The 72,089-nt window shown below is 31.4% G+C and overlaps 2 protein-coding genes across 5 annotated transcripts; one reads left to right on the top strand and one right to left on the bottom strand.

Annotated features, from left to right (window-relative positions):
• Nucleotides 1-6,678: 6,678 nt before the first annotated feature.
• Nucleotides 6,679-14,788, top strand: LOC111701794 (neuronal acetylcholine receptor subunit alpha-6). Its single transcript, XM_023473217.1, has 9 exons — nucleotides 6,679-6,748; nucleotides 8,353-8,453; nucleotides 8,958-9,043; nucleotides 9,533-9,637; nucleotides 10,228-10,307; nucleotides 10,760-10,834; nucleotides 12,542-12,638; nucleotides 13,660-13,736; nucleotides 14,348-14,788. The coding sequence occupies exons 1-9, from the start codon at nucleotides 6,741-6,743 to the stop codon at nucleotides 14,433-14,435; spliced, it is 717 nt and encodes a 238-aa protein (XP_023328985.1). The 5' UTR covers nucleotides 6,679-6,740; the 3' UTR covers nucleotides 14,436-14,788.
• An 11,414-nt stretch (nucleotides 14,789-26,202) lies between these two features.
• On the bottom strand, nucleotides 26,203-47,674 carry LOC111701792 (kin of IRRE-like protein 1). 4 transcript variants are annotated; one of them, XM_023473214.1, is made up of 20 exons: nucleotides 47,356-47,674; nucleotides 43,533-43,660; nucleotides 39,917-40,036; nucleotides 39,713-39,779; nucleotides 38,929-39,034; nucleotides 38,145-38,211; nucleotides 37,511-37,588; nucleotides 37,357-37,438; nucleotides 37,146-37,263; nucleotides 36,755-36,822; nucleotides 36,604-36,675; nucleotides 36,308-36,441; nucleotides 35,967-36,252; nucleotides 35,817-35,898; nucleotides 35,173-35,276; nucleotides 34,826-34,840; nucleotides 33,728-33,841; nucleotides 28,996-29,026; nucleotides 28,801-28,891; nucleotides 26,203-27,408 (listed from the first exon to the last, which is right to left on the bottom strand). In XM_023473214.1, exons 1-20 carry the CDS (start codon nucleotides 47,402-47,404, stop codon nucleotides 26,890-26,892), a joined length of 2,331 nt encoding a protein of 776 aa, XP_023328982.1. In that variant the 5' UTR covers nucleotides 47,405-47,674; the 3' UTR covers nucleotides 26,203-26,889. The 4 variants fall into 4 exon arrangements, 3 of the variants coding, with proteins under 3 accessions (XP_023328982.1, XP_023328983.1, XP_023328984.1); XR_002765272.1 differs by having other exon boundaries at nucleotides 27,320-27,408; nucleotides 28,674-28,891; XM_023473215.1 differs by lacking the exon at nucleotides 34,826-34,840.
• Between the last annotated feature and the right edge of the window lie 24,415 nt (nucleotides 47,675-72,089).

Here is a 72,089-nt window from a genome sequence, read left to right as displayed (position 1 = left end):
GTTGTGTCATGTAAAAACCTGTCTCTTCCCAAAATTATAATGATTATGATGGAGGGGGGGGGGGGGGGAAATCTAAATAAAATGCCCCCTGTAAACCAATTCTGATGAATAATGTACATATCTCCTTTAACAAATGAGAAAGGGAGAACCTAATGGTTTGGAAAATCTACCAGATTTACAGAATAATCTTAATAATTTGTAAGATATAACTTTTAGAATATTTACCCCAGTGTTCTTATCATGTCAGACGTTCGTTTATTTCTATTTTTTTTTACAAAACAATACACTTACATTGTCATCATTTTTACCTTTCATTACTTTTCTAAATTGGCAAAAACAATTTTTCATATTTTCATTTTATTTCTGGTTATTTTAAGATATTTATGACCACCATTGAGAGAACTGATTGGACAACAATACTTACCATGCAGTCCAAACCTTAAAGTTTATCAAATATTCGACATTTCCGTCTGTATGTATCTAAGTTTCCTGGAATTTATGTATTTTTTGTTTCACTCTTCGGTATGTTTTAATTATTTAAAATCAAAGGCGATCTTAATGTAGCCCTTGAATTCCCATCAGGGACATGTTCGATTCTCAAATATATCCTATGAAACCTTTTCAGAAACAATAAGATGAAAGTTATCTCTGTTTTTCATCTGAAAATTGACTATTGTCAATTAGACTGTCCTTCTCAAACGTGACTTGCCACCTCTGAAACAGAGAAAAAAGTAATTAAAATTACTTTTATCTATTTCAAAAAACGAAAATACCTTCTATATTTCTATTATATTAAAGGTTACCGTTGCGAATCTGGCAGGTAACATGAGGGTCACTTTAGATTATGTGAACAGTCTCTTTAATAGGAAAATTAATCACACAACCTCGAAGTTTATTGGAAAATGGTTTTACATAAGAACCATGCATACTATCATTAGTAAATACTCAAACACAACAACAAATAGATATACAGATAGATTGATAGATATATATATAGATAGATGAATAGATTAATATAATCATGAACATGAATAGACAGATAAACAATCATTAAATGCACGCACATTTTCTCAGGACACATAGAACTCTAGAAGAGGTTAAATTCCATGGAGTAAAAAGTTATTTAATGTGAAATCACATTTCATAAATCTAAACCATTTTTTGGAGTTTATGGAAATGTCTTGAATAATTCCCTTGAGTTTCCTCAGTAAAAAAAAAACAATAAAAATGAATTGCAAAAAAATGACCAAAATATTAAAATTATTGGGACCATGTCAGAGAATTTTGACAGGAGTTTAAGACACCAGCAAATTATATTTTAAGATTCTTTCCAACCCCCAACCCCCCCTGCAGTTAGTCCTGCAGAACCTGCTGGCATAAATGGAACCGATATACCGAAAGAGAAGACGGATGTGAGAGAATACAAATAGAATACAGAATTAGGAATATCCATCAAATCCGTCCTGACTCCAGGATAGAATATTTTTATCATGAAAACAGTTAGAGGAAAAAAACTTACAACTAAAAAATGTCGAAAGAAAAAAAAATTAGCAAAAGGTGGCAAAGAGAAAAAGAACAGAAAAGTTCTTAGATTAAAAGAGAAGAAAAAATGTTCAAAAAGTAAAAACTAGAGAAGTATGGAAAAAATAAGAAAATATGTGATTAAAAGAAATAATCGTAATTTCAAGGAAAGATAAGATGAAGAAGAATTGGAAAGGTAATAGAAGAAGAGAGAAAATAGGAGCAAAAGAGGAAAACGGAAAAGGAGGATTAAGAGGAAAGAGAAGAAGAGGAGAAAACAAAATAACCAGAGTAAAGAGATGCGAGTATAGAGAGAAGGAAGAAGAAAGATATGAGGAAGAGAAGAAGGAAGAATATTTGTTTGCCTGATCATCAGTCTGAATCTAATTGAAGTTTGAAGAAAAACAAACTTTTAAATTAGATTAGTCTAGTATTCCCTTCTTCCATTCCATCCAGCACATTTTATACTAGTATTCCCTTCTTCCATTCCATCAAGCACATTTTATACTAGTATTCCCTTCTTCCATTCCATCAAGCACATTTTATACTAGTATTCCCTTCTTCCATTGCATCCAGCACATTTTATACTAGTATTCCCTTCTTCCATTCCATCCAGTACATTTTATACTGATATTTCTTTTCTTCCATTCCATCCAGCACATTTTATACTAGTATTCCCTTTCTTCCATTCCATTCAGCACATTTTATACTAGTATTCCCTTCTTCCATTCCATCCAGCACATTTTATACTAGTATTCCCTTCTTCCATTGCATCCAGCACATTTTATACTAGTATTCCCTTCTTCCATTGCATCCAGCACATTTTATACTAGTATTCCTTTTCTTCCATTCCATCCAGCACATTTTATACTAGTATTCCTTTCTTCCATTTCAGTACATTTTATACTATATTCCTTTCCTTCCATTCCATTCAGCACATTTCATACTAGTATTCCTTTTCTTTCATTCCATCCAGCAATTTTATACTATATTCTGTTCTTACATTCCATCCAGCACATTTTATACTAGTATTCTTTTCTTCCATTTCATCTAGCACATTTTATACTAGTAATCCTTTCTTCCATTCCATCCAGCACATTTTATACTAGTATTCCCTTCTTCCATTCCATTCAATTCAGTACATTTTATACTATATTCCTTTCCTTCCATTCCATTCAGCACATTTCATACTAGTATTCCTTTTCTTCCATTCCATCCAGCACATTTTATACTAGTATTCCCTTCTTCCATTCCATCAAGCACATTTTATACTAGTATTCCCTTCTTCCATTGCATCCAGCACATTTTATACTAGTATTCCTTTCTTCCATTCCATCCAGTACATTTTATACTAATATTCCTTTCTTCCATTCCATCCAGTACATTTTATACTGATATTTCTTTTTTCCATTATCCAGCACATTCCTTTCAAAACTGTTTCATTTCCAACCAACACAGTGGGAACTATAAAATTGTGAAGTAGTTAGACGACTTCTAAACACATATTATATTTTAAAAACATTTTCCTCAGTGTTGATTTTCAAGATATTTTCTTAACAACATCAAATTCACAAGATTGCTGAAATGTCGTCTTCCTACTCCACAGTTGTTTGGATCCCATTGTATCTTAGGAAAATTCGAAACAATGCTAATCAATATTTCAGGAAGCTCAAAGCTGTGACTTTCGATTACAATTTGACCCATTGTACATAATTTTTTTAGCCTTTTTTCTGAAATACTTTTTATGTAGGTATATACATTTTCAATAAAAAAGTATAGAATAAACAAATCCGTAAGCTTAAATATTGCTAAAAATGCTTGATGAGCTAGCATTCTCTGATAAGAACTATTGATAACGATTAAATTAATTAATTAAATCTAACACTTTTAAACCAGTTATTAAGAAATATGTTTTTAACCCTATAACCTGTGTTTACAAATAATTAGGATTAACAACTGCACATATACTTACACCCGCAGTGTTCAAACATATCAATTATATCATTATATTTCCAATACATAAATAATAATAATATGTACATAGAAATTATTCAATTCGTTATGCTGGCAGAAAACCTTTTACTTTTATAAACATTATTTGAGAAAAATTAACAATCAGTTTTGGTTTTAAAATTATGTAAAACTAATCTTTTCCTACCTTAAAACGAGATTTATTTTATTATGTATTTGGTACTTATTTTGATTATGTAAAAAGAAAATGTAAAAATTTTAAAAATAAAACCTTAATTGATATCCATCATGTACGCCGCTGGCTGATAAAATATTTGTAACTTTTTACTTTTGAGAGATTAGATTAGATAATAGAAAAGAAACAAATTCGAAACTTTTAAAACAATTTTCTTTGTTTAAATATTTGATCTTAAAGTTTGGATACAAGTTGAACATTATTGAATTCTTGCTTTGCCCCCTCAACCCCCCCCCCTCCCCCCTGGTTTAGGTTTTCTATTCTTTTGATTTCCTTCGTTAACTGGGAAGATAAAACTTTTTTTTCTTCTTCATAATTATATTTTCCTTCAATTGTAATATTAACCTATCATATTCTTTTCTTCTAAAAACTTTATCTTGCCATTTTCATTTCGTTGCAGTTTCTTTTCCTTCTTTCTCCATCCTAGGTTTTCTATTAATATTTCCGTCCTCTCTTTTATCCATCCATACGGCACTACGTCCTACTCCTGCTAATATATACGTCTTACATTGCATTAATAAATCTTCTAATTCTGTATAAATCCTTTCTCATTCTACCCCTGTGTATCTCCTTCTCTTATATTTGTCTTTCTTTATCTTCTTCTACTTTATCTGTTATTTTATAATGTCTCCTCTGTACGTGTTAATACTCCTGAAATTTTGCCCGTTTAAATTCTTGACCTGCATTAAATCCGTCCTTCTGTCCCGTTTATCGATCCTTTCCTATATCCATACTCTTCTTATTTGTCCTTTTCAGTTGTATGCCCTACATCTGTCTACTGACCCATGCTGCAGCTGTACTCTCCGGTATTCAAATTTGTTCTTGATTCGTCCTACTTCTGTTTCTGTCCTGCTTCTTTCGCCGTATAAACCTTGTATCGGATCTATCAAATATTTTTACTTCTCTTTGATTCTTCCTTCTTATTTTTCCATCCTGAGGCTTTTGTCTTTTAAACCGTGTATTTTACTTCAGTATTTTACTTCTTCTTGATACGTCCTACTTCTGTTTCTGTCCTGCTCCTTTCTCCGTATAAACCGTGTATCCGTCCTCTTCAGTATTTTACTTCTTCTTGATAAGTCCTACTTCTGTTTCTGTCCTGCTCCTTTCTCCGTATAAACCGTGTATCCGTCCCCTTCAGTATTTTACTTCTTCTTGATTCGTCCTACTTCTGTTTCTGTCCTGCTCCTTTCTCCGTATAAACCGTGTATCCGTCCTCTACTGTTTTTTACTTCTTCTTGATACGTCCTACTTCTGTTTCTGTCCTGCTCCTTTCTCCGTATAAACCGTGTATCCGTCCTCTTCAGTATTTTACTTCTTCTTGATACGTCCTACTTCTGTTTCTGTCCTGCTCCTTTCTCCGTATAAACCGTGTATCCGTCCTCTTCAGTATTTTACTTCTTCTTGATTCGTCCTACTTCTGTTCTGTCCTGCTCCTTTCTCCGTATAAACCGTGTATCCGTCCTCTTCAGTATTTTACTTCTTCTTGATAAGTCCTACTTCTGTTTCTGTCCTGCACCTTTCTCCGTATAAACCGTGTATCCGTCTTCTTCAGTATTTTACTTCTTCTTGATTCGTCCTACTTCTGTTTCTGTCCTGCTCCTTTCTCCGTATAAACCGTGTATCCGTCCTCTACTGTTTTTTACTTCTCCTTGACATTGTCCTATATCCATATTTTATCTTTATCCTGTCTCCACCCTTAGGTGCAAGCGGGATGATTGGTACAAGCCTGGTTAGATGAGAATGAAAATGTTCAGGTTGACTTGATTCCTTGAGAAGAGATATTAAACTGTATCTTCATCTATACATGGTTAATTATCCTAACTTCAATCCTTTGTTTTTATAATTAAAGAAATCGTATCCTGAAAATACAAAAATGAAGATTTATCTAATATTTTTCTTGGCATGGATTAACAGTAGTGGGTTCCATAGAAAAAGGGGAAACCTTAACGATTTAAGGAATGATGGGGGGGGGCGGATTTAAATCCCCTCCATTGCATTATTGGTGTTACTAGTTCTCTACTGGTTCACCATGTTTATTTAAGTTTAACTGTGTCCTACCAGATGTTTCTTATTATTATAATCTTCTTATAGTTATATATGTACACAAGCGTCATACAATCTTTCAAACCCCGCTTTCCCCTCTATTTCTACCTTACCCTTTCCATTTCATACATACCCTTTCCATTTCATACATACCCTTTCCATTTCTTACATACCCATCCCATTTCAAACATACCCATTCCATTTCTTACATACCTTTTCCATTTCTTACATACCCTTTCCATTTCTCAAATTCCCTTTCCATTTCTCAAATTCTCTTTCCATTTCTTATATACCCTTTCCCTTTTTTACATCCCCTTTCCCTTTCTTTCATACTCATTCCCTTTCTTACATACCCTTTCCATTTCTTAAATTCCCTTTCCAGTTCTTAAATTCCCTTTCCATTTCTCAAATTCTCTTTCCATTTCTTATATACCCTTTCCCTTTTTTACATCCCCTTTCCCTTTCTTTCATACTCATTCCCTTTCTTACATACCCTTTCCATGTCTTACATACCCTTTCCATTTCTCAAATTCCCTTTTCATTTCTTACATACCCTTTCCCTTTCTTACATACTCTTTCCATTTCATACATATCTCAAAACGTCGAAATTTTAAAATTGAACTTTTGGTTGTATCATGACATTATATTGTTTTCACATTCATAAATTCAGCCAATAATTTTGATTTAAATCAAAGAACTTGAAATACTTAAAAAAAATATTTTCTATCACACACTTTTAGTGTATGCACTTTCAATTAAAATGATAAATAAACATTTAAATTTTTCAAATTATAAAAATGACATCCCCTAAAAGAAAGATCATTGACTCTTTTATACATACAAATACACAGTTGAGACATAAAGTACAACAGTCGACATGTAAATTGGGTTTAATTGAATGATATGAAATTGTAGATAAAGGATGGGTGGACACAAAATACATTTAGTTTAGTTCTTTCATCCAACAAATATGGAGAGGTTCGTATTTTCATCATATACTTTTTACATAATCTATTGTATTTTCTATTAAACTAATAAATATCTTTATAAGATTAAAAACAAACTGTTGAAACGACGTATGACTATAAAGTGGGGTGGGGGTCGATCTAATTAATGAACTTTTACGGAAAGGATTTGAGTCTTTGCCACAAACTCAAATTTTCTAATCACTATATCTTTGCAACCCAATGCCGTAGACCTTAGATATTTCAAACTATGAATTCTGGTAGATCTATTAATCTAATTTTAAAATATCAAAGGTTTGCACCATCAATTTGCTAAGATATTATGATTAAAAATTTTAGATATCTACAAATATTCTGGTTTAAAATGGCTTTACTTTTGGTCCTACTTTATACCAGACTCAATGACGACCTGTAACTCTGTAAATTGTAATACGTTTAAGTTGATTTTTGTCTAATTTTTTTTGGATGTCATTTTTTGATGTTCTTCTAACTTCTATCACAAAAGAAGAAACCAGTAAAATAACGTGGCAGGGAACCATCAATTTAAGGCCAAAAAATAACCCAAGGAATTAAGTCTTTGACAGAAACTCTGATTTTATAATCCCTATATCAATACCCAATGTCCATAGACCATAGATATTTCAGAAATGAATTATGTCAGATTATATATCAAAGGTTTACGCCATCAGGATGCAAAGATAAAGGGATAAAACAATTTGTTCTTGTGATAAAGACAGTTGTCTTTCAAGTCTTTTCCTTTGTGGGCAACCCTGTAGTTCCAACTAGACTAGTTTAGAATATCTTTACTCCTGGTTCTACTGTATACTGGACTACATGGTTCTACTGTATACTAGACTATATAGTTCTACTGTATACTAGACTACATGGTTCTACTGTATACTAGACTAAATAGTTCCAACTATACCTGTTTAGAATATATTTACTCCTGGTTCTACTGTATACTGGACTATGTAGTTCCAACTATACTTGTTTAGAATATCTTTATTCCTGGTTCTTTTGTATACTGGACTATATAGTTCCAACTAAACGTGTTTAGAATATAACTACTCCTGGTTCTACTGTAAACTAGACTATATAGTTCCAACTATACTTGTTTAGAATATATTTACTCCTGGTTCTACTGTATACTGGACTATATAGCTCCAACTATACTTGTTTAGAATATAATTACTCCTGGTTCTACTGTATACTAGACTATATAGTTCCAACTATACTAGTTTAGAGTATCTTTACTCTTGGTTCTACTGTATACTTGACTATATAGTTCCAACTATACCAGTTTAGAATATCTTTACTCCTGGTTCTCCTGTATACTGGACTCTATATAGTTCCAACTATATTAGTTTAGAATATAATTACTTCTGGTTCTACTGTATACTGGACTATATAGCTCCAACTGTATTTGTTTAGAATATCTTTACTCCTGGTTCTACTGTATACTAGACTATATAGCTCCTACTATACTTGTTTAGAATATCTTTAATCCTGGTTCTACTGTATACTGGACTATATAGTTCCAACTATACTAGTTTAGAATATCTTTACTCCTGGTTCTACTGTATACTGGACTATGCAGCTCCAACTATACCTGTTTAGAATATCTTTACTCCTGGTTCTTTTGTATACTGGGCTATGCAGCTCCAACTACATGTCGGAGCACAGAACCTTGATTCAGTATTTAACTAAGCTCAAGGAAGGTAAATTTTAGAGTCCCAAAAAAAGAAATAAATGAAAAGTCCGAAGTTTGAAAGTTTGACGTCGGGTTTAACTGAAACCTGTGAACTGTGAAATATTTTCTTTATCAGGAAGAAAATGACGGAACCTGATTAGTTTTTACTTTCTAACTTCAATCCTAAGAAATACGATGATTTGAGGATTTAAAATAATATTTTTTAAAGGGACTGGAGGCATGAATTCAAGTGACCTTCCATTTATAGAGTACCATGTCCGATTTACAATGATGCCCTCTAAATATTGTGTATATTGTGTCAGAAAAAGTGATTTGTCCATTAACAAAAACAAAACAGGAAGTTGTCCTAATTTAACAATTAGATAGAAAACCGATGCCCAGACTTAGATCAAGGTTTAATGATTACCGTTGTGAATATGACATGTCTCAACTCTTTAACCGGAGAGTAACTTCAACTTATGTCTACAGATCCTTATTATTGAGAAAATATCTACAAATTCTTCATAATAAGGTGATTATGATGTGAATGCAAGACCTGTGAGAAATGAGAGCACTCCTCTTAAACTCAAGATTGATCTTACTCTAACTGCAATTCAGGTGAGAAAGAGAAGGCAGACGGCCATGAGCCACCTTTTTTTTCTTCCATCCCACATATAAGCTTTTTTGTTTTTCGGCAGCCATGAGCCAAAACTATTCGACCTTTCATGCCACAACATTTTGTTCTTTCGGCAATTGTTATTTTTTTATGTTAGATTTACTGCATTTAAATTGCGATTTTCAAAAATTTGCAAATTAATCAATTAAAAGCATCCTTTCAAATATGAAATACCAAACAATTGTCAGTTAAAACCCCTCTTGGTTTCATTTAAAGAAAAATATTACACTAAAGAAAATAATTACTCTTCTCATACTATAATTTTCTAATCCTTAAATGTTGAGACCTGTTTTTTATTCTTATAACTTTGCAACCTGAAGTTGTAGACCTTTAATATTACAAAACATGAATTCTGCTTCAAAGAGAAGCCAAAGTTTGGAATATTCAAGATTAAAACCATCAATCAAAGATAGCTGAACATAAACTTGAAGGATGTGGATGAAGCCAGCGCCGTGATGACCAGCTCCGGATGGATCTCTATGACCTGGGTTGATGAGTATATCAGCTGGGATCCCAGGGATTTTATGGGATTAGAGGTAGGACTCCAGTCAGATATAACTGAGCACACGCTAAGAGAGAAAAACTTCTGAGACTGAAACCTTCAAAAATTTAACAAAATAAAACTTCGACTGTTATTGTTCTCCAGTATGAAAGGAAGGATTACAACTTCTAAAAAGGAGGTATGAAAGGCCCAAGGAGTTGCAAAAAGAAATAAATCAGTAGTTCCGGACGAGGTCTGAAACCCTTTTGTTTTGAAAATTCAAATGCAAGATAATAAAAGTACCAATCGACGTTTAAAATATATTATGAGTATTCGACTTGATTCCTAACTATACATTTTTTGAACGATTTGAAAGATAATACTTGAAAAAAGCTGAAGAATTCTTATTTCAAATGATCTTCCAATTAATGAATTACAATTACATAACAATTACAATTTACATTTAATCTGATAATATAATGATTAAGACACCACAATTGGAAATAGTAAATTTTCAATTAGAAAAACATAGATATCTCATTCATTCTTGATCAACCACAGCTTTTACAGCTTATGAAAACAGTTTAGAATAAGACTAAAATGTTGGGTCACGTTAAATTTTGTCAACAGTCCTTTAATTTACAGGAAATACGAGTTCCTACAGATATGTTCTGGATTCCGGATATATACCTCTTCAATGATGCTGAGGGAGATTTTAACAAAAGGTTCAGTTTTTCATTCTAAACTTAAACATAATTTTTGAAAAATAATTGGTAGATAATTATAATACATTACACATGTCATATTCATTCTTTTCTCCTTGTATGAAAACTCATATTACGTCCGCATCATTGTCTTAGCGAAGGAATTGAGTCTTTGCCACAAACTCAAATTTTCTAATCCCTATATTTTTGCAACCTAATGATGTAAACCTTTGATATTCTACACTTAAATTATTCAGAATTCATAGCAAAAAATATCTAAGGTCTACGACCTTGTGCTGCATAGAAATGGGCATTAGAAAATTAAAGTTTGTGGCAAAGATTCATTCCTTTGAAACTTTTTCTCAACATTTCAGAAAATTTACCAAATTCATCGTTCCAGGGTGTTTGCAGTAGTTAATCAAAACCTGATATATTGGAAGATATGAAAATTAATAGTAAAATTTAAAAAAAAGGTTGTTGGAGAATAAACAGAAGCTGTACATAGATTACAACGGAACAGTACACTGGGCTCCGGTTTTTAAATTCAGGTAAACAAACGAATATGTTTCAGTCAAAATTTGGGATAAAATATATATAAAATATTGTATAAACATATCCCAGACGATATACCAGAGGAGCATAAAAAACTTAGGTTTGCTTCTATTATTATTTGAATTTAATAATTTTTCATTTATCAAAGATATAATTGATAATATCATGTGATTAGAACTCCCACCAATGGCAGTCCAGTATACTGGTCACTCGATACAGATGGAGAAACGTAATAATGATACTACACTGCCATTGATGGGAGTTGTGGTCACATGAAATCGACTTATTTATTATATTATCAACTATCAAAAATAAAAAAAAATTTAATTCAAATAATAATAGGAGCAAACCTAAGTTTCTAAGGCTCCCCCCACTGTATTTCCATCATCACAAAACTGAAATTAATTATAATTCATGGAAATATTTAATCATAGATATTTATCTATTTCAATTAAATTTAAATTAAAGAAATATTATGGTTCAAATAAATTACATTTCTTAAGAAAGAAATTTTTTCTTCATAATTTTTTTTCTTAATTATTTTAGTTTATCTCAAGTATTTAAAAAAAAATTTATATTCAAAATATCAGATAAAAGTAGAACCCACCTAAATATAAATGTGGAGGGAGGTGGGGAAGGGGGGTATAAATTTGTTTTCCATTTTAAAAGTATTCATTCGTTATTTATGCATCCCTTTAATTCAACTAAATCTACTCAAACCAAACTAATACCAGCATATAGGGTAAATTATCCTACCTAAATCAACTCTGCTGCTGGATTTAGGTAACATCACTCTTTGTATTACCGGTTTCATGCATAATACCAGTATTTACACTTCTAAAGAACGTGTATGGTAGATGATCTACCCTTAATACTAACAAGCAGGATACTAACAGTGGTATTTAGCTCTCTAGAACCAGGCTATAGTCATTTAAAAATCCGATTTAAGGCAGACAAATTTTCTTAATGAAGAAGGATCACTCATAATTTATGAAATTATTAAATATGGAGCTTAATGTGCCTTTTCACATCAGGAGTCCTTACGAGCCATTCCAGTTTTGGGAAGATGGAAATACAGTGTGGGATATTGTTGTTTTCAGATTGGTTGTGTATTTGCTGAATATAATCCGTTTAAACCTACTATTTTTATACAACATTTTATATAGATAGATTTTTGTATAAATTTGACACAGTTTTATATCATCAGTTTCTCGAGACAGGAACATCAGATAGAACTCACATGGGTCTCGATCAACTCCTAAAATGCTCTGGTTTCAGCTTTTACCCCCTTTCATATTTCCTTTACAGTCCCTTTCATAAAATCTTTAAATGGATTTAAATAAAGATTTATTCAAATAAATTATCCTAATGTATTCGACAAAAGTAAAAAAACACAAAACAACTAAAATTTTTACATTAATTCTTTCAGTCACTTTGCTCTAAAGGTAACACCTTTCTGAACGTGGAAATGTTGTCACAAAAAGCTGTAATATTTTTTTAACAAAGTTTGTTTCCACAAACAAAAATATTCAAATCCCTTTAATTTTGCAATCTGATGGTCTATACAATACTTTTGATATTTCAAAATTAACTATTTTATCAAACAGAATTTATAATTTGATATATCAATAGTTAATAACATTGGGTTGCAAAGATATGGAAATTAGAAAATTTTAATTTTTGGCAAAACTCACTTCCTTTAGATCTCTGTGTGATATCCCTAAGCTGAATAACTCTATGGTAAGCTGTCCTCTGACCCTGGGCTCCTGGACCTACCCAGAGTACGTGTTCGACCTTCAGGTTCAATTCTTGGTTTTTAAACATTATTTTCGAAAAGATAAACTCTAAGAAATGTCAAATTTTCATTTAAAGGGAGTGTTTGCGAAAAATGAAAGGGGGTATAGGCTTAATGCGATAACAAAGCGCTTTTGATCGCTACTAATCTGACTTCTATCTGTTGCGTCTATAAGGAGAAAATTGTTAAAGACGTCTCATACCGAATAACTTAGCGCCCATACAAATTCAGAAAATTGCAACATATGACTTAGACCGTAAAAAATCAATTTAATTTCAAACAAATCATTCAGATATAACAACCTATAGTCATCGAATATCTTTTGCCACATTTGTATATAGTTTATATTTTATAATAGTTTTTAATTCATTTGTTTTGAATTTGATTCTTTCTCTTGTTGCTTGCGCAACTATCTAAGAATGCCGCGCACCACTCAAATTTTTAGAAATCCGTTAAAACGTTTTCTAAAAAATAAAATATTATAAAATATAAACTATGTACAAATGTGGCAAAAGATAATTCATTTTTTGCGAACACTCCCTTTAATAAAATTTGTTTGATCACCGGAGCCAAATTCCACTTGGTAGCACAAGTCTTTAAATCTTGATGATTGATAAATTTTACAAATTTAAATCTTGACATTTCTCAGACTGTGGATCTAAGAATTGTCAATTCAACTCTTTTTGTTGAACTACTCATATTCTTACAGATTACACAGATGGGACAAGAGATGCAGAAATGCATCCGTAACCTCAGTGTCACTTTAAAATTTCTGTTTAATCATCTCTTTTGGATATCCCTGCTGGGTTCCGGCCAATAAGAGGTCTCTCATTGATTGTGCGCAAAATTTCTCGGCTTCTGATGGTTTGTTCAGTTTCTGTAATCAACGCTCTGATTGGTTGCATTTTGAACACTTTAATTGTAAGATTAAATTAATCTGCAGATTATGTAAAAGAGGAGATCAAGCAAGGAGCTCGATATCCACAAATCTAAAGTTTTCAGCTCTAGTGTTTATACATTTTCTAGACTGAGCAAGTGAGCGCATCCTTGACACTGTTCCACGGTAATCCAATGTGGGAGTTAGTAGAGGCTAAAACTAGCAGGTAAATATGGTAGATATTTTTGAAGAGGCCGTATTTAAATAATTGGAGCCGCAACTCAAATATGGTTGGTTCCACTTAAAGTCGTATTCAATATTTCAAGATTTAAGCCGGCGCTCATTTGAAACCAGTTTTTGGGGGATTTGAGATAATTATTCTTAGAAAAGTAGTGACTAGAAAATTAAATATTTACTGACATGAAGTTAAATTATAAATAAAACATTATTTTCATGCATTTTCGCGTCTCCGCCTTATTCATCTTTAAATTTTCCCATCCCTTTAATTGTTTACAAAGCTTCAGAAATAATTGATGTTTCAGTTTTTAGAAATTGCAATTATATCTGCCGCGGTTCCATAATGATAAAATTGTCATACTAGCTTCAGAGCTTCATCCCGAAATATGATTTAGTGATGTTATATTTCAGCCACTTTAGCTCATATTTTGACTCTAGCTTATATTTTAGGCACTCTACCTTAAATTTCAGGCACTTTGCCTTATATTACAGACACCCTATAACCTTATATTTTAGCCACTTTAGCTCATATTTTGGGCACTCTACTTTATAATTCAGGCACTCTACTCTATATTTCAGGCACTCTACTCTATATTTTAGGCACTCTACTCTATATGATTGCTGCCCTGAACCCTTCGTTGATCTGAAATATGATGTTAAGCTGACCAAACGTCAAACTCAAAATTAGCTTGATGAATGGCGGGGGTGGGGCCGGAAAACTGATTATATGGATTGAAATTAAGTAAATTAAAGAATGGGCTGCAATTAAAAATGATGTTAAATTGTATTTCTGATGATCAAATGTAGTTAAAAAATCTAACAATTTGATTGTATAGAAGTATACACCTTCTACAGTGCTACGCTTACCCAACTATTTGATATGTCAGATATGTTGAGAATGAGATCATAATGATCATATGTTTAACACGGTTTATACAGTGTATAATTGATCATAAATATGTTCCTTTTATCAGTGTAGAAATATTGTAATCTTGTAGATTTTGTTTACTCGACTGAACAATAAATTCTGGCAAAATTATAGTTTATTCATTTCTAGTCACTTTGTATACTTGTAGTGAGATAAAAGGTGAATCTTACATACTGTATTTTAGTCATTATTTATTATCATTGTTGTAAATAATTTATGGTCGCAAATAGAGATAAGACCCATAACACTGCGGACTAAGAAGATTACTGACTGTCAGAATCAAGTATATAATTTTAAATAATCCATTCAACATGAAAAATGGCAATTGTGCGAATCAAGCTAATTTAGCTGAGCTAAAAACTCATGTATTGGATAAATTTAATCCCTAATCTCTGTATCCGCTGTGGACACTTTTAACTTTCTTCTTAATCCTCTCTTTTGGATGTCCTCCTAGATTCCAACCAATGAGAAATCAGAGGCGTGGTTAAGCCCCCCCCCCCTAGACAAATTCCTGAATACGCCCCTGGTATCTATTAACCAATATCTTTGCAAAGAATTAATTTTATAGTTTGGTTTTGAAACTACAAACTAATAATCATTCGAATTACGATATTCAGTATTAAAATATATTACAATGATGATAGTTTATTCATTTACAGTCCAGATTTATAAAAATGGAATTTGTTGGATGAATTAAAATTAAAATTGGTTTTAGCAATTATTATATTTACCTACGGTAGTTTGAAAAGGAGAAGACAGGATGTAAAATGAATCTGTGGCCTTATTATTCAACTGCCTTTATTCAAATTAAATCTGTTTCCTGTTTAGATTTTCATCTAGCAAAACAGGAAACATACAGATTATGATTAATCTTTTGCTTTCTAAAAATCAGAGAAAGCACAGAAAAGAAACAGAAGAAAACTTATGCAAAAGAATAATTAGATTCCAAAAATTTGTCAAATTTCTTATGTTTCAATCTACAATTTGTCCAACAAGAATTGAGCTCTAAACCAAATCAATGTAACCAAACTATGCAAATTATATGAAAACAAGATTTCTTACAATTCATCTCATCAGCAAAATACAAATAGTTTACCTGATTGGATCTATAAATAAAAAAGAGTCTTGTTTGTGCCATAGTCTTTGCCACAAACTCTGATTTTCTAATCCCTGCATCTTTTGAACCCAATGTCATATACGTTTGATATTTCAAACTATGAATTCTGTTAAAAGAAACAAAGAAACAATATAAGTTTGAAATGTTAAAGGTTTATACCATCAAGTTGCTTAGAAAACTTGAGTTTGTGGCAAAAACTCAATTCACTTACATATAAATCATATCCCCTTCATTCTCTCAACTTTAGAAAATGTTTGTAAAATTTTCCGCCTTCTGTTTCTATCAAACAATTTACAATCAAATTTCACTTAGACCTTAAATATTTAACAACTTTCCCTTAGACGAAAATAATGAAAACTATGAACTATCAAATAATCTCAATTTCAAATAATCTCATGTCTACACAATCAGGTTGCAAAAATATAGGGCTAAGAAACTTAAGAATAAATCAGTTTTTTTATAATTGCTTAAGAGCTGTTGTTGATTTTGGGACATACAGGGTGTCCCGCGAAATATGACAGTTAATAGACGACTTGAACACAAAAAATGACAATATTTTGAAATGCCTGGACTAATGGTATCATGTAAAAATTGTCCAAATATTTTATTTGCGAAATCAGTTTAACGAATACAAAGACTATATCTTTCACTCCCTATCTTTGGTCCATTAAACCGTTGTATTGTAAATATATGTGAATAAATGATGCTAAACCCGAAGAGAAGTGAATAAAGATCTCCTTCTAACAGTTGATAGAAATGTCAGAAGAGACATTCTTCAAATAATGTTCACTTAGCACAGCTTTTTGTCTGTTTAAATAATTTGTTTCTAAAATATATAAATAATTACTTTGTATTTACCTTTCCAGTGTAATCATACCACGGTGGACTATAAGCCAGTAGGGTCGGTCAAATCTAGGCCGGGTATTGTAAAAAGTATGAACGCGCCATGGGAGTTGTCATAGTTAGCCCTCCGACGGGACTATGCCAAGAAAATTGACCCCTGTCGTATGTTAGTCTGGTTAGGGCGACGTAATGTACCATAGGATCGGGTCAGTAAATGCTGTTATATGTTAGGCCGGTACAAAAAAGGGCAGGTCCTGTTCGAATTCAAAGTTACTACGACCCGGAGTGATACATTTACTCGTACTAACCCGACACGTGAACCAAGTCTGTGTGGGTTCATGTGGAAACATAAGATAGAACTATTCTGATGTAAATGTTGTTTCTAAACTGTTTTTAATCTTGTTTAATGTTGGTGATTGTCAAAACTTTTCAATTTTCATCAATCAAACACATTTCTCTTTTTACTTTTCGATATCAAGATCATTTCAGAACTAATGATCATGTAAAAACCTGTCTTTTCCATATTTGTTGAAAACGTTTGGATTAATTAGTGTACAGTGTACTGCATGATAGTAAATATTGTTTACAGACCAACCCTATAAAGTAAACACAATAACTTTATTAGGTTTGGTTACATGAGAGGAAAGGGAGGAGGGTGATCGGGGGATCTAAATGATTTTTAGATATTCCTTTGTCAGCAATAGACTTTCTCAGCCCAGGCCATATAGATTGCAAGACTGTAAAGTGTTCGTTTCTTGAAGGTCAAAGGACAGAGAAGCTCAGTCGTTCAAAATTTGACTTATTACATGTTAATTGCAGTTTTCGTGAAGAACCTTTAGAAAATCTAAAAAATCTAAAATCTAGAAATAGATTTATAAATAAAATAAAACAATTATCTTAACTGCAGCTGACGAATGAATCATAAGACCAGAAAACAGACAAAAGTAATAAAAAGAGAAGAGTGGGATANCCCCCCCACCTCTCTTTCTAGTTGTACCATCTGATTTGGTTCAAAATAAAGACAATAGAATACTTTAGACAGGACACCAGTACAAAATAAAGACAATAGAATACTTTAGACAGGACACCAGTACAAAATAAAGACAATAGAATACTTTAGACAGGACACCAGTATAAAATGTTTATCTTTTACATCTACAATTAAATTAACTCACTATCTATAAGATTCAAGAGCAAAATACTAGAATTGTCAAACGTTTGAAATACTCAATCGGGTTGCAAAGCTATAAGGATCAGCAATTTTGAGTCTGGGGTAAGTGTTCAGTTTATTCATAAAAAGTATCTGCTATCGTCCGTTTTAATATTGAGACAAGTTCAATAATGTTGGTGTCCCATCTATAGTGTAAAGCGTATCTATGGTCTAAACTATACCAAGAGTTCTAACTAGCGGAAACACGGGTTTAAGACAATACTAAAATTGGTCTGATTAGTTCTACTAAGTTTAGTATTATTATCTACAGGTTGTTTAAACACCTCCATACAGACAAAGAATAGTGTCACATTACAAGACCGGAGTTTTTAACAAAGCCTTCCAATATCTTTGCAAACTGATGGTGAAAACCTTGAATATTTCAAATGTAAGCTATTTGCTCTACCTGGATTTTAAATATCAAATTTCTGCTAAGGTTGCAAAAGATGTTACAATTAGAAACTTAAAGCTTGATGCTAGCACTAAATTGCTTTGTCAAAATGAAGGCAAGGGAAAAGGACGCGAAAACAATTTGTTTACTAATTAACTTTTTAAATTTTTGGATCATTTTTCGTATTTCTTCATGATTTTATGATATTAGAAAAGTTTTGATTTAAACAGTTTGCTTTTCCACAAACATTCAATTTGTTGTTCCTCCCTCGACACGTTCGAGTCTCTTAAAGGGACCGTTCACTTATTTGGGTAATTTGAGGGTAAACTAAATAGCCTATTAGCTAATCATTGGTATTAGTATAACTTTTCAAAAACAACTGTGGCAAGAGAAAACGCCGATTTTTCGTTCAGAATTCCAGCGCAAAGATTTAGTACCTTTGCATTTACACTATTTGACACTTTTTCAAATATTAGATTAAACTGTTGCATCTAATACATAATTATAAATATCTTTAATTTTTTTCAAGTTATTTAAAAATTGTCTATTTTCAAAATTGTTGAAATCTAGGAACCATGGTTTGACGGAGAGAGAAGGTCGTCTTTTTATAAATATGTTTAATCATGACCATGAAACACAAGTGTTCATATTTTATTAGATAATGGCTGACACATAACGTCATTTAAATATGATAATTTTAGATTTTATTGGACTGTTTAAATAGTGTCTTTGCAAAGGTATCGTAACTCTGATTGGAATTCTAAGCAATAACTCGGCTATTTCTCTGGCCATAGTTATCTTTGAAAAGTAAGACTAATACCAGTAATAGCTACTAGACTATTTTTATTTAGTTTACCATGAAATTACCCAAATAAGTGAACGGTCCCTGGGTTTAAAGAGACCCTGTGAATTATTGCTTGCCTCTTTTGAAATAACGTCGACAGTCCCTTTTTAGTTTGTTAAATCATCTAATCAAAAAATCTCGAAGGGTTTACCGGAGTAAGCTTAATTAATAGATTTAAATAACACATAACATTGATTAAATGTCGTCTTTGTATTCCATAGTTGCATGGGTCGCAGCTGCACCGTATAGATACCATAGCTCTGAGGATTTCCTCTTCAAGGTTGTCATGCACCAACGTTTCAGAATTGCTTTCCCATAATTATTCCTAAACTTTAAGCAGGTGTAAACTATTAAGCCATGCACCTTGCCTCCATCATACAAATTATAAGATTAAATTATATCTACAAAGATTATACAGATTGGACAAGAAATGTAGTGTGCAATGTTAGTTGAGATGTTTATATTCTAACTATAAACCATATTCATTTCTACTTATAAATCTTTTTTTTCGGCCCGGTGATTGAGAACAAGTTACTTATATATGACATAAATACTACCTCTCTTGTGTCCTATCTATGTATTCTATTTTAAAAAGAATATGTTCTCGTGTTCTATCTATGTATTCTATTTTATAAAGAATATGCTCTCGTGTCCTATCTATGTATTTTATTCTATAAAGAATATGCTCTCGTATCATATCCATGTATTCTATTCTATAAAGAATATCTCTCGTGTCCTATCTATGTATTCTATTCTGTAAAGAATATGCTCTCGTGTCCTATCTATGTTTTATAATTTATAAAGAATATGCTATCGTTTCCTATCTATGTATTCTATTCTATATAAAGAATATATTTCTGGTTGACTACCTCTAGTTTATACAACCTGTGATATTCCAAACAGCTGGATTTAAAGTGTAGCAAGCCGATCTGGATCAATGAATTTTAAGACGGAGAAATTTTTTGATTTACACAAGGATTCATTAACTTTGCGTATATTTTTTAGTGATCATGACTCATGTTTTCGATCGTTTCAGTCCAATCTCATTTTTAACACATTTTCCACACATTTCGTATTATTTTGCGTATTATATTATCCACTAACTTGGAAACACAGCGTTGCCTGAAAAATGAACTTTTACTATATATATAGTCAACCTATACTCAACTTAGAATGTGTAAACCAATTGACAGTTTCCGTAGTTCTACTGAGTTTCTCAGTCAAAACTTGGGGTAAATCAGTCGAAGGGTTCCAGAGTTATAATTGAATATACAAATAATCAGATGATTTAGACACAAGAAACAAATGAAAATTTTACGGAATCGCTGGTTGGACTTATGTGACCTTGTATTTCCTCTCGTTTTTTCACACCCAAACTGGTTGGTTTCTTATCAGGATTTGAAAATTTGAAGACTTAATTTTAATAATAAAAGAGTTATTTATGTTTTAAAACATGTAAATTTTAATCAAAAATAAAAATTAACTTTAGTTTGATGTGATCAACCTAATTTACCAATGTATAAATAATTTACAATAAATGCACAATAATTCATTTTTAATGAAGTTTCATCTGAATACGTTGTAATTGTAAAGTAATTTATATCACTTAATTGACATTGATCTAACTCTCAAACACTCGATATAAATCGAATCCGAATTTTATATATAATTAATTATACACAATCATGGAGTCTTCTAAATGGTATAATATTAAGCATAGTGGCATGAAAGGTGAAAGTAAAGTGTTCACAAAGTTAAATCTATTGGTCCGAACAATGATAAGTTAGATTAATAAGTTGTTTTCATTTCACTTAAATCTAGACAACTCTGAAAGGAACTGAGTTTTTGCCGCAAATTCAAATTTCCCAATATCTTTATTTTTGCGATCATATGATGTAACCTTTGATTTTATTTTATTAGATCTAATTCATAATTTGAAATATCAAAGGTGGCAAAGGCTTAGAAATTAAGAGTTTGCGGCAAAAACTAAGTTCCTTTGTAGACAACCCCGAGACTTTATGAATGGTTGGAATCGATGAAAATGTGGCTTTAGAAGAAAACAAGCTTATGTTTGCATGACAGTTTTGTAGGGTAGATGATAATACCCTAATATTTGATAAATACTTTTAGTTAAAATAACAGAGAGGGAGGACTACACTCTGTTGAAAGAAATGAAGAAGGTTTAAAACTAAACAATTGTAGATTATAATTAAATTACAATTCTTTAAGAACATTAATTTATATTTTTAATATTTTACACTGTATCGTTCTTCTGTACTACACTTGTCCAATACACTTCAGTGCGCATGTAAAAAAATAACTGGAAACCCAATGAACCAGTTGCAATTTCATGAAATATTGTTGCAATAATATTTTTTTTAATGTTTTTTTTTTGTGCAGCACATAGTGAATTGCACATAGTGAATTGTGCACAAAGGAGTTGAGTTTTTGCCACAAACTCTGATTTTCTATTCTCTATATCTTTTCAACCCAATGTCGTAGACCTCAGATATTTCAAACTATTAATACTTATAGATAGAATAATCTAAGTTTGAAATATCAAAGGTTTGCACCATCTGGTTGCACAGATATTGGGATCAGAATATTTGAGTTTGTGGCAAAAACTCAATTCCTTTTAAGATACTAGGCATCTAGTTCGCTTCGCGCCCCTTTACCTCAAGTTAACATATTTAACTTTGATCTTTTAAACTAAGCTAAGAACATTCCCGTGGTTCTACCGAATTCCTCAGTCAAAATTTGATGTAAAGAGGGAAAGGGATGATCATGAGTTTAAGATCGGACAAATAATAAAAAAACAGAGATTACTACTTAATATACATAGATGTGATTGTCCTGTATAGCATTGAATTGATTTAGTTGAAGATCGGAGACAGAGCGGAACAATCTACCAGCTTCTGTCGACCATGAACTTTATTTACTTCACATATTTCAAAGATATATTTTAAACCAGGCTAAAAATAAGATGAATCCAGAGAAAAATAGTAAATCTAAAAACCATGAAAGAAACGTCTTACTTCAAGAGAATATTAAAAAAACTCTGGACGATAACTCATAGATTCTTTGCAATACAAATATTATTTATCCTAAAGAGATCTGTTAACGTAATTTCAAGTGCCTACCCCCCCCCCCCCCCACCCCCCCCGCATATTCAATTCACAACGGTACCATTTAGACTTTTATCTACACAAAATAAACAGGAAGATATCGTCGTTTTTTATCATAAAAAGTGTTGAATTCTGACAATTTTCATTTTTGTCTTTGATGCATAAATTCATGTCACACTAAAGGAAGGACGTCCTATTCTTCCGTACGTTACGTCTGCATACTATGTAAAGGGTTTAAAACCTTTTTATAGTATTTAGCTGATGTGACGTATAGTAATCATGGATACTATGTTTTTGTTATCAACACAATTTCAAATTTCCAGTCATATATCACTGCACTTTTGGCGAATATCTTGCCATGCGCGCATTTGATCAAACTCCCTTGCATGACATTTGCTCGTTGAAATAGGGTTGGGGGGTGAAACATGTCAACAGGCGATATTTTTTATTTCAGGCCATATTACACAGTTCTGTGCACTGTGCAAAAGATACTTAATGGGTATACTCTGTTTCTGGTAATCTTTTAAAACAATTGAATAAACAATTATTATTTCTTATATATTTTATTGTGTATACTGTATAATATATTGAATATCTTTAGAAGCCTTCATAATAACTTGTAATGGTACTCACTCTATTCAATTAACCATTTGTTGGTGGTTATTATAAACCCTAAAAGGGCGTTAATCCCATTAAACCATCTGTCTCAGTATAGAAGGAGGGGGAAGGCCTAGTTTTATTTATATTTTTTAGTAATCATATTAGATCGATTTTCCACTGCAGGCATATTGTACTATAGTTGATTTAGTAAACCTTCATACAAATCTACAATCAATTATAAACACTAATGTAGATAAGAACAGGTCGGGAAGAAATTTTTATCTTTTTCATTTTAAATCTAACACTTCAACCACGCAAATACGCAGAAAAGCAAGGTTAAACCTCCATATGTATATGTAATATGAAGTCGGTAATATGCATTGTGCAGCGTATGCCTTGCTAATTAATATGTACTTGTTAAGTATACTTCACGGCGGTATTTAAAGAACTACATTTATATCTTTATTATTTAAAAAGAAACATGACAGGCTAGGCCAACAAAAAACAGCTCTTTTCAAATGTGAGTGGCATGTCCGATTCACACAAGTGTTCTTTGATCAAGGAAGACGTAGTATTGGGACTAATCCTTATTTTATCTTCACAATTCAGACAGTTGCACACAAAAGGGTTTTAAGAAGGAAAAGGGCTGCAAGCAATAATGGTAAATTCTGAATTGTTTGCTGCAGAAAATAACTTCTTTAATTTAATTACTGAAGAATTAATAAAGTTGCATAGAGTCACATTGTACACTCGTGTACACTTGTCACTGCAAACTAACCAGGAGGCGAAGGTCAAATTCATTGACATTGCTCTTACGACTTTGTGACTCCGTTGCTCTTCTAGTTCTGATTTTAAGCATAAGTGTTTAAGAAAAGCAAATTTATCTGGTTACATATCATAAATTCAAAACATTTTTGTTTTTCTAAATAACTCTTCAATAAGAGGAGTTAAGATGAAAAACATTCAAGATTTTAATCGTACTTTACTTTAGTTTGACGTGTTGTGTAGTTATATTATATATATATGATTCTTCTATGCATACATTGTCATTCTACCCTTGACAGTTCAATTTGTTTGAATAAGCACTATTTTACAAATTTTGACACATTTTTAACAAATTTTTGAAAAGGTATTTATGAAAAATGTATTTTCCCCCTGGCCGAGATGAAGTGTTGCACATGCTATTGATACGGCAAGGTTATAACTGATATTTGTTGGGACTGTACAGTGTACAGTATATATATATATATATAAATATAATGTATACTAATATTTTGCATTGAAAATATTTATTATATGTATGTGGAGATGTGCGTATTTATTCGATGCATTATTTAAATCAGAGATAAGAGAGATACAGAGATCGATTATCAGCTAAAATATGCAATATTTTCCACAGCATGTTCTATTGTATACAAGTACTGTACACGACCAGTCAGCAAACATCTGTATTCAAACTGAATTCAAAAATGTTATATCTCATGTTTAAAATTGGAGTATTTCTTTAAAAGTTGTAAAACTTAACCCCTGAATGGGTATTATATTCAACAAGTGGCCGTGAGATGGCACTCTAAAACCTATCGTAAAAACGTAGCATGTCGTGGCGGGTCAACTTAGGCCTTTGTAGCCCACCCTGTGAAAGGAGATAAGCAGTCTGTGCATAGTCTGTGACTTAAATATATACGAATTACGGAACACTGCACTCTTAAACTCTTATGTTTGTGTTTAAAGGTGTTCAGAGGTCAAAACTTGTGTGATGTTAATTCCGGGGTTAAATAGTTCCGTATCTTTTCCAGTTCTACGGATTAGATTAATTCCTTTCGTATTTCCTATGGTGGTCGTACCCTGCAGGGATCACTAAAGTTGAGGGATTTCTTTATCTCAAACTTTGACAGTTTGATCTAACAAAATTGATAGTTAGAAATTTCAAAGGTTTACTCCATCAAGTTTCAAATTTACAGGAATCAAAGAATATAAGATTAAGGTAATTGTTAAGTTCCATTAAGCCATAAATACAAAGCATAAAGATTGAAATTAAATTTTTTAGTAAAAATGAATCATTTTCCTGTAGGCCTCTGTGTAGTTATATTACCTACTGCAAGAATGCTTGATAATGCAGGAGTGCATGACATTATATTTCAACACTGAAGCTATTAATTAGTATCATTGTTTCCGGTTGGATTAACTTACTATTAGATGAAATATAATTAGCAATTATTTGAGAGATGATCTATTAGTCACGAGGTTTAAATTGTTTATAGTTTAACTACTATATAGTATTTATGAATGGCCTTCACACAACACAATAGATATATAGGGTTAACCACAAAGGATGAGATTTCAGAGACGATTGTAAGAAATGTATTTAGTATTGTTTCATCAACTTAGGGTACCCTGTAGCAGTATAGCTGTAAAGTTGATTTTTTCTCGCCAAAATGAGTTTTAGATTGTCATTAAAGGCTCGTCCTTTGTGTGTAACCCTGTATAATAATAGTTTGGAATCCTACACTGCAGAATGCTATATTAACCCATGAAAAATAACAGTGCATGGTAAAAAATAAAATAACATTTTGGTTCGAACTATCGAGTGCCCCAACGCATTTTGAATTTTGTTAGAGTTAGAGAAAAAATATTCGAAATATCTCACAATGTAATTTTGGATGAACATAGCTCAGTGTTTCGAATTTTGTGTAGATTTGAATCTGACGTTTTTTTATAAATACATAAAACATGTTTTCATCTTCCAACAATAAGCTCGTAATTTCTAAATGCGTCATTTTATATACGTAGAAGTTTTTTCAAAATGAACACATAACTTTAATTTTTAACTTATAAAAGTTTCTTGAGACGTCATTAAAACTTTTTTATCTTTTCCAATAATGCATAATGATGTATTCTAAAAAGCCTACCAAATCAAATATAAAAGTTTTGATAGATTGTACACAACAATTGTTCTAAACTCTCAGCTAATCGTGAAATTTCCCCAACTAACTTGGTTCTAATATTTTTAAATGATAAATAAATATTTTTGAATTTTATATATTTTATTTACGACCATTTAATTGCTGTACAATATCTGCACATTTAAAACTAGAAGAGTCTATTTTTAAACAAATAAATTCATAATTCAAATGCTGGTTAAGAAGCATTTTTCCAGAGAGACTAGAATCCAAATCAGCTGTTTTTCAGCAGCCATTAATAATTGGTTAATGTTGAATTGAGTTTTGTTTCATTAAATCTATTATTGATCAAGTTTGGTGGAACTGACAAATTAAAAATAAATCTTTAAAATTATCCTAAATTAGCAATCATATCTGAAATAAAAAAAAAATTTACGAAAGTTTTTTACGATTACGATTTTTACCGAAAGTTTGAAAATAATTTGTATGGCCGCTTCTTCCTCTAATGTTTATATTTACAAAACAGTACAGTACATTGCACAATACATAAATATAAAATTGAAATATTATCACAGAATGAATACTTTACACTCAACCTTAGCAAAGAATACAACAATAATAAGTTCATACAAACAATTGTACATGCGGTATACGGTTGCCTGCTACATCAGAAATAGGTTGAGTGTATGACATGCTTTCTTTGTACATGTTTTGCAGTACATAAAGAAGGGTAAACAAGACATTAAGTTTTTACTACATAAAGGTTCTAAATTTTTGAGAAAAAAACAGGCGTACATCTAATAAACTGGCTTTAAAGCACATATTGTGCTTATGTACAAAAAAACTTACTGTACCACTCCTCATTACGTTTATTTACTTCTAAGGTACAATAAAAACGGATAATTTTCCGATTTAAGTCTTTTTCCCATCCGGTGGGGCCCGGAGGGGTGTATTTATATTTAGAAATATGGAAAATTTATTATTACAAGACTTTGGTCTTGCTGGATCATATTTGAATATTGACCTGGATACTTGTTGGCCGGTACATAGTTGGGTATGTACTGTACTACAGTGTGCTGGTTATTTGTTGGCCGGTACAAGGTTGGGTATGTAATGTACTGCAGTATTCTGATTTTTTGTTGGCTGGTACGAGGTTGGGTATGTACTGTACTGCAGTGCCCTAGTTAGTTGTTGGCCGGTACAAGGTTTGGTATGTACTGTACTGCAGTGTCCTGGTTCAGGTCAGGTAGAGAGGAAGGGGATGGAAGAACCGATGAGGGACGAGAGGGGCGAGGGTTTCCTTTCCCTCGCTTCATGCTCCCCCAGTTGGAGGTAGAGGGATATTGGAGCTGATTATAGATTTGGAAGTTGGAGCGAGGCTGGAGGGATGGAGGACCTCCGCCATTTTGTTTAGGTTGCAAGGATGGATATCCATTTTGTTTTATCGACAAACTTGTCGGTCCTGAGATTCCATTTTGCGAAAGAGTAAAGATATTTTGAGAAGAACTGAACCCATTATGGGTAGAGAGCAAACCAGTTGGATTAAAACCGGTTTGGTTTGGGTTGTAACTGGTTTGGTTTGGATTATAACCGGTTTGGTTTGGGGCTAAACCGGTTTGACCGGCTGTAGAGTTATGGCTCGCCAGGGAGGATAAACTTGAGGGAACATAAAGCTGATAAATTGGAACACCAATATCTCCATTCTGAAAAATATCAAGAAAATTAGCATTTTGAGACGGAGAAAGATAATGGGGGGGGGGGGATAATCATGCACTTTAAATCTTACAAACTAAATGTTAAACTTAACTAAGTGTAAACTTTAACAGTATGATTTAGCAAAATTTCATAAATTGAAATATCAAAATTCTACAACATTAGAAAATCAGTGAATGAGGAAATTATTAATTCTTTTGATTAGAACATAATTTATAATTAACTATGTTTCCCAGATTCAAAAGACAGTAGACTATTTGGCGCATTTTCTTTGTTATTTTCAACCCTTCCCCTTTCTCACTTTCTGTCAATCCACCTTTAACAAGTTTGTCTAGTTTCCTAATTGTTTAATTGTATTAATGCACTTTCAAGTTTGAAGTTATCTAGTTGAAGTTTATAATACTGTCAGGATTCTATAAATATTTAACAGTTGACTGGTTGGATTCACTCTACCAGATTTGTTATGGTTCAATATTTACTTCCAAGGGCATATTTTTAAAATAATCCCCTTGGAAATATATTTATTTTCATGCCTAGTTTAATCAGTTAATACTTTTGGTAATTTTGCTGCGGAATGACAAATCGTTTAAAAGTGACTAGTTGTATGTTTTTTTTTATCGCCATTTACTAAGTTTATTTCACAAAAAATACGGATTGAAATGGGATGGAAAAATAAGCGGGAAAATAAAGCTATATTCAGGCCACGGTAAATATGAAGGATTCATAATATTCAAAGCTCCCCATTTCACTCTAAAGGAATTGAGTCTTTACCAAAAACTCTAATTTTCTAATCTCTATCTCTTAGGAACTCGAGTTCATGGTGTAAATCTTTGATATTTAAAATTTTGACATTCGAATTTAGCAGGATCCATAGAAATCAAGTTGGAAAGAATTAAGGATTAGACATTATAGTTTGAGGCGATTAATCAGTTCCTTTGGTCATATTTCTTCTTATTGTAGTATATAAGTATCTTCAGGGGGTTTAGGGGCTATTGAGTCTCAGCTCACCCCCTGAATTAGTGAAATCTATGATTTCCCTGAGCCCCCCCCCGCCCCCCCTCTCTCCTTTAAGAAGAAAAAATGTCAGAAAATCCTATATAAGCCCCTGGAAGTAGCTAATGAATTAGCATGCACGATATTCTAATTAAAATAAATAAAGGTGTTAACCAATAGTAATTAGTTATTTGTTTGAATAGGTACATTAACCCTTTAATTATTTTAAAAAGAAATTATTAAGTGAATTTGTGAAACATACATAGTGGTATACTGGTGAACCATTTAGCTGTGGAACTATAGTGACTAGTGCTGCTAGTCAAAGTGTAGCGGTGCAATCAAGAACTAACTGCAGTTAGTTCCTCCGTCGGTGCTTTTCGGAACTAAACCTTGGTGCTGGGAGGGAATGCTGTTTGTTTCTCCTTGATGGGAGAAATATCTTTAACATCTATTCCGTTGTATGATGAGTACTTGTTGCTCCTAAAATGAAAAGCAAAAAATTAAAACTATTGTTAGTAAGTGATAAAACAAAATAAACAAAATTTAACAAAAAAATATTCAAAATAAAAAATAAAATATCTTACTTTGATTTCTCAAGTGCGTCCAGATCCCCATCTGAAAAAAATAGATCTAATTAATTTTCCAACCAATAGAATACTTGTTTTAATAAAAAGAATTGGGTCAAACAAAATGTTCTTATCCCTATATACTTGCAACCAGATGGGTTAAACCTTTGATATTTTAAACTTAGATTATTTTATCTAACAGAATTCTCTATTTGAAATATCTAAGGCCTACGACATCATGGTTTACAAAAATATATGGATGAGAAAATCAGAGTTTTTGTCATAGACTCAATTTCCTTTGTAAGAGAAAGTATTGACCTGAAAACAAGTTTTAAATTGTGCATTGTGAAAAAAGCAAACTAAAAGTATGAACCTTGAAAAAAATGAATTAGGGTCTCAGGGTTTAGAATAAATATTCAAACCAGAAAATATCAGCTTTAAATAAATTTATAATATTTTTATGTCGCCTTAAATAAATATGTGTATGTTGGAACAATGCTTTCAGAAAAACCATGCTAAAAAATTGTATATACATTTTTAAATATGATTTTTATTGCATCTTATATTATTAAGCAAAAAATTTCTGAAAAATCACCCAGTTTCGTGATTTAGTGTTTTTCAGGTTTCCAGAGCGCCTGGTATTATGTATGGATTACAAATAAAAAATACAGATACGAAAACAATAGGAAATTGTATAAAAATTAAAACTTTAAAAGAGTTTTTTTGTTAAAAATTTTTATCTTTAGAATTATTTTACCCTAAATATAAAAAGGTAAAAGACAGATCGATAGATTGATAGATTAATAGATCGATAGATTAATAAATGGAATGATGGATTGATGGATAAATATAATAAAGAACTATAGAGTTAAATACCGAAATAGTTCATAAATATGGAGATATGTAGATTGCAAATAGATCAAAGTTTTAAACTAATTTTTAAAAACATTTATAAGAATATATCAGTAAGTATTGTAAATACAGTGTTATTAGCAAAAACGTGTTATATGTGCGAAGAGAAATAAAAAACAAAACAAAAAATTATTTGTGAGGAATGAATAAAAATTTTGTAACAAAAAGGTGGTTAAAGCTCTCTTTAGAAAGACGTTTATAATTCTTGCTGAAATTTTAATTCTTATTAAATATATTATTTAAATCTTTAGCATGACAAAATGTTTTTAATCAACAAATAAAAAAACCAATAAATTATTCACGTCATTCTAAAGTTTTGACATTAAGCTTCACTCTTACTTACTATTTACTATAATATGGAATCCAGAAGATTTTCATTTAGTGAGATTTAGAGATGGAAATATTTAACAAGCTGGTATTGGAAACTAGGATTTGAAATTTAGGATCTAGGATTTGAAATTTAGGATTTAGGATCTAGAATCTAGGATCTAGGATATCGGATCTAGGATATTGGATATCGGATATAGGATATCGGATATAGGATATCGGATATAGGATATAGGATATAGGATATAGGATCTAGAATCTAGAATCTAGAATCTAGAATCCAGAATCTAGAATCTAGAATCTAGAATCTAGGATCTAAAATCTAGGATCTAGAATCTAGGATCTAGAATCTAGGATCTAGAATCTAGGATCTAGAATCTGGGATCTAGAATCTAGGATATAGGATCTAGAATCTATGGTCAAGAATTTAGGACAAAGAATTTAGGATCAAAGAATCTAGGATTAAGAATGTAGGATCGAAAGAATAAGATTAAGAATAAAGGATCTAAGATTTATACTGGAGGGTGAACTGCATTCTTGTCATCTTGTACAGCAGGTGTATAGGGGTCAACTTTACCTGTACAATTGTACATGGTTTACAATTCAATAAAATTCAAACATTTATCAAGAGCACAGCTATATACTTAATACAACTTTACGTTTGTAAGCTTAACAAAATAAAAGGGTTCTTTATGAAGATAAGAGCAACTGAGGGGATTACTCTCCAGGGCACTGACTGTAAGCGTAATTTCAAGTGACCCTTCATGCAAAGATGTTAATCCGATTTCCAACGGTACCCTTGAAAGGTTTATTTTCATTGGCGGAACCAATCTACAAAAGTGACTAGCGCATTTTTGTTAATCTTCCACATTTTCAATCAGATTAAGGGTTTAAGGGTACCGTTGTTATTTATGCGTGGAATGTCACTTGAACTCCCTTAGAACTCTGATTTCATAGTCCTCTTATCTTTGCAACCTGGTGTTCTAATCTAGAGCAATTAGTGAAAGTTTATAACAACAAAGGTTAACACCTTTAGATTGCAAAGATCTACGAAATATTTTATTAGAGTTTGACGATAATAATAAGTTATTTTTAATTGTTTAATTTTAAAATCAGGCTTTTAGGAATATTTAGATGAAGCATTTAAGGGCATCTTTAAATTCTCTGATATAATAAAAAATATAAATATTGATTAATTAGTTGATGAATAAAGAGATGCCCTAGACTATACCCGGTCTACCTTCGCTAACCGTGGATAGGATAAATTATAGTCTGACCAACTAGAAAACCAAGGGTTGGGTTAGATTTAGTTAAGAAACTTTTTTACAGATCACGTGGAACTTTACAGTTCGGTTCATATACCAGGAACCTATAACTTTTAATCGCAATTTTACATAAATTTTACATAAATTTTACATAAATTTTACATAAATTTTACATAAATTTTACATAGATTTTGCTCTTTTTCTCTTTTATACTTTTTGTCGGCATAATACGTTTTCAATGAAAAATTGTAAATGAAAAAAAACTTGGTAAGTTTGAGATTGTTGAGTTATATGGATCAAAGTAACTAATTACTCGTCTTAAACTTCAATATAAAGGATAAAGATTTTTGATATTTCAGTTTTAAATATCATTAGCCATCAAGTTGCAAAAATAACTGGATTAGAATGTTTGAGTTTGAGGCGAGAAATCAATTTCTTTATTAAATTGTGATAGAGTTAAACCTCATGGCTTTAACTCCATAAGTAAATCGAAAAATGTAAAAAAAAATGTGGGTTAGCATTCAATCTTTTATAGAAATCAGAGATTAGTTAATCTACTGCGGTATAGAAATCAGAGATTAGTTAATCTACTGCGGTTGAGCTAAGTTTCCCAGAATTTAAGGGATGATTCTAATTCATTTTTATATATTTGAAAAAAATATTTCCTTCGCATTCAAATTTCAGATTTGGTTTCAATTAATATCTATTGAGTTGATCCCAGATTACAGAGCAAAGTCAATAAAGCAATGAATTGTACAAATAAGTTAGATTTCGATTTAAAAAATATATCCAATGTGACGTGAAAAAAACATTGCTTCATTATATAGGTCCTAATCACTATATCTTTGCAACACAATTTCGTAGACCTAGAATATTTCAAACATTGAATATACCAAAAAATCTAAGTTTGAAATATTAAAGGTTTACATCATCAGGTTAAAAAGATGTAGAACTACCAGTACAATGTACAGTGCCAGACACTTTACCGATTTTTCATGAATCTAATTTTTATTAAAAGTTTGTGTTGCAATATCGTGAGAGTATAAATGGGTCATAAAGTAGAATTTTTCTTTTTTTCAAATAATTCTTGAAACTTAAATATTTTTGAAGTTTCCGAATTGATAAAGTTAAAACCGCTCTATCTATCTCTATCTCGAAGGTTATCTTAAACTGATATCATTTCCCCACTTGCTTTGATAAACCGGCATTCCATATTCAAATAAATATGATTTAAAATATCTTTTTTAAAAATATTTGTTCGTGATTTTAATATTTCTTGTTGAAAGTAAACCAGACATTTAATTGCATGATCGTCACTCTATTCTCCCCTGTATTAAAATGACCCAGATAAATAATATTTTCATGTTCTCCCCTTCAATCCCCCCCCTCCTCCAATCCCCCCTCCCCTTCTCGAAATCCCCCTTTCCTCTTGATTTCCCCCTGGTTCCTTAGTTAAAAACAACAGTTTGTTCCCCTTTCTTTTAAATCAAGACATGTAGCAACCATTCAAAGCAAAGAAACAAAAACATTATTTTATTTATAAATTGCAATATCCCCCCCCCCTCCCACCATCACTGGTTTAAAATCTGGTTAAGTTAAGCTAATCAACTTATTGCATGTTTGCAGATTCATATCTTACAGGAATTAGGATAAATTAAACCAAGATAAAAAACTAATTCCAAGCTTTACCTAATTATTCTTTAATTGTTAAAAGGACTAAGTTCGAATTTAATGAATTTGAGTCGCGTGTCAAATCCACCAAAAACCGGCCTTAATTGAGGGCCGCGGCTTGAATCTTGAAACACTGAATACAATTTTAAGTGGAACCAACCATATTTGAGCTGCTTCTCAAATTTAAGCCACGGCTCATATTCTTTAAATTCGGCCTCTCTGTGATTAATTTCATAGATCGAGGGGTTTTAAAATATCAATCGTAACTGCAACTCAAAAATTTTTCAAAAACATGATCAAAAGTCTAAACTTATGCGCTACTTTACAGAATCCGATATCCACTGTGAACATGTTTGACTTAAAACGATTAATCCAGGAGGAATTAACTTAATACTTAACTTAATTAACTAAATTGATACATTGATTATGGTTTCTAAAAGAACTAAGAATACAAAAGTTAAGACCTCAACATTCAAAAACAAACTGAAAGATTTAAACTTCGGAACCTAATTATATTCAAAAGTGTTAGATTGCATTAAAAATGTTTGGATTAATCCGAGAAAAAGAATATTTACCTTTAAAGCAAAGTTTCTGTTTCTTGTACGCGACCAATAATATGATCGATAACAGGACAAAGATGATTAGGAGAGCAATCACTACACCGATAACTGATGCCATAGATACAGGATCTAAAATAAAGATAAAATAAATAAAAAATAGAAAATAAAGAAAAGCAAATATTCAAAACATTTTGAAGAATTTCCCCGATAGGTATTCTATCGAATGATGCACAGTTAACATTTTATCGATGCATTTCCAGTATGCATAGTTAATACATATTTGGAGATTTACAAACTAACCCCTTTTTTTCCTTTTCAAAGTTTCATCATATTTTTTTTCCTTTTCCCCGTTTCATTATATTTTTTTTCCTTTTCCCCGTTTCATCATATTTTTTTTCCTTTCCCCGTTTCATCACATTTTTTCCTTTTCCCCGTTTCATTTCATTTTTTTCCTTTTCCCCGTTTCATTATATTTTTTTCCTTTTCCCCGTTTCATCATATTTTTTTCCCTATTCCCCGTTTCATCATATTTTTTTTCCTTTCCCCGTTTTATCATATTTTTTATCTTCGCTACTTTCTCTTCTTTCAATCTTTTAATCATTTTTTTCCCTTTCTTTCTTCATTTTTCGTATTGAAAATTGTTGGATTCATTTTTGTGTTCTTTTAATATTAAAAGGAATCCAAATAGCCTAATAAAATGTGCCTCTAGATAAAACACTCTTTTTCGTTAACATTGGAGTCTTGTATAGTATAATATAAAGGATTTTGTGTTGTTCTAAACATATCTTTTTATTTGATGATCATCTGTAGAATTGTTTTCATCTCTAATGTTTAGAAAACAAGAAATTAATTTCTTATATCCCCTTTATTAGCCCACACACCCTTCTTATCTCATCCCTTGAAACAATGTAGCATGCATAAGACAAAGTTATTGCTTAAAATATAAAAAAAAATATTTCCTTTTCATAAAAACCACACTGACATATGGTCAATGAAACCAGTTTAAATAGGTCACATGCATTTAAAATTGTATTCAAAGTAAAAGTTGTTGATTCTCTGATATATGAATACAATTTTGAATAAAACAGTCAAGAATTCATGCAAAATAATTACCAGCTCTGTGCTCTTCTGTTCAAAATAATATTTTTATTAATTAAAAGGGTTCTAAAAGTTTCTAATAGGTTCTAATATCTAAAATGGTATCTAATTAATTCTAATTCTAAATATTCTAAATAAGTTAAATATTCTGCAAATTTTGAATAATTTGTGAACTCGCAACAAACATTTCAACAAAAATCCAAACCCAACTTTTCTCCGCCATAAAGAGAGTTAAACAATTAGATTTTTCTTTCCGAAACTTCAAATTTGATAAAATCCTTGAAATTAGAATTTAACACATGGAACACAGATGAAATAGATTAATCCAGGTAAAGTAGGTGGAACTAGATATAAAAGTTTACCTCTTACAGCTAGTTTGACCGGCGCTAGATCAGTTCCATGCATATTCTCTACGTTTAAGGTATAGCTGCGACTATCAGCTTGTCCAACACCCTTCAGGGTCAACCTGACGAAATATTTAGGATTTGTTCAATTAAACATGTTTCCTTTATTGAAGAATTCTTCAAAACCGTCTGAGGTCAACATTTTTGTATTTTAAATTTGTTCACACCGCGTTCAGTCGGGTTTAATATAAGTCGTTTCAGACAACGCCACCTCTTTCTCTGAACCATGTTTTAGTAGAATTTAGTAGAATTCCTGTATATCCTTGGAAATAAACTTAAATCAAATCTGTGGATTTAGAGTTTAGCCGATGTGGCTGATCGCTTTCCCAACTATAAGTTTTGTCCCCTGGAAAACAACCGCGAAAATGTATCAGAAGTCAGTTGACAGATTTTTCAATAAAAAATTGAGTCTTTGTCACAAACTCAATTTTTCTAATCCCCGTTTCTTTCAACCTGATGGTGTAAAACTTTAATATTACAAACATGGATTGTTTAATCTTGCAGATTTCATAGTTTGAAATATCTAAGGTCCACGACATTGTGTTGACATAGATATAGGGGTTATGAAATCGGAGTTTGTGGAGAATACTCAATTCCTTTACCTGGATATATAACAATCCTTATTACTGGGATGTTCCTCTAGTTCAGCGGAATACTTAGTTCCACTTCTCTCTATTTCAGTGCCTAAGAAAGTAATAATATAAAAATGTTGGAAATGTTAAAAAATTGATAAATATTTGTAAATATTGAACCTGCTGGTAGACTAATATCCTCCCACTCCCAGGTATTTCTTAGAGGTAGAGGATCAGAACAGAATTCAGCCTCTAGCCTCACATCACGTCCACTCACTGCTACAACCTCATTCACCATCCTCGTTACCAAGGGAACACCTTCAACCTCCACCTTAACAACCTCGCTCCTCACAACCCTCTTCTCACCTCCGATCATATTAACGGCCTCGCAAACATACTCCCCTTGGTCCTCGTAGTTTACATCATCAAGAATGAGGTCGGGGGTTACAGATCGTTTTTTTACAACCTAAACAAATCAAAATTAATAATTAAAGCTTTGGGTTATTTTTGTAAGTGTTAACCTGGGACTGCTGTAGCTGAAGCCACTGATATTTTGGCTCCGGGTTACCGCTAGCAGTGCAGGTCAACTTAGTCTGGTTTCTAGCCATCACTAGCACAGTTTCACGAGGGCTTAAGGATACTATTTCAGGAGCATCTAGACAAATAAAAAATTTAATTAAACAAAAAAATAAAATAAAATAAAGAAAAAAATCAAATATAACAAATAGAGACAAATAGAAAATTTTTAAATAAACAAAAAAATTAAATTAAATAAAAAATTATTGTAATTTTTTAATATTTAAAAGTTTATACTTACATAGAACATCAACTTGTGTAGTTTCCTGATTAGATTTACCAATTGTATTTTCGGCTGAACAAATGTATGAACCTAAACATTTTATTATTTTATCAAATAGTTCAATCTTGGAATTTAAATTTAAACCAAATTAACCAAATGATAAAATTACCTGCGTTTTGTCGGGTAACCGGGTTGAATTCTATGGTCTCCACATATTGTGGTGTATCCTCACCAAACCTTGAAAATATTAATCTTAAATCTGTATTCTGTAAACTATAGTCTGAACCAATGATGTAATAGTTATACGGCCGATTATATTACATTAATGACTATTGTGACTGCAATAAAAAGCTTTAAGTGCCAAACACAAATCAAAAATGAAAATTGAAAATGTGTAAAAGTAAAAATATCAGCAGAAATAAAACCTTTTGTATTTTACATTATGTTTTCTGTCTTTCAGCCTTCATGAATTAGCTCATGGTGGATTGCCCATACATTTAGGAAATAAACTTAAATTCTACAGTTTAAAAGTTTACATTGTGGATATTCTTCTGGTTTACCTGGTCCATAGAACCCTAGGAGGAGGGTTACCAACAGCTGAGCAGGTCAACGCTACGCTTCCAATACCTTCCTCCACCACGGAATTTGAGACACGAGTAATTTCAACGCGCGGTTTATCTAAATAAAATATTTCAATATATTTCAAATATTTCCGCCTCCTAATCTTATTTATTAATAATGCGAAATATACAATATTTAATTAAAACTTACATAGAACGTCTATTTCTACATGTGTTGACCCATCCCCCTCCAGATATGCAGGATGGCTAACAACACATTCTAGTCTCTCGCCCTAAATACAGAGAATCAAAATTGGATAGATATATTTAAAAAAATTTTCTAGTTTTTTAAAATGTTATTTAACCTGATTTTTCTGTGTAAAAGCTAGGGCTAGCGTTCCTTCACTCCGAAATTTACTCGGAACAGCTTCGGTAAAATTTTCCTTAAAAGGTTTTTTTTTTCAGATAAATCAAATTGATTTTTCAATCGTTAAAAACAAATATATTTAGTGTAATCGACCAAATATTGCTTTATATTTGATTGAACCCAACTACAGAGATTTTCAGATTTCATATTTGGCAAAAATTTCCAAAATCATCATTTACATTTAGGGTTTTCTCTGAGAAGGATTTAAGCTACATATATATCAACTTCTTAGGCTTTAATGATATTTTTCAATCTAGAAGTTTCCCCTTGAGAGCAACCTGTTTAATTACTTTGACCATCATTTATTTAATCTATATATATTGTTAAAAACTAAAATAAGAATAAAGATATTAAAAAACAAGTTAAACCTTATTACATGTCTATGTTTTAGTGGTTAAACAGATTTCATATCAAAGAGATTAATTAAAAATAAAAAATGAAACTTAATCATTTTCTGAATTTAAAATATCAGATAAAATAATTCTTTACTAAATATCTATTAAAATCCAACTTTTATAATTTGTTTCAAATATATTTGTATTTTTAAGACACACTGTGGCTGTAGGTTCTACCTGTGAAATTGAAGGGTAAATATTGCCTCCAAGTCTCCAGGATATAATTGGAGCAGGGTTGCTGAATCTGACAACATTTCATAAAATAATTTCAAGAAAATAAAAGAAAATTTTTCTTCTGCTAGAAATTGTATTTCTTTTATTGAACAAGTGAAATTATTATTTATTTAATTTTTTACTCTGATTAAAATCATAAAAATCATAAAACCAACGAATAAGAACGCGTGAAATAATAAAATTTAATTTTTCGAAGCAGCGGAGCATTGCACAGTTTTCTAACCTACACCAATCCAAGCTGTAAAAACAGTTTCATGTATTTTGTAAATCAAGTTTTGCTAGATCCTGATAAAATATTCATGTTTCGTTTTTATACAGAATTTTTCAGAAATTTAAATAAAATGTCCTCTTTGTCTTGTGATCTAACCGACAGGTTGAGAAATAGATAAATATATGGATAGATAAATAGATAAATAGATAAATAGATAAATAGATAAATAGATAGATAGATAGATAGACATATAGAAATATAGAAATATAGATAGATAGATAGAACGATAGATATATAGATAGATAGATAGATAGATAGATAGATAGATAGATAGATAGATAGATAGATAGATAGATAGATAGATAGATAGATAGATAGATAGAACGATAGATATATAGATAGATAGATAGATAGATAGATAGATAGATAGATAGATAGATAGATAGATAGATAGATAGATATATAGATAGACAGATAGATAGAGAGATATATAGATAGATAGATATGAATATGTACCTTGTGATGCAGACGATGTTCTCCTGCTTGTCCTCCACCAGGGTGATGATGCCCCCCTCCACTACACTGCTCCCAGAGTACTGGATGGTTATCATCTCAGGAGGAACTGAAATTACTCTGCAGTTCTTAGAATTTTTGATTTTTTTCAAAATCTCACCCCCCCCCCCTCTCAAATGAAAGTGACACCCATTATTTGAGGAATAGGAAGACGACTGGAAGATTCAAATTATAGATTTTAAATATTCCAATTAACATAATTCACAGCGCGCAATAACTTAATTTTCAAGCTAATGATAAACTATTTCTTCTATTTTTTTCAATGAATTGTTTCAATTTTGCATGTTCATGGGTTGCACTGTAACTCATGTATTAAAGTATAAATATTTAGAAGGGATAAGGTAAAGGTAAAAATGTTTGAATTTGCCTTTTATAGTCTTCCAAAACTTACAATTATACATTTCAGCAAGTATGTCGTCACTAAATTTTACATCTAAATCCACTACAATAATATTGATCTATTTAGTTGCAAAATAAAATAATTCCTGACTGTTTTATAAACTACTATTTTTGTTTTAGATTTTTATATGTTCAAACCTATTCTTTTTAACACAACACAAGATAGGACCATAAGCAGACATTTTACATTATTTTGTTAATTCCAGGTACTCAAGGGACTTGTTAAGCACGGACATTTACATTTTATCATGTACACTGTACACTGTACATTCTACTCTGTACAGTGTACAATTTACGCTGTACATTGTACACTGTACAATCTTCTTACCTCTGACGGTCAGACGAGCTTTCCTCGACACAAGAGAATCCTGAGCCTGGAAACTACTGGAGGTCACCTAGGAATAATACTAATAATAATAATAATAATGATAATAATAATAATGATAATAATAATAATAATAATAATAATAATAATAATAATAACAATAATAATAATAATAATAATAATAATATATAATTATAATGTTAATACCTGACATTCCCATAGTCCATCATCAAACTTGAGATCAACATTGAGTACAGAAAGTGAACAGTCTCCTTCTCCCTCCCCTTCTCTTCTCATCTCATATTTACCAGGGAACATTCCAACAGGCTAGAATACAGTTTAATATATGTCTATGTGTGTACTGCGACATGTGTGACCTCGTAGCTCCTCTAGTTTTCATGTTATGCACAAGTATCAAAAAAGCAAATTTACATATTTGAAATTCAAAACATTTTTGTTCTTCTCAATAGCTCTCAATAATTTTCAATTTAAAAAGTTAAAATTGAAAACATGTAAGATTTCAATTTTACATATTATGTACTTTAATTCAAAACATTTTTGTTCTTCTCAATAGCTTTCAATAATTTTCAATTTAAGAAGTTAAGATAGGAAATATGAAAGATTTAAATTTTACATAAATGTACTTTAGTTTGACGTGTAATATTGTATATAAATTGAACCAGTTCTCTTCTACTTAAACCGGCGCAAAAAAGAAGTGGTTGAACCGCCACTACATGGTTCAACTATTTATTAACCCTATCTCTGCTGGGGTACTTGAAAACCAGGATACGCTGGGGGGGGTCAATTTGCCCCCCCCCTCTAAATCCCATGTTTGATGTCCTTATATGACAAATGATACATCATTAGAAAGCTCTTGTTCTCTACTTTTAGAATCTGCAAAAAAATTTGCAAATTTGCAAAAATTGAATTTTTTATCGCAAAATCCAGTTATATAGTAAAAATGTGTGCAAAAAAAAATTGTCAAAAAAATGAAAAATTATGCATTTTTGAAAAGCCCTTGACCATGCCATTACAAATATGCAAAAATTTTTGCAAAATTTTAAATAACATGATTTTTAATCAAGAAAATCTAAAAATGTGCAAATTTCCTTTGACAGGTTGTTTGCAAAAAATTTGCAATTTTTTTTCGCAAAACTTGTGCAATTTGTTTCCTTTTGTCAAAGGCTTTCCAAAAAGCTAAATTTTATCAAAATCTGACAAGTGAAAGTGGGTCAAAACAAAGATTTAGTTTGTAACAGGAAAAAGCAGTCATTCAGGCAGTGTGCCTGAGAACTCAGGCAGTTAGTATTAAAGCCCTGTTTTAAGCCTAAAGGGAGGGCTATGGGTATGTAAGAAAAGTCAGAAAATTTCAACAGCCTCAGACCAATACTTTTTGAGTTATGTAAAAAAAACTATAGGGGGGGGGGGTCAAATTGACCCCCCCCCCAGCAGGAATAGGGTTAAATTTAGTCCATGATCTTAGTCGTATGATAATCAGTAATCAAGATATAAAAGAATTCCAGTGTTGCATACATGTATCATTGTGCATAAATTTGTCTGGTTAAGTACATTGCCTGAAGCCCTGCGGATATCCGGCTTTAAACTAGGATAATGAGATGAAGTTGCAATACTGTTCCAAGGATTGAATAAGACATGAAAACTAGAACGTATGAATCATATTTAATGTTTATATAGTATATGTGAGATGAATTCCAACCTAAAAAAAGTCTTTAGATTTTAAAAATTGGTATACACAAATACATAAAGATAAATGGAAAAAATCTAAGCTTCTTATTTCTTTTTGACCAAATCTAAAATGTAAATAATAGTTAACAAGTAATTTGAGTTAATAGTTTATTCTAACGTTAACTAGCGTTAGTTAATTGAAAAGATCTGAAGTTTTGTGTTATGAATCTCGGAATTAAGTATTGATCTCCTCTTAATCTCGGGATTAAGTATTGATCTCCTCGGGATTAAGTATTGATCTCCTCTTAATCTCGGGATTAAGTATTGATCTCCTCTTAATCTCGGGATTAAGTATTGATCTCCTCTTAATCTCGGGATTAAGTATTGATCTCCTCTTAATCTCGGGATTAAGTATTGATCTCCTCTTAATCTCGGGATTAAGTATTGATCTCCTCTTAATCTTGGGATTAAATATTGATCTCCTCTTATACAGATCTACAGATTAATCTAATTCTTCATAAATATCCCGTCATCATGGTCATATCCTGCAAGGATACCATAAATTGATCCTCTAATTTAAAATTCTCCACATTGGATATCGTGATCATTTGCGTTCAAGATTTTTTATCTACACCGTTGAACAATGTTACGATTTAAGCCTATTTAAATGGCCGGAAATACATCTGACATTTACAAATTGACAGAAAAAGGCCTTAGATAAAAAAAATACAGATAGATGGAAAGATAGATCGATGGATCGCGAAATATATAGATGGACAGATAGATAGAAAAAAAGATAGATAGATAGAGAAAAGGAAGTTGAGTGCATTCACAAGGATTTTATGGTCTAATTGTTTTCTAATAAAGGATTAATGTCTTCCGTAGAAATATGTAGTATGAGGGGTAAATATTCCTTTAATATATAGTCGAGGGGTGAACGGTCCCTTTAAACTAAAAAAACGGATTTACGTCTGGGTGTTTGGTTGCAGTAACTTATATTACCCCGATTCCTGACTGATCGAAATAAAGACTACATTCTTCATAAAAATTTTAATTTTTTTAAAAATCCACCATTGAACGCAAGAAAATCTGCAAATATTTATATTGTAGTTATCTCAATAACAACCCTGTAAACCTACAGGGTAACCCTCAAAGGAAGAGACTCTAGAGTCGACTGTACGGAATTTTTTTTAGTCCTATATTCTTACTTTCATGGTTCAAGTGAAAGTATAAAAAAATGCCAGTGAAAGTATAGCAGAGACCTAAATCAAACCTTCAAATTCGTTTATTAAAAGAGTTTTAGGTTGTCATTACAGTCTCATCCTCTTTGTGTTGTGAAACCCAGTAATGTCTTATATTTTGCGTTTATTGAGAAATTATTAAAAGCATACCCTCGTAAAGAATCTTTCTGTTTTTTTACAATTTTTGTTTAAACTTTTTATGCATAAATTGATAGAAATATTTGGTTCTCCGGCCGTATGGTATAATTGATTTAATTCTTTAGATTGATCAGCAAACTTTATAGAAGAGGTATTTATAGTTTATGCTTTTATCTTGTGCCCTATATTTATTCCGTTGTATGAATATATTCTAGACCTTCATTGATTAACCGAATATTATTAATTAAATACTGATCAAAAATATAATGTATAAATTATATGAGGGGGGGAGAGGTGGAACGGCGGGCAAATTATAAAAAGAGAAGTTTTAAAAAAAAGTTCTGTAAAAAAATCCACAATTTCGACTAAGGGGGGGGGGAGGGGCAGGGTGTATACAACAACCATAGGTTGCTCATTAAAATCTAGCAGTGAAATGATCGCCGTCTTCGCTTTTTCTTTAAATCGGCAATACTGCGAAGGATTTTGTAATTTGTAACAATTCTTCGAAAATGGGCCTTAAATTGTTTTAAGGCACTTACTAATAGGATAAAGGAGGGGAGAATTGTGCAAACCCAGTAACAAAGAAATCCTTTCTGATTTTTAATTTGATCTTACAGGATCAAATTCAAAAATACAAAATCCCTAGCTGTATTTAGAACTAATGAAAGAGCAAAGACGAAAATCAATAAAATTTGTATTGGTTATCACTGTACAGATATTAAGGTGTCATGTGCACGATATAATAAAAATAGACTAACCTTGCCATCCTTCTGCCACCTGCACTGTCCCTTTAGATTACTGATTGTACAGTCTAGAGTTGTATTATGTCCAGGAGTAACTTCAACATTCGCAGGTTCAGTAGAGAACTCTTGATTACAGGATATACCTAGATATATAAGAGTTTATTAGAGAACTCTTGATTACAGGATATACCTAGATATATAGGAGTTTATTAGAAAACTCCAGGTTACCATGGATATACCTAGATATATTGGAGTTTATTAGAGAACTCCTAGTTATAGGGTATACCTAGATATATAGGAGTTAAATTAGAGAACTCCTAGTTACAGGATATACCTGGATATATAGGAGTTTATTAGAGAACTCCTATTTACAGGATATACCTGGATATATCGGAGTTTATTAGAGAACTCCTAGTTACAGGATATACCTAGATATATAGGAGTTTATTAGAGAACTCCTAGGTACAGAATATACCTAGATATATAGGAGTTTATTAGATAACTCTAGGTTACAGGATATACCTGGATATATAGGAGTTTATTAGATAACTTCTAGTTACAGGATATACCTGGATATATAGGAGTTAATTAGAGAACTCCTAGGTACAGAATATACCTAGATATATTGGAGTTTATTAGATAACTCTAGGTTACAGGATATACCTGGATATATAGGAGTTTATTAGAGAACTCCTAGTTACAGGATATACCTAGATATAAAGGAGTTTATTAGAGAACTCCTAGGTACAGAATATACCTAGATATATAGGAGTCTATTAGAGAACTCCTAGTTACAGGATATACCTAGATATGTAGGAGTTTATTAGAGAACTCTCGATTATAGGATATACCTGGATATATAGGAGTTTATTAGATAACTCCAGATTACAGGATATACCTGGATATATAGGAGTTTATTAAAGAACTCCTAGTTACAGGATATACCTGGATATATAGGAGTTTATTAGAGAACTCTTGATTACCAGATATACCTAGATATATAGGAGTCTATTAGAGAACTCCTAGTTACATGATATACCTAGATATGTAGGAGTTTATTAAAGAACTCCTAGTTACAGGATATACCTAGATATATAGGAGTTTATTAGAGAACTCCAGGTTACAGGATATACCTGGATATATAGGAGTTTATTAGATAACTCCTAGGTACAGAATATACCTAGATATATAGGAGTTTATTAGATAACTCCTAGTTACAGGGTATACATAGATATATAGGAGTTTATTAGAGAACTCCTAGTTACAGGATATACTTTGATGTGACAATGATAATGGTAAAGGGTGTTGGAGTTAAAGTATGTGCTAAGAAGGGGGGTGGATGGGGGGGGTGTATATTAGGGAGTTAGTGGGAAGGGGTGTAATTCTTGAGAGGTAATACAAATGTCAAAAATGTTTGACATAAAACAGTTTGAGAAGATCTTATATAATTCATCTTATAATAAACTCTACTGTATTTTACAAGGAAACATCACACCTTTTATTATTTATTATATAAAAGTTATCTTATATTTTTCTTCTCTTTATACTTTTTGGTTCAAATCAAATCTTTAAATTTTTAGATAAATTCGGAGTTTCGTTATCAAAAGTTTGTTCAAAAACGCTGTTATGAAAATAAAAACAGCGAGAATATATAAATTTAACCATAAATAAGAGATTTATGATTATGAAGGAATACAAATAAAACCAAATTGTAATTCATTTCATGAATTCAAGTTCCGAATCAACACATTTTTTTCTGTAAGGCTTACATTTCTTGGGTTGATTTTAAACATGCAAAATATAAAAAAATATCATTTTTATATAAATAATAATTTTTGATAATAACATCTTAACACCCTATATGAGTTCATTATTTATGTATAAAAATAGAAAAAACGCTCTATAGTATTTTCTAACTATTTTAAACATCCTGTATGATTATATTATTGTAATTGATTAATGAATGTAGAATAAACACCCTGTATTCTCTTGTTTTGTTCTAATCATATATTTCCTATACAACGACATTAACAAAACATTTGGACCGTAGAATAATAATTGTGCAACACTCTTCTACCATCCCCTCACCTCCCCTCTACCCTCCCCCAACTCCCACTCCACACTCCACATACGTCCACACTACCGGGTTGGAATGTGTAGTTGACATTGTAATTAATTTATTCAAATTGACAAGTGAGGACCATTAGGATGGTTTAGAGGTTAGAAAGGAGAACTGGTAGAAGGGGATTATTTAAATTAAATCTCCCAAGAGATCAAAAATATTCAACATCTTTTTAAAAAAAATTCTAATTGTGTAACTTTGAAATAAAAATATTAGACTGAAATAATAAAATAGCAGTTAAAATTGCAGCCGTTGCCGTATTCTTCTGAAAAAGTTATAAATCCACAATAATTATAAAATTTAGGAAATTTAGACAATTGTGCTTCTTAATATGTTTAAGATTTTTTTCCAGTTTTATTTTAATTTCGGAAATATCAGACGTTTCCCCTATTTGAGAATTCTAAACTAATCCTAATTTGTTCACTATCTTATTATCTATTTTATAAATATCTTCACCGTGAATAAATATTAGAATCAACTACGAAAAAAACAATAAAGGAAAAGTATGCAATTCCAATATTCTATTGTTTTGATTTTATGCTGTAAGTTTATTCAATATTTTCAAGTTTAGCTACATGCAATCTAATCCGTATAACTTTGCTAAAAAATGCAAATTTTATATTTGCTTATTTGGATAAATTTCTTTATTACTTTCCATTTTATTATTTAAGTAAATTCAAATATTAGATATATTGTGTGGCGAAACTATTTGATTATAATTTTGAAAATCCATTTATGATTCCTACAAAGTTGTTTATGTCTAATGGAAAGATATTTTTGGTAACCATAGGCCTATACATATTCAACTTAAATTGTTTGTTCTTTCGCCATCAATACTTCTTCGTAAGTTTTACAATAATTCCATTTCAGATCTAATATAAAGTATTTACAACTAAACAAAGGATGATAAGAGAATGGAGAATGGGAAAGGAAAGAATACGAAGAGAATGGAGAAGGGAGAAGAGAATGGAGAACGGGAAAGGAAAGAATATGAGGAGAAAAGAGAAGGGAGAAGAGAATGGAGAAGGGAAAGAGAATAATGAGAATAGAATTAAAAAGGAGAGACGGAGAAGAGAATGGGGGAGGGAAAGGAAGTAATGAGAGGAGAAAGGAAAGGTAAGAAAGGAGTGAGAAGAGAATGGTGAAGGGAAAGGAAAGAAATACAAAGAGAATGGAGAAGGGAAAGGAAGAAATAAAAAGTGATTGAAGAAGAATACATAAGAATTGAGAAGAAGGGAAGCAGGTATTGGAAACTAACCTCAGAATGTAAAATATGTTGAATTTTAATAATCTTTATCTGAACCCCTTCCCAATATTACTCCTGGGAATAACGGGGAACATAATAGTCAGGTAAAAAAGATATAAAAATAGGAAAACAGGGGCTTGGGGAATAGGGAGAAGTATAGGGGAAAGGGGAGAGAAGGGGAAAATTATGAATGAGGGGTAGGGGAAATAAGTGGAACTTTTATTGAAATTGAAGATGATGCGCATTTTTGTATTTTTAATAAAAAATTATATATTTTAGAAATGTTGAATAAAGAAGGAAAATTAAAAAATGGGAAAGGAAGAGGCAAGGGAAAATGGAGAAGGGAAAGGGAAAGGAATAGAGTGGGGAAAAGGAGAAGGAGAAGAAAGGGGGAAATTTCAATGGAACTGATTGGGAATTGTTAGAATCATTAAAATTTTTGCATCTTTTTAAGGAAATAATATTCCAACCTGTTAATAGATGTACGAGGAATAATAAACAAGTGATACGAATCATCATTTTGGCACGGTTGGGAATTCTCTTTTCTTCAACTCAACCTCAACTTTATTTTATTTCAGAAACATTATTGTTCACTTTAATTTCACACTGTTTCTACTGAACCGTTGAATTGGATAATCGAACTATCTGATCGACTATTATGTCTGAGATTTTGTGAAGTTCTAGAGATCTACAATGCCAACTGTACACTGTACACGGCAAGTATTGTACGGTGATGTATTGTACGGTGATGTATTGTACGGTACTGTGTTGTTTGTGTTCTGTTGACGATGATACACGAAGACTGAGGGATGGATTTCCCTCCTTATACTTTCCGACGGATATATGTCCNCCCCCGCTCTGCTCCTGGCGGAAGTCTTGAAGTCGATCCGGTACAACTATAAATCTCAGACCTTCGGCCGGTTCAGAACAAAACAATTTAACAGGACAATAATACGGACATATTATCTTGTCATGTTTAACACTATTAGTTTTTACTTTTAGAAATAAACCCTAGAATATAACTTACTGATTACCATCTTTTTCATATCCGTTTTCAGACATCTAAGGTTTTTTAAGTTAAAAGTGTTTCACAAAAATGAGAATTATTGATTAAATTGCAAAATTGTATTCTCTTAAGTTTTCTTTTATTTCTTTGTGTGAATTTGTTTCTCTACTCAAAGATATTAACCAGAACGAAAAAGAAAAACGATTTTACTTAATCGTGTTTGTAAATATATTTTGTCAGAGTAAAAGTTTTACAGAAAGGAATTGAGCCTTTGCCACAAACTCTAATCTTCTAATCACAATATCTTTGCAACCCAATATTGCAGAGCTTAGATATTTCAAACTATGAATTCCGTAAGCTCAAATAATCTAAGTTCGAAATATAAAAGGTTTACACCACCAGATTGCAAAGATAAAGGAATTAGAAGATTTGAGTTTGTGGCAAAGACTCAATTCCTTTACAAATATATCTGTTTTTGTTTTGTTTGGATCTCACATCAACACCAAATGAATTGGACCAAGCGCCGCGGCTAGGTAGGTCAAGATTGTTCAAAAATGGAAAAATGGGAGGAGTCGGAGTGGGAAGGATCGATCTTAGGGATTTAAGAAAATCACAAAAAAAAAGATTTAAATCATGACTTTTAATGTACTTTACTTGTTTTTCTGTAACAAAAATCCTTCCTGCTATATCTTTATGAGTTCCTGTCCAAGATTCTGAAGAAAAAAATCTTTCTTCTAATTTCTTTTTTCTCCTCTTATTGTTGTAGAAAATAATTATCTTGGCTGACTAGTAACATTCTACTCATTCATAAGGGAATTCAACATTTCAGTTCATCCTCTTTCCATCTTCCCCTCCTTCCTCCTCCCCCTCCCCTTCCTCTCCCCTTCCTTTCCCCTCCCTCCCCTCCCTTCCCTGATCCTCCCTCCAAAGGTCCCTAAGGCTCTAAACTTCAAAGTGTTTTCTATATAACCTGGAATGGTAATATTGTTAATTTTCTAAGTATTACTATTCTCATATCTCATCTTCTCAGGATTTTCAATCTTAATTTTTTCATCTGAAAGTGACTGCGGTGGTAATTTCTAGAAGCTTCTATCTAAAGTGTGTTATGCCCGATTCAGAACCTGTTTCGCTTCAAATCTTAGCCTGGTAAAAAATATCATCGTTTGTCTAGTTAAAAAGTGTATAATTTTGACAATTTTCTCCATTGTTTCTATAAAGAAACCACGATCGAAAATTCGCGAGTCCCTTTTATAGAGAAACGACGATTGAAAGTAATTAATTTCAAATCATGGAAAATATGGACATTTCTTTGATTCTTGATAATGTATCTTTTCAACCTAATATAGAAATATAAATTTAAAAAAATTTATCTCACTTATATCTGTTTTCAGAGTATTTTATTATTTTTTTCTGTGTGATCCCAAAATTATTAAGACCTTACACCATGAAAAACTTAAATTTCTTAGTACGGCTGAATCCAGTCAAAACAATATAAAAATGTTTTTATTACAAATAGTATTTGATGTGTTATTATTGGTGTTGTTGACCTTTAAGTTCTACCCTCTATACACACTTTGATTAATAGAGCTTAGGAAAATAAATAATTAAACTGTACGTTAATATTTAGGTGAGTAGCTTTCTTCAATATAGTTGGGTCGGAATCATAGATATTGGTTCGATCCTTGGTAAAAGAACAGAGCAATACAACAAAATAGACATTTTGTTGAATGTAATATTTAAGGAATAAGAGCTTATTATTCAATAGATTCAAAACAATTTGATCTTTTTTATTTGACACCCTCCACATCGGAGGTCATGTGCCCATAAAAACAAGAGTTTTTCAGGTTAACAGGTCTTAAAACGTTGACTTGATATTTAGCATTTTTAAGATCTAAAAAGTCACAATCACTTCTAAAAGATCAAATTTATACTGGAAACGGATAATATTATCAATATTCCATTTGTACTTGCTTTGATATCTTCAAAATCGTTTGATCTATGCCAACAACTGATGTTTTCAACTCTAATAATATGTTTAGCTATCAACACACTTTTACGATTTTAAAATTACTTAATTCAGTGTTTCACTACTGATCTGTTGATTTTTTTCCGCTTGCGGTATACGGTATACTGAATTATTTAACCATAAACTTCATCAAAATGGATTTCCATGTGGAAATTTCAGAGGGTGGAAAGCAAAAAGCAAAAACCCTTTCTTTGAAAATATGTGAAATGCTCAAATCAGGGAAAAAGTAAAAAGGTATTAGAAATGAATTTCCTACTTTCAAGTTGTACATTCTACAGAGAGAGCCACAAGTAAACAATTAATTAAGTCAATTATTGTACACTCAACTAACGGTTCAAACTGTACATTGCAAACTGTACACTATAGACTGTACATTGTAAAATGTATAGTGTAACTGCACACTATAAACTGTATAGTGTAAGTTGTACAGATACAATACAACTCATTAATTCATCATTTAGCCGATGAAAGAGGATGTGTAAGCATTCAATGAACAAAAATTTCAGTAATTTCAAGAATTTAGAGATTTAAGGAAATGCAACATTAACAGGAAGGAAATATCGGGGAGGTGTTGGGGGTTGAAAGGAGGGTATTTTGGTTAAAGAGATAGTTAGTGGATTATGCAAATATGGATAAAAATCTGGTCAAAGAGATGGTTTGCGGATTATGCAAATATGGATAAAAATCTTGTCAAAGAGATGGTTTGCGGATTATGCAAATATGGATAAAAATCTGGTTAAAGAGATGGTTTGCAATGCTAAATACAATTTCTGATTGATATTGAAGATTAGCAAACTATGAAATTTACTATTAAACAAATTCGTAGGATGATGTTTTACTATTATATTTTATGAGGGCGAATAGTAAATGTTAATATTTTCACCCTAAACATAACAATTATCATGATTAATTTTGCTTTCCCTCAAACCGAAGGAACCTTGTCCATATATATTGTGTCCGAACTAGGTATTTTAGATAAACAAAACTACATCATTTTTTTAGAGTTAATCTCTATGTTTCCTAACTCTAACTCTAGCTCTTCTCTAGCAAATCATATCTCAGAAGTCAAGAGATTGGACAAAAGTTGGTTTTAACGGCGTCTAACCTTATAGAAATCCAACGTATGGACCCGCTACGTATAGCAACATGACGTATATTCCGGGAGAACATTTTTTATATTTTGAAAAATTAAATTATCAGTGTATAGTAAATATAATTTTCATAAAATCCTTTTATTTAAATGGTAAAACGAAATTTTATGAAATCATATTAGCATTACTGGAGAACTTTTTTATACGTTTAAGAATTTTTTCCAAACCTAGCTAAAATGTACGTATTAAACTATTTTGCTCCATTAATGTCTAGGTTATGTTAAAAAAATATAAATTATGATAATGATAATGATAAGCTACAATATTTTACAAAAACGTTTAATTTTTCAAAAATATAAAAAATGTTCTCCCGGAAAATACGCCATGTTGCTATACGTAGCGGGTCCATACGTTGGATTTCTATAAGGTTTGACGCCGTTTTAACATCATAAAACAGGTATTTTTTTAGATTAGTGGGATTTAATGAAAATTGTTGCAAACCAAAAACCAGTTTTTTAAAGGAATAAGAAATCACGATATGGGATAGTAGTTAAACTCATATATTCAAAAGTTCGATTTTTTAAAAGTTCTTTATTAAAAAAGTCAGAATTTTTTTTTCATCTATCTTTCTATCATAAAGTTTAATCTAAGCGGGTTCTTAAATTTCTTAAATATCCAGGAACTGCTCTGTTCTGCAGCATTCTGCTTTTTCCAGAAATATATAATATCCAGGAACTGCTCTGCTCTACAGCATCCCGTCTTTTCCAGAAATCTAGACTATCCAGGATCTTCTCTGCTCTGCAGCATCCTGTCTTTTTCATAAATCTATTCTATCCAGGAACTGCTCTGCTCTGCAGCACCCTGTCTTTTCCAGAATCCATTCTATCTAGGAACTGCTTTGCTCTGCAGCATCCCGTCTTTTCCAGAAATATATTCTATCCAAGAACTGCTCTGCTCTGCAGCACCCTGTCTTTTCCAGAATCCATTCTATCCAGGAACTGCTTTGCTCTGCAGCATCCTGTCTTTTCCAGAAATCTATTCTATCCAGGAACTGCTTTGCTCTGCAGCATCCCGTCTTTTCCAGAAATCTATTCTATCCAGGAACTGCTCTGCTCTGCAGAATCCTGTCTTTTTCATAAATCTATTCTATCCAGGATCTGCTCTGTTCTGCAGCATCCCGTCTTTTTCATAAATCTGTTCTATCTAAGATCTGCTCTGCTCTGCAGCATCCTGTCTTTTTCATAAATCTATTCTATCCAGGAACTGCTTTGCTCTGAAGCATCCTGTCTTTTCCAGAATCCATTCTATCCAGGAACTGCTATGCTCTGCAGCATCCTGTCTTTTCCAGAATCTATTCTATCCAGGAACTGCTCTGCTCTGCAGCATCCTGTCTTTTTCATAAATCCATTCTATTCAGGAACTGCTCTGCTCTGCAGCATCCTGTCTTTTCCAGGAATCTATTCTATACAGGAACTGCTCTGCTCTGCAGCACCCTGTCTTTTCCAGAAATCTATTCTATCCGGGATCTGCTCTGCTCTGCAGCATCCTGTCTTTTTCACAAATCAATTATATCCAGGAACTGCTCTGCAGGCTGCAGCATCCTGTCTTTTCCAGAAATCTATTCTATTCAGAAACTACTCTGCTCTGCAGCATCCTGTCTTTTCCAGGAATCTATTCTATCCAGGAACAGCTATGCTTTGCAGCATCCTCTCTTTTTTAGAAATAAATATATAATATCCAGGATCTGCTTTGCTCTGCTCTACAGCATCCTGTCTTTTCCAGGAATCTATTCTATCCCGGATCTGCTCTGCTCTGCAGCATCCTCTCTTTTCCAGGAATCTATTCTTTCCAGGAATTGCTCTGCTCTGCTCTACAGCATCCTGTCTTTTCCGGGAATCTATTCTATCCAGGACTTGCTCTGCTCTGCAGCATCCCGTCTTTTTCATAAATCTATTCTATCCAGGAACTGCTCTTCTCTGCAGCATACCGTCTTTTTCATAAATCTGTTCTATCTAAGATCTGTTCTACAACATCCTCTCTTTTCCAAGAATCTTTCTTTCCAGGAACTGCTCTGTTCTGCCGCATCCTTTCTTTTCCAGGAATTTATTTCTTCGTCCTCTCTCACTTGAGAAAATATGTTCAATACCCAGTTCTACAAGCTGCTCCATTTCATAAATTTTAGGAACATCATCTCTGTTTAAACATTGTCGATTGCCGAATGTTTCCCGGATTTTCTAATTTGTACTCGGGGACTAACATTTTGGATTGTACAAAACAATTTCTTGAATATATTCTATATTGATATTCACATCTGTCAATATATTTCAAACAGTTTGATTTATCATTTATATAGTTGTATGTGTCCACCGAATATTTTCAATTTTATTAAATGGAAACTATCAATATTTTTCGTCCGTTGGATGGTTGTGTCCTACCTAAAAACTTTTCATCTTATATCTGTATATGTATTGATATATAAATCTATCTATCTATCTGTCTATCTATCTATCTATCTATCTATCTATCTATCTAACAATCTATCTATTTGTCTATCTATCTATCTATCTATCTATCTATCTATCAATGTACTTCTGAACCATAAATCTGAGGTCTAAGTGTTCTTTTCTATTGGATAAATAGTTGCGATCAATGGTATCGATAAACTGACTCCATATTATTCTTTTTTCATTTCTATGCAGATAAATATATATTTTTTTCTTTTCTTCTTTTTTTTATAAAAATGTGAAGTTAAAAACTGAAATATAAATATATATATATATATATTATCTTAAATATATAAATAGATAGATAAATTATCTTCAACTTTTTTCCGTTTAAAGATATATTTTCTAAGACAAAATGGTCAGACCCAACCTTGCGTTATAGATAAATAGATATTTGTAGATAGATCTTCATTTATTCAGATTTAAGACTAATTTTTAAAAAAATAGATAGACAGATGCATATATTAATATAGGTGATATTGATAATATTTCATTTTTCCTAAAAATTAAGTCTGTAGAAATATATAGAATAGTTTAAACTACCACACATGTTCAATATCGAAGATATGAACGAATTAATTTTTTTCTGAGAAACCCAGGCTTAACATTTTCGAGATTTATGAGATTTAAAAGATTTATGAGGTTTTGGATATTTTTGGATATTACGGGGGATAAAAGGAAACCGTTAAATTCACTGAAATTCAAAATAATATCGCTTTCATACTTTCATAGTTTAAAAGACGTAGGAATATGATATGGAAATTTTAATATTGCAGGGACCGAATTTAATGAATTGGAGAGGTCGCTCAACTTCCTTCCGCCGGTTCAAATCCTAAATCACTGATTCAAATTCTTTGTCTTAAAAACGGTGATTCAAAATTAGAACCAGTAATAAATATTTCAGCAACCTAACTAAAATTCATTAAATTCGGTACCTGATGTTTTACATTTTCAATGTTCTAAACAATCAAAGCTTTGTTACTTTTTAACCTTACTTAGCCTTAGAACAAACAACAACAACAACCGTCCATCCACCTGTATACAAGCTAGACAACTATACAAAATAATGGCTCAGTCAATCCAGAGCTGAGGAATTTAAGCTGTTTTACTGAAGTTGTGAAAAGATATTTTCATTATTTAATTTCTTATGATTTTAAAGTAAAAATCTAATTTTAAAGCAACACAAGAAGTAGATATTAATTTCCTTTAAATCTAACTTGTAACTAAAAAGATACAAGTAGAATACATAAAAACATAGAATATAGAAGTAGATTAGATACAAATGTAGAACATAGCGTTGAATAGATAAAAATGTAGAATATAGCGTTGAATAGTAAAAATGTAGAATATAGCGCTGAATAGATACAAATGTATAATATAACGTTGAATAGATACAAATGTAGAATATAGCGCTGAATAGATACAAATGTATAATATAACGTTGAATAGATACAAATGTAGAATATAGCGTTGAATAGATACAAATGTAGAATATAACGTTGAATAGATACAAATGTAGAATATAGCGCTGAATAGATACAAAAGTAGAATATAGCGCTGAATAGATACAAATGTAGAACATAGCGCTGAATAGATACAAATGTAGAATATAGCGTTAATCGTAAAAATGTAGAATATAGCGCTGAATAGATACAAATGTAGAATATAGCGTTGAATAGATACCGCAGAATAGATACAAATGTATAATATAACGTTGAATAGATACAAATGTAGAATATAGCGCTGAATAGATACATATGTAGAATATAGCGCTGAAAAGATACAAATGTAGAATTTAGCGCTGAATAGATACAAATGTATAATATAGCGTTTAATAGATACAAATGTAGAATATAACGTTGAATAGATACAAATGTAGAATATAGCGTTGAATAGATACAAATGTAGAATATAACGTTGAATAGTTACAAATGTAGAATATAACGTTGAATAGATACAAATTAAAGGATTCCCTATGACTAATATTGACTGACAGTCTGATGCGTGTAGTAGTATATAGTTTTATATTCCAGCTAACATGTTTGTTAATTTACATATGGAATATATTCTGCTCGCATTAAAGGGACTGTAATCGTAATTTCTTATAAGCCTCACGTGGTATATCTGATTCTGAACGGTAAATCATTAACCCTTTGGCTGATTAAGAGTGACTGTGATATCCCTATTTGTTTGGCTCAAACTTGTTTATTTTTAATAGTTGTTTCACTGTGAATTTAACAGAATGACGATATATTTCTTTTTGTTACTCAGACAGAGATTTAAATAGTACCGATATGAAAGTGGAGGGTCACTTGAAATTTATTTAATCTTAAGTTATTTAGCTAATTTTTAGTTTCTTAACCTGTTCCTAAACAACTATTTTTTGTCGTCGTTATTTAGTAATTTTAAAAAATCGATTCTCAAAACGTCACCACCCAAATGGATGTTTTTGAAAGTCAACTTTGCGCTCAAACTCAGTAATTATACATCATTAAAACTTTTATATGTCTCAACTGAATCCTAAAATATTTCTCCACAAAACTACATTCTCAGTTCAACTGCCAAACATTGCCGGTCACTCACTTTAAACGCTACTTGATATCTCTGCTCGCAATCAAACACAATTAATGCTTGAAGCAAAATATCCATCTATTGATTTCACAGTGCACTTCAGATTAAAGTTAATACGTTACGTTATATTGAAATCTTAGACATCTTCAATTGTAACAACGCTGTTTGAAGTGCTAGGGGAGATAAAAAAAATATTTTTTAAGTTGTAAAAATAAAGAATTAGAGGCTTTGCAACTCAATGTCGTCGACTTTTCATTTCAAATTATGAATTCTGTTGGATAAAATAATATCAGTTTGAAATATCAAAAAGGCAAACACGGTACACCATCAGGTTGAACAGATTTAAGGATAAGAAAATTTGAGTACGTGGAAAAGACTCAATTTCTTTCTTTTACTTATGTGAATTCTGGAAACTAACACAAAGTGATTTGTTTGGCCTATCCATAGTTATTCAAGAAGTAGAATTTAATTTAATTTAATAAATAAATTAACATATAAATAAAAAAATTAAATAAAAAATAAAATAAAAAATTCCTAAATTTTCGCATTAAATTGACGACATAAAGCCAATCCTGACTCATTTTTGCAGCCTGCGTGGTAATTATTGGTACTTAGTCATACTTCAAAACCTAATAGGTATTCGTGGGTAGAGGTTGTAGTTTAGGGTAATTAGTCTGAAACAGTAACTTTTGAATTGATGCAGTTGATATAACTCAGTTAATCAAAAGCAGTGTTTTACGTGACGTAAAATTATCTGAAAAACATTAAATGTAACCTTTTCTTATAAAACTGGCAATTAAAGTCTGAAACACATGAATTTAACAGAATCCTCAACTGCGTTTTTTGTCAGGAACCAAATCTTTTTTTAATTCTTTTAGATCATATTTAAAGTTATGCAGGTTTGATCAGTTATTATCCATTTGTAAACACTATTTAATACAGTTTAGCGCAGGATCTATACAGAGATTATGTAAAATAGGTCGATATAGGAGGAGGGGGGGGGGATAAAAAGGGGGGAAGGGTGACGAAAGGAGAATGGGTATTTCGTTTGAAGCTATTCACAATTAGACAAAGAATATTCATTGGATTTAAATGAATATATTATTCTCAAAGATTAGATTTGTCAAGGGACAGAGACAACTATACCAAACTTGAATAGAAGCAGAGAATTAGCAAACTAGAACAGGAACTGGAGAATAGGACAGGAACTGGAGTATAGGACAGGAACTGGAGAATAGGACAGGAACTGAAGTATTGGACAGGAACTGGAATATATGACAGGAACTGGAGAATAGGGCAGGAACTGGAGAATAGAACAGGAACTGGAGAATAGGACAGGAACTGGAGTATAAGACAGGAACTGGAGTATAGGACAGGAACTGGAGAATAGGACAGGAACTGGGGAATAGGACAGGAACTGGAGAATAGGACAGGAACTGGAGTATAGGACAGGAACTGGGGAATAGGACAGGAACTGGGGAATAGGACAGGAACTGGGGAATAGGACAGGAACTGGAGAACATGACAGGAACTGGGGAATAGGACAAGAACTGGAGAATAGGCTAGGAACTGGAGAATAGGACATGAACTGGAGTATAGGACAGGAACTGGAGAATAGGACAGGAACTGGGAAATAGGACAGGAACTGGAGAATTGGACAGGAACTGGAGTATAGGACAGGAACTGGAGAATAGGACAGGAACTGGGGAATAGGACAGGAACTGGAGAATAAGACAGGAACTGGAGTATAGGACAGGAACTGGAGAATAGGACAGGAACTGGAGAATTGGACAGGAACAGGAGTATAGGATAGAAACTGGAGAATAGGACAGGAACTGGAGAATGGGACAGGAACAGGAGTATAGGACAGGAACTGGAGAATAGGACAGGAACCGGAGTATAGGACAGGAACTGGAATATATGATATGAACTGGAGAATAGGACAGGAACTGGTGTATAGGACAAGAACTGTAGTATAGGATAAGAACTATAGGACAGGAACTGGAGAATAGGACAGGAACTGGAGAATATGACAGGAACTGGGGAATAGGACAGGAACTGGAGAATAGGACAGGAATTAGAGTATAGGACAGGAACTGGAGAATAGGACAGGAACTGGAGTATAGGACAGGAACTGGAATATAGGACAGGAACTGGAGAATAGGACAGGAACTGGTGTATGGGACAAGAACTGGAGTATAGGATAGGAACTATAGGACATGAACTGGAGAATAGGACAGGAACTGGAGTATAGGTCAGGAACTGGAGTATGGGACAGGAAGTGGAGTATAGGACAGGAAGGGGAGTATAGGATAGCAACTGAAGAATAGGACAGGATCTGGAGAATAGGACAGAAACTGGAGTATTGGACAAGAATTAGAGTATAGGATAGGAACTAGATTATAGGACAGGAACTGGAGTATATGACAGGAACTGAAGTATAGGACAGGAACTGAAGTATAGGACAGAAACTGGAGTATGGGACAGGAACTGGAGTATAGGACAGGAGCTGGAGTATAGGACAGGAACTGGAGTATAGAACAGGAACTGGAGTATAGAACATAAACTGGAGTATAGGACAGGAACTGAAGTATAGGACAGGAACTGGAGTAAAGAGCAGGAACTGGAGTATAGGACAGGAACTGGAGTATAGGACAGGAACTGAAGTATAGGACAGGAACTGGAGTATAGGACAAAAACTGGAGTATAGGACAGAAACTGGAGTATAGGACAGGAACTGGAGTATTGGACAGGAACTGGAGTATGGAGTATAGGACATAGAAAATGTTGTTCAGTCTGTCCCTGTATATGCGGGGATTGATTGGCAGTTAGAATTGATCAATTACACATTCACAGACAAATCTACGCACTTATACTTTGAGCAAACATCATAATCCTCGATACATAGGATATATGGGATATATGGGTCTCTTTTCAATTCGCAGATTGAATGTTTTGTGTGGATTTGTCCGTTCTGTGTCTGTATGTTCCTCTACTCTATTTTTACCTCTGTTTATTTGCATACTACTGGTGGAATTCAGAAAGATAAAATGTTTGAAAGAATTTTTATTCAGGATTTGTATGTAGAGAGTGAAGACTTGTTTATTTTAGGTCTGGGTTCAATCAAACCGCCTTCCCCCCCCCCCCCCCTCATTTCTTTAACCCTATTCCTGCTGGGGGGGGGGGGTCAATTTGACCCCCCCCTGTAGTTTTTTTTACATAACTCAAAAAGTATTGGTCTGAGGCGGTTGAAATTTTCTGACTTTTCCTACATACCCAAAGCCCTCCCTTTAGGCCTAAACCCGGGCTTTAATACTAACTGCCTGAGTCCTCAGGCACACTGCCTGAATGACCGCTTTTTCCTGTAACAAACTAAATCTTTGTTTTGACCCACTTTCACTTGTCAGATTTTGATAAAATTTAGCTTTTTGGAAAGCCTTTGACAAAAGGAAACGAATTGCACAAGTTTTGCGAAAAAAAATTGCAAATTTTTTGCAAACAACTTGTCAAAGGAAATTTGCACATTTTTAGTTTTTCTTAATTAAAAATCAGGTTATTTAAAATTTTGCAAAGATTTTTGCATATTTGAAATAGCATGGTCAAGGGCTTTTCAAAAATGTATAATATTTCATTTTTTGGACAAATTTTTTTTTTGCAAACATTTTTACTATATAACTGGATTTTGCGATAAAAAATTCAGTTTTTGAAAATTTGCAAATTTTTTTGCAGTACACTGCAGTACAAGAGATGTGTACACTTTTGAAATAACTTTCCTTGCATTAAATCCCTGATCTATGATATGATTCTACAATCTTTAAATTTATTAAGTTGTCATCTTATGCTTTTTTCAATTAAAATGTTTGCCGCACATACAAAAAATTATTGCTACAGGCAACGCAGCCGCAAGTAAAAAAATACTGACTAAAAGGCAGAAATAGTTTTTGTATATTTGATTGTTAATCTAAAAAGCTTTGTTCTCAAAGAATAAAGGAATATTGTAAATATAATAATCAGCATTGAACGGAAGAACGAATATAACGATGAATCCAAGGTTAGAAAACTAACAAGGTTAATACTTTATCCAATATGCCATGGATACAAAAGGTACAATGTATTGGTTTGAATCTTTTCCATATTTCAATATGTGGTTTCAAATCTGTGTTTTTCTTTCTTTAAATTCAATTCTAAAACATGTCTTCATATTCATTAGCAAATTCTCAGTTTTGTAATTTTGTATATACTGCACATCGAATAGATTCAAGTACAATAGATGGCAAGGTAGAATTTGTACACTCTCAGCAGTACAGCTGTATTCTTACGTCACAAGTGTCATCTCAGTTTTTGTGTCCGACAAAATTGTTAATAATAGTGATAATTTTAGAATAAAGTGTTTATCTTACAGTATAATAAGTGCATTTTTGTTTGTTCTTTTATTTCTGTTTTCACACTTTTTATTTAATCTCTGAAATTTATCTTTTTTATCTGATCGTTGGTGTACATCTTTTTATGATTATAATTTATTTTATTTTGTATAAGTCTTCGCAATTTATAGTTTTAACTTTTAAGTATTAAAGTTCTTTTAAATTAGGTTGCAAAGATATAAGGATTAACAAATACAAGTGTTCAGTTCAGTTCCTTTGTAACAAAATGAGGTAGAATAGAAATTAATTTTGGCTTTTAGAGTAATTTTAAACCAATAAAAATGTGCATTTCTATATTCTTTCATTCAAACGTCTTTATTCTATATACCTCTATTCTTCTATTATTCCTAATTTCTATCCATCTATCTGTCTATTTATTTATCCATCTATCTGTCTATTTATCTATCCATCTCTATTTCAAGTTCTCATATCTGTTTTGTACGTTTCAAGTTTTCATTTGTGTATCAAATATTCAACAACTTACATTACATACATTATGTAGTCTGACCATTAGAGATAGATAGATAGATAGATAGATAGATAGATAGATAGATAGATAGATAGATAGATAGATAGATAGATAGATAGATAGATAGATAGATAGATAGATAGATAGATAGATAGATAGATAGATAGATAGATAGATAGAAATATAGATAAAAAGATAGATAGATAAATAGATTCCATCAATCAATAAACATTTGTTTATTATATTAATAGGATTAAACACTATACAATCAATGGATTTAGATTTTACACTGGAATACACAGTAGAGATAAGTGTGGGGGGGGGTATTTAGAATGTAGAACAGTTCTTTAACATCATCTGAAACGTATTAGGGGGTTTGAACCGTGTTAAATGAAAAACATTAAAAATTTTAATCTTCAGGAAAGTCCAAATTTCTCAACAAACTATAATTGTAAAGATAAATAGAGCAAGGACGAATGTTTAAAATGTGATAAAGAAAAAACGTAAATGTAAAGTATTGTTTGGAATATATATATTGTTGCTTTTTTAAACTCTGATAATATCCTCCCATGTTTGTGGCAGCAGAATTCCTAAAGTAACAATTTAAAATAAGAAATTTTGGGAAAACTAGAAAAACCAGTCATTTTTGGTCAGACAAAGCTTTTAAGGTATCCGTTGTGAATCGGAAATTCCATTTTATAAAAATAGCGTGAACAGTCCCTTTAACGGAACGTATATCTCTTGTTTCCTTTAAATGAAAGTATAAGGTTGCTTAAGATGCTATAACCCAGCACCAGGTGCTCATTTCACACAAACTTCCGGTATAGATAGTTAGATAGATAGATAGATAGATAGATTGATAGATAGATTGATAGATAGATATATAGATAAATAGATAGACAGATAGATAGACATATAGATAAATAGATAGGTAGATAGATATATAAATAGATAGATAGATATATTGTTTTATTATATATATTATACGATTGTTTTTTAAAAAACGATCATTTTTGAAAAACGAACGTTGTCATTGATAAATTTGTTAACGATCGTTAACGAAGGGTTGTCATTAAAAGATCGTTAACGAAACAACGAACTTTATAAAAACGGTCGTTTAAAAAAAAACTATAGTCGTCGTTTTCAGAAAGTTGAAAACGTTAACATCCCTATGTGTTACTGTGTAGATATTTGTGGATAAAATATTCATGAAGAAAAACTTTCAAACATCAAAACATTCCTTTAATCCATCCAATCTATTGTAATCTTATTGAAAATATTAAACTAAACTGAATTTTAAACAGATTTAACACGTTCTCTATTCAACTACCGTTATAATCACAATATTCCCTCCTATACCCTTTCACCCTGCTTTTCCGGGCCCTTTCCTCGTCACATCCTCTGCTTTTTCTGCTGGTTCTGCTTTTTTTAAACTCGTTCGTACACGATGCGTCCAAGACCCATTTCGTTGGCTTTTTTCAGTCGTTCAGTATAAAACAAAATTTGCCGCCCTCAATAAATCATAAAAAGACTAATCTATATGCTAAATATCTAATACACAAGCGTTTACTAGGCTTTTGTCAAAACCACGTTTTAGGTAATAATTAGCAATGTTTCTTGACGTACTTTTAATAAAATATTGTAGTTTTAAAAATTCAAATTAAATTTTTGTTAAATAGTTAATTTTGTTGAATAGTTAATTTTGTTAAGTAGTCAATTTTGTTGAATAGTTAATTTTGTAGAATAGTTAAGTTTGTTGAATAGTTAATTTTGTTGAATAGTTAATTTTTTTGAATAGTTAATTTTGTTAAATAGTTAATTTTGTTGAATAGTTAATCTTGTTGAATAGTTAAGTTTGTTGAATAGTTAATTTTGTTGAATAGTTAATCTTGTTGAATAGTTAAGTTTGTTGAATAGTTAATTTTGTTGAATAGTTAATCTTGTTGAATAGTCAAGTTTGTTGAATAGTTAATTAGGTTGAATAGTTGTTGAATAGTTAATTTTGTTGAATAGTTAATCTTGTTGAATAGTTAAGTTTGTTGAATAGTTAATTTTGTTGAATAGTTAATTTTGTTGATTAGTTAATTTTGTTGAATGTTAATTTTGTTAAATAGTTAATTTTTTTTTAATATATAATATTTTAAAATAGTTAATTTTGTTAAATATTTCAATTTTTAAAATAGTTAATTTGGTTAAATAGCTAATCTATTCAGCTAAACTTTTTATGCATCTGAATTTTGTATCTGTAAAGATTTCATTAATTTCTCTCCGCTTTATTCATAAAATTTAAATTTATCAAACTTTTCAACTTTCATGTCTATTTTATCATTAGTTACCTATCTTTTCCACCTATCCAATTATCTATCTATCTATCTATCTATCTATCTATCTATCTATCTATATATCTATCTATCTATCTATCTATCTATCTATCTATCTATCTATATATCTATCTATCTATCTATCTATCTATTATCTATCTATCTATCTATCTATCTATCTATCTATCTATCTATATATCTATCTATCTATCTATCTATCTATCTATCTATCTATCTATCTATCTATCTATCTATCTATCCGGAAATATAGATGAGAGCATAAGAATATATATTCCACAAATGGACAGGATAGGTTGACATAATAAATCTGATCATACTATCAACCTATCCCCCCTTCATCCTACTATTAAATAATCCCCTTCCCTTCCCCACCCTATTAATTATAATCTTGTCTAACTGTGGTGCTGTATCTCCATCTATTCAAGTAGTTCTGTTATTTTATTATATTTATAAAAACGGTTTTGAAACGTTGAAACGCTGAAACAAAATACAATGGAAATGTTTCAATGCAGTTTGTACTTTAAAGGGAGTGTTCGCAAAAAATGAAAGGGGGTATAAGCTTAATGCGATAAAAAAGCGCTTTTGATTGCCACTAATCTTACTTCTATCTGTAATTTATAAAGACTCTAAAATGTATAAAACTGTAAAATGTATAAGACTGTAAAGTGTATAAAACTGTAAAATGTATAAGACTCTAAAATGTATAAGACTGTAAAATGTATAAGACTAGTAAATGTATAAGACTGTAAAATGTATAAAACTGTAAAATGTATAAGACTGTAAAATGTATAAGACCCCTAGTGAAGGGAACAATTGTTAGAGGCGAATAATCCCAATAAATATTGTATTTATGAAGAAGCAATAGAATTTAATTGTGTTCAACAAGGTAGAAGGATAGGGTACAAAGACGAGTTCAATGTTGGTACATTACTGCTTCTCTAAATATCAAGTTAACTGGGTTTAATATAGTTGAGTCTTTGCCACAAACTACAATTTTCTAATCCTTATCATTTTTCATCCTGAAGGTGTAAACCTTTAATAGGCATATTATTTAATAAAGCCGCATATATATATGTAATAAATACAGTTGAACATACCTTTAGATAAATTACGTTGTACATTGTCTGTAAATCAAACTGCGCTGCAATATGTAGACTATCTACGTATTGTGATTAGCTTATCTAACTATATATCTGCGCAAACCTTGTAAATACGTATATTAACTTAACCAGTAACATAGATTTCTTAATAAACATTAGTTGGAATAGACTCTGCTTTGACATTGCTGAAGAGATTGTGCTGGTGTTTAGTATTGATAGTTTAAGAGCTTGTGTCCGTGCTGACGAGTTGTACCTGGATTAATACAGGTCTGAAAGCAGTTTTTTGAGTACGGCATTTACTTCATTTATACATTGTCAATTCTATCTCTAAGTGTGTCAATCAATATATACACACATATACATATATATATATTTATATATATATGAGGGGGATGTTGACATTGTGAGTATAGTTTAAGAGGTATGGGGAGGGATGCTGGGGGGGGGGGAGGGGGCACAAATACAATTATTCTACCTTTGTATGTCCAGCTGTGACCTAGTGTATATAAAGAATGTATAAGAACTCCTCAATATATACCAACTCTACTGGTTTTAGGATAGAAAACTTTTAAATTACTTATTTTACACCAGCTCACTTGTGTGTAAGATATAGGTTCCCATAACACGAGTTTCACATCAAACGAAAGTAATTACAAGAAATATTCAAATCTTAAACGTTTTTAATCTTTCAAAATTCCTCTTATTGAAGAGCTATTGAGAAGAACAATTTAAAATTTATAACAGGATATTTTTTCTTTTTTTCACATTTTTGCTTAAATCAAAATAGCGGAGCTAAGAGGTCACAAAGTCGCAACGGAAATGTCGCATGAATTTTACCTTCTCCTTCTGCCTTGTAAACAGTGGTTTAGAAGTTTGTAAAAGAATTAATTACGCAGATGTGTATATAACACTGACACATCTTAATTAACTGGAATTGTAGAAAAATGTATAAAACTGTAAAATGTATGAGACTGTAACATGTATAAAACTGTAAAATGTATAATACTGTAAAATGCATTAAGACTGTAAAATGTATAAAACTGTAAAATGTATTAAGACTGTAAAATGTATAAATACTGAAAATTGTATAAGATTGCAAAATGTATAAAAGACGGTAAAATGTATAAGACTGTAAAATGTTTAAAACTGTAAAATGTATAAGACTGTAAAATGTATATGACTGTAAAATGTATAAGACTGTAAAATGTATATGACTGTAAAATGTATAAGACTGTGAAATGTATAAGACTGTAAAATGTATAAGACTGTAAAATGTATAAAACTGTAAAATGTATAAAACTATAAAATGTATTAGGACTGTAAAATGCATTAAGACTTTAAAATGTATAAAACTGTAAAATGTATAAGACTGTAAAATGTATAAGACTGTAAAATGTATAAGACTGTAAAATGTAAAATGTATGAGACTATACAATGTATAAAACTGTAAAATGTATAAGACTGTAAAATGTATAAGACTGTAAAATGTATGAGACTATACAATGTATAAAACTGTAAAATGAATAAAACTGTAAAATTTATAAAACAGTAAATTGTATTAGGACTGTAAAAAGTATAAGACTGTAAAATGTATAAAACTGTAAAATGTATAAGACTGAAAAAAGTATAAAATTGTAAAATGTATAAAAGACTGTAAAATGTATAAGACTGTACAATGTTTAAGCATGTAAATGTATAAGACTGTAAAATGTATATGACTGTAAAATGTATAAGACTATAAAATGTATAAGACTGTAAAATGTATAAGACTATTAAATTTATAAGACTGTAAAATGTATAAAACTGTAAAATGTATCAGACTGTAAAATGTATAAAACTGTAAAATGTATAAGACTGTAAAATATATAATACTGTAAAATGCATAAGACTGTAAAATGTATAAAACTGTAAACTGTACTAAGACTGTAAAATGTATAAAACTGTAAAATTTATAAAACTGTAAATGTATAAAACTGTAAAATGTATAAAACTGTAAAATGTATAAAACTGTAAAATGTATAAAACTGTAAATTTATAAAACTGTAAAATGTATAAGGACTGTGAAATGTATAAAACTGTAAAATGTATAAAACTGTAAAATGAATAAAATTGTAAAATTTATAAAACTGTAAAATGTATTAGGACTGTAAAATGTATTTAACTGTAAAATGTATAATACTGTAAATTGTATAAAGACTGTAAAATATAAAAAGACTGTAAAATGTATGAGACTGTGTAATGTATAAAGACTGAAAAATGTTTAAAACTGCAAAATGCATAAAGACTGTAAAATGTATAAAATTGTAAAATGTATAAAAGACTGTAAAATGTTTAAAACTGTAAAATGTATAAAGACAGTAAAATTATAAGACTGTACAATGTTTAAAACTGTAAAATGTATAAGACTGTAAAATGTATATGACTGTAAAATGTATAAGACTGTAAAATGTATATGACTGTAAAATGTTTGAGACTGTAAAATCTATAAGACTATTAAATGTATAAGACTGTAAAATTTATAAAGACTCTAAAATGTATAAAACTGTAAAATGTATAAGACTGTAAAGTGTATAAAACTGTAAAATGTATAAGACTCTAAAATGTATAAAACTGTAAAATGTATAAGACTGTAAAATGTATAAGACTGTAAAGTGTATAAAACTGTAAAATGTATAAAACTCTAAAATGTATAAGACTGTAAAATGTATAAGACTGTAAAATGTATAAAACTGTATGTATAAGACTGTAAAATGTATAAGACTGTAAAATGTATAAAACTGTAAAATGTATGAGACTATAAAATGTATAAGACTGTAAGTTTGTGTCTGGAACCCTGGAAAATATTTGTTCCGTTAAACCACAGAGAAACTTTTTACAAGTTTGGTAAACGTGACTAAAATCAGTTCAACCAACCTTACTTTATCCATCTTACTCCGGATCCACACATTCATACAAGTGACAATATACTACACACAGAGCATCGTCGATAAAATTATTTAAAGGGACTGTAAACTAAATTTCATGAGATCCCACATTTCAAAAGTAATATGCTCTATTCATAACAGTACCCTTTAATCCTTTACTCATCCTCGAAGTAAGGATGAGTGAGCTGTTTGGACAAAAGCGAAATAAAGCATTTTTTTACTTTATCTTCAGGTTTGTCCCGATCCAAGCTTTGTAAGCAGTTAATGTGCTATGTAGATTCATGCATATATGAATAATGCATAAACAGGAAGAAATCAATACAAAAGAGAGAAAGAATGATTGGAAGGGAGGAGAAGGGGGGTAGGAAGGGGAGTAGGATGGGAGGGGGGGAGGGAGGCAGAAGGGAAAAGGAGGGGGAAGGGAGGAGGGGAGTCAAGTTGACAGTTAGGTGGTATATTGACTTGAGACAGTACTTAGCATTGTATGTATGATGCTTAAAAATGCCAAGGCAGCATGGTGCTCTTCTTTAAAGACTTAAAGCATAACGCGCGCTGTGTGACAAAGATATGAATAAAAATAGTTTTGATAAACATGAAGCACAGACAATGTAAAGTTTAAACTGATCCATTTCACTAAATCAAATTTCGTCTTTCTATTCTACAATTTTATGGGTCTTACTGTATAATGAGGAAGATTAAGTAGAAAAAAACATGAATATATCTGTTTACATGAAATATTCTAGACATTGATGAATTCTGCGTCAACGGGCAAACTCGTCATAATTATTAAACCTGTCATTTCTCTTGACGTTTTGAAAATTAAAAACTTCAACATTTCCCCTCTCATTTCTCATTTCTCATTTCTCATCCATAATACCTACCTACATATAAGCACTTTATCTTTTTTCACTGTTTTGTTTTCAAATCCTTCTCTTGACTTGGTTTCTCTAAATCAGTGAACCAAACCAAATGTCCCGTCTGCTGAACCATTTAGTACAGTGTGGTGGTGCGCACGTGCAGATGCCGCGATACAAGATTTTGCAATTTTTCAAAAACAGATATTAAGAGAGGTAGATATAAAAGTTAGCACATCTACTCAAAGTGTCTGTAACATTTACAGGGTTACCCGCAATTGATGAGACTATCTATCTAACTAACTAACTATCCAGTTCTCAAAGTAAAACTTCTTCTTTCCCATTAAATTAAAAGTAAATGTAAAATTACATTCATGATTCTTCTCTGAAATTGTTTTTCATTTTCTCTTTTCTTTTTCCATTTTGCAAATGTCAACCATTCACAATTACAAAACTGTTACATTTTGAACTCTATTGAAGGAGCGTATTTCTCAAATTGGTTTAAAAACCACGGCTTTTCAGTGATACATATAAGACATCTATCTGATGTTTCTGTCTCTAGAAATTGAAATAAAACTTTGTCAAATTTATACAAAAATCCATAAATATACAATTTTGTATAAAAGTTGTAGTAAAAAACGGATCATATTCCACAAATATGAAACCAATCTGAAAACGACGATATCCAACAGGAGCCTGAGAATCTCAGGTTTGCTCCCATTACAATTTTTAATTTTAAGTTTGCATTTTGAATAGATATAATTAATAATATTAATACATTTAGTCCGTATAGTCCGTATCACGTAACCAGAACTTCAGTCAATGGCAGGGAGTTCTTGTGACGTAATACGGACCTTTAGATAATATTATCAATTATATCTATTAAAAATGCGAAATAAAAATTAAAAAATTATAATGGGAGCAAACCTGAGATTCTCAGGTTTCTGTGGGATATACTCGTTTTCAGATTGTTTGCGTATTTACCTGAATGTATGTAGATTTTCGTATGATTTTGGCACAGTTTTATATCAATTTCTCGAGACAGGAACATCAGATAGATGTCTCATGTATCTTTCAACGCCTGAGATTCTCAGGTTTTATCCTATACCCCCTTCCAATTTTCTTTTACTGTCCCTTTAAAAGGATTTAATGAAGTCTTATTTCTGGTTTAATGGGACTTAAAAACCAGGAGTCTACAATGTTAACCAGAAAACCTGGTTTTCTAAACCTAATTTTCTAAACCTAGTTTTCTTAACCTGCTTTTCTTAACCTGGTTTTCCTAACCTGGTTTTCTTAACCTAGATTTCTTAACCTGGTTTTCTTACCTGGGTTTCTTAACCTGCTTTTCTTAACCTAGATTTCTCAACCTGGTTTTCTTAACCTGGTTTTCTTAACCTAGATTTCTTAACCTGGTTTTCTTTACCTGTTTTTCTAAACCTGGTTTTCTGAACCTGGTTTTCTGAACCTGGTTTTCTAAACCTGGTTTTCTAAATCTGGTTTCCTAAACCTAATTTTCTAAACCTGCTTTTCTTAACCTGCTTTTCTTAACCTGTTTTCTTACCTGGTTTTCTTAACCTGCTTTTCTTAACCTGGTTTTCTTACCTGGTTTTCTTAACCTGGTTTTCTAAACCTCGTTTTCTAAACCTGGTTTCCTAAACCTAATTTTCTAAACCTAGTTTTCTTAACCTGCTTTTCTTAACCTGGTTTTCTTACCTGGTTTTCTTAACCTGCTTTTCTTAACCTGGTTTTCTTACCTGCTTTTCTTAACCTGGTTTTCTTACCTGGTTTTCTTAACCTGGTTTTCTAAACCTGGTTTTCTAAACCTGGTTTTCTAAACCTGGTTTCCTAAACCTAATTTATTAAACCTAGTTTTCTTAACCTGGTTTTCTTAACCTGGTTTTTCTAACCTACTTTTCTTATTCTGGTTTTCTAAACCTGGTTTTCTCATTCTGATGTTCTAAACCTAGTTTTTTAACCTGATTTTCTAAACCTGGTTACTTAAACCTGGTTTTCTAAACCTGGTTTTCTAAAACTGGTTTTCTAAACCTGGGCTTCTAAACCTGATTTTCTAAACCTGGTTTTCTAAACTTGGTTTTCTGAACCTGGTTTTGTCAACCTGATTTTCTTAACCTGGTTTTCTAAACCTGGTTTTCTAAACCTAGTTTTCTGAACCTGGTTTTCTAAACCTGGGCTTATAAACCTGGTTTTCTAAACCTGGCTTTCTCAACCAGATTTTTTTTAACCTGGTTTTCTAAACAAGGTTTTCTAATCCTGGTTTTCTAAACATGGTTTTCTAAACCTGGTTTTCTAAACCTGGTTTTCTAAACCTGGTTTTCTAAACCTGGTTTTCTAAACCTGGTTTTCTAAACCTGGTTTTCTTAACCTTGTTTTCTAAACCTGGTTTTCTAAATGTTAGATATTTGCTAAAATCATGCTTGACTCTATTCATGGAACCCAGTCTCCTATACTAGGTCTTACCTTTCCGACTCTTGTGTACAAGACAAAACTTGTGTACAGCTGAACCGTACAGTTATAAAATATAAATAAATATGTTATTATATATGTGTAGAGGAAGTAAAGTATGTGTTCAATATGTTCCAAAGCTTGTGTATACAGTGTACATTTACTAGAAAAATGTTATTTTAAGGATTCAACCCCTTATAGGATAAATACTGGATATTCAGGGATATCGGAGATTTACAGGAATGTAAAGAATGAAGAGTATTAAAAAAATTAATTTACTGTTTTTTTCTGCTAGTTTTGTTTGAGGGAGAGATAAAGTAGTACTTGTAAGGTAATTGGACTGTATGTGTACCTTTAAAGTATCCAAGAAGCCAAATGTTTTGAATTTACGGCTCAAATTTTGCCCCCCCCCCAAAAAAAAAAAGCTGTTAGGGGGGGGCAAAAAAAATTATGCTTCGCGCATATTAAACACCCATAGATTTATTTCTGTTTAAACGCCTTGGCAAAAATACAGTTTTCCTACATCTTATTCCTCCATTTGTCCTGTTGGACAGCATAGTCAGGTATTTACTTGAAGTATATCAAATACTCTTAACTAAAACAATGATAGGATTGAATAAAACATTATTGATCAATTCATAACATTTACTTTTATCGAAAGGTCGATTTTTATGGAGTGTCACTTTCAGGCCTCAGAGAACTGTCTTAACAATTATTATTAATATTTATAATTTAAAATGAGTTCAATGTATAATGATTAAAAACATTATAAAATGTTAAATGAAAAACATTATAAAACGTTTGATTAAAAACATTATAAAATGTTTGATTTAAACATTATACAATGTTTGATTAAAAACATTATACAATGATTGATTAAAAACATTACGAAATTATTAATGCAACATTAAAAAATGTCTTATTAAAAACATTAAAAAATGTCTTATTAAAAACATTATAAAAGGTTTGATTAAAAAAATCTTGTATTAACGCGACAATCCTTAAAACTCGGTTTAATTAGCAAAGGCAGCCTGTCGTGGAATCCCCCCCTCGCCCCATTCGGCTCCCCCACCCTCTCCCTTTTCACGTTATTGCGCTCAAAGTTGAAAAGTTATCCTTCTTATTTACTTCCCGTTTAACAATACAACATGAAGGGGGTCGTAGGAAATATTTTTAAACACAAATAAAGAAAGTTAAATAAAAACAACAATTTTAAATAATATTTAAAAATATTTCTTCAATATTTTTCCTCCAAAAACCTTTTTCACTTCGCTCATATAATCCATAAACTAATTGTAGATGTTAACCTGATGTTTCATGAACAAAATTTAGAATTAACTTTGTCAACAAATTTTAAGTTATTCCTTTGATCCAGAATTAGGTCTTTTGGGATCATTAAAATTGATTTCAAATATGTTTGGGGTCACACGATA

This window comes from Eurytemora carolleeae, unplaced genomic scaffold, assembly GCF_000591075.1.
Source record: "Eurytemora carolleeae unplaced genomic scaffold, Eaff_2.0 scaffold477, whole genome shotgun sequence".
Taxonomy (NCBI): domain Eukaryota; kingdom Metazoa; phylum Arthropoda; class Copepoda; order Calanoida; family Temoridae; genus Eurytemora; species Eurytemora carolleeae.
The sequence above is the reverse complement of the archived record's forward strand: the minus strand, read 5'-3'. Positions and strand labels throughout refer to the sequence as shown.

What these genes read in the sequence shown, in the direction of transcription:
- LOC111701792 (XM_023473214.1), bottom strand. Translation starts at nt 47,404, where the DNA reads ATGATGATTCGTATCACTTGTTTATTATTCCTCGTACATCTATTAACA. An exon ending in CCTAGGGTTCTATGGACCAG is followed by an intron (nt 36,823 to 37,145) that starts GTAAACCAGAAG and finishes AATATTTTCAAG; the next exon opens with GTTTGGTGAGGATACACCAC. An exon ending in AAGGATTGTTATATATCCAG is followed by an intron (nt 35,277 to 35,816) that starts GTAAAGGAATTG and finishes ATATTTCGTCAG; the next exon opens with GTTGACCCTGAAGGGTGTTG.
- LOC111701794 (XM_023473217.1), top strand. An exon ending in TTACTCTAACTGCAATTCAG is followed by an intron (nt 9,044 to 9,532) that starts GTGAGAAAGAGA and finishes ATAAACTTGAAG; the next exon opens with GATGTGGATGAAGCCAGCGC. An exon ending in GCTCCGGTTTTTAAATTCAG is followed by an intron (nt 10,835 to 12,541) that starts GTAAACAAACGA and finishes CACTTCCTTTAG; the next exon opens with ATCTCTGTGTGATATCCCTA.